General features: G+C 42.8%; 9 protein-coding genes and 1 long non-coding RNA gene across 11 annotated transcripts; 5 read left to right on the top strand and 5 right to left on the bottom strand.

Annotated features, from left to right (window-relative positions):
* The first annotated feature begins 1,639 nt into the window (after positions 1-1,639).
* LOC115676677 (plant cysteine oxidase 3) lies at positions 1,640-4,933 on the top strand. Its single transcript, XM_030599638.2, has 5 exons — positions 1,640-1,938; positions 2,988-3,139; positions 3,339-3,489; positions 4,240-4,440; positions 4,544-4,933. The coding sequence occupies exons 1-5, from the start codon at positions 1,719-1,721 to the stop codon at positions 4,660-4,662; spliced, it is 843 nt and encodes a 280-aa protein (XP_030455498.1). The 5' UTR covers positions 1,640-1,718; the 3' UTR covers positions 4,663-4,933.
* Positions 4,934-5,296: 363 nt separating this feature from the next.
* On the bottom strand, positions 5,297-9,716 carry LOC115676674 (enolase 1, chloroplastic). Its single transcript, XM_030599636.2, has 7 exons — positions 9,009-9,716; positions 7,612-7,919; positions 7,335-7,489; positions 6,910-7,227; positions 6,097-6,243; positions 5,963-6,013; positions 5,297-5,672 (listed from the first exon to the last, which is right to left on the bottom strand). The coding sequence occupies exons 1-7, from the start codon at positions 9,458-9,460 to the stop codon at positions 5,607-5,609; spliced, it is 1,497 nt and encodes a 498-aa protein (XP_030455496.1). The 5' UTR covers positions 9,461-9,716; the 3' UTR covers positions 5,297-5,606.
* A 4,360-nt stretch (positions 9,717-14,076) lies between these two features.
* On the top strand, positions 14,077-15,575 carry LOC115676676 (tetraspanin-11). Its single transcript, XM_030599637.2, has 2 exons — positions 14,077-14,774; positions 15,128-15,575. Exons 1-2 carry the CDS (start codon positions 14,265-14,267, stop codon positions 15,440-15,442), a joined length of 825 nt encoding a protein of 274 aa, XP_030455497.2. The 5' UTR covers positions 14,077-14,264; the 3' UTR covers positions 15,443-15,575.
* Positions 15,576-21,937: 6,362 nt separating this feature from the next.
* LOC115676678 (ethylene-responsive transcription factor ERN1-like) lies at positions 21,938-22,931 on the top strand. The gene has a single exon (XM_030599639.2). It carries the CDS (start codon positions 22,017-22,019, stop codon positions 22,752-22,754), a length of 738 nt encoding a protein of 245 aa, XP_030455499.1. The 5' UTR covers positions 21,938-22,016; the 3' UTR covers positions 22,755-22,931.
* A 1,857-nt stretch (positions 22,932-24,788) lies between these two features.
* LOC115676680 (uncharacterized) lies at positions 24,789-27,394 on the bottom strand. The gene is made up of 2 exons (XR_008818329.1): positions 26,635-27,394; positions 24,789-26,228 (listed from the first exon to the last, which is right to left on the bottom strand). It is a non-coding gene; the product is annotated as an uncharacterized LOC115676680 (long non-coding RNA).
* Positions 27,395-31,666: 4,272 nt separating this feature from the next.
* On the top strand, positions 31,667-32,590 carry LOC130140319 (probable calcium-binding protein CML15). Its single transcript, XM_056319423.1, has one exon. The coding sequence runs from the start codon at positions 31,812-31,814 to the stop codon at positions 32,277-32,279; it is 468 nt and encodes a 155-aa protein (XP_056175398.1). The 5' UTR covers positions 31,667-31,811; the 3' UTR covers positions 32,280-32,590.
* A 1,170-nt stretch (positions 32,591-33,760) lies between these two features.
* Positions 33,761-40,075, bottom strand: LOC115676672 (putative phospholipid-transporting ATPase 9). The gene is made up of 12 exons (XM_056319421.1): positions 39,933-40,075; positions 39,144-39,726; positions 37,423-38,762; positions 37,106-37,216; positions 36,690-36,966; positions 36,385-36,473; positions 36,199-36,307; positions 35,900-36,109; positions 35,268-35,393; positions 35,078-35,176; positions 34,714-34,905; positions 33,761-34,622 (listed from the first exon to the last, which is right to left on the bottom strand). Exons 2-12 carry the CDS (start codon positions 39,534-39,536, stop codon positions 33,990-33,992), a joined length of 3,579 nt encoding a protein of 1,192 aa, XP_056175396.1. The 5' UTR covers positions 39,537-39,726; positions 39,933-40,075; the 3' UTR covers positions 33,761-33,989.
* A 1,416-nt stretch (positions 40,076-41,491) lies between these two features.
* On the top strand, positions 41,492-44,830 carry LOC115676679 (protein Dr1 homolog). Of its 2 annotated transcripts, none has more exons than XM_030599644.2 (5): positions 41,492-41,679; positions 42,588-42,677; positions 43,318-43,412; positions 43,675-43,743; positions 44,474-44,830. In XM_030599644.2, the coding sequence occupies exons 1-5, from the start codon at positions 41,625-41,627 to the stop codon at positions 44,630-44,632; spliced, it is 468 nt and encodes a 155-aa protein (XP_030455504.1). In that variant the 5' UTR covers positions 41,492-41,624; the 3' UTR covers positions 44,633-44,830. The 2 variants fall into 2 exon arrangements, with proteins under 2 accessions (XP_030455504.1, XP_030455502.1); XM_030599642.2 differs by having other exon boundaries at positions 41,518-41,679; positions 44,471-44,830.
* A 667-nt stretch (positions 44,831-45,497) lies between these two features.
* Positions 45,498-50,492, bottom strand: LOC115676673 (kinesin-like protein KIN-8A). The gene is given in 8 exon segments (XM_030599635.2): positions 45,498-45,885; positions 45,887-45,909; positions 46,094-46,780; positions 46,919-47,284; positions 47,371-47,463; positions 47,558-47,608; positions 48,090-48,363; positions 49,075-50,492. Coding segments are annotated over 8 exon segments (2,385 nt in total). The 5' UTR covers positions 49,941-50,492; the 3' UTR covers positions 45,498-45,860.
* Positions 50,493-56,165: 5,673 nt separating this feature from the next.
* Positions 56,166-59,992, bottom strand: LOC115676753 (piriformospora indica-insensitive protein 2-like). Its single transcript, XM_030599739.2, has 3 exons — positions 59,680-59,992; positions 58,979-59,582; positions 56,166-57,544 (listed from the first exon to the last, which is right to left on the bottom strand). The coding sequence occupies exons 2-3, from the start codon at positions 59,207-59,209 to the stop codon at positions 56,279-56,281; spliced, it is 1,497 nt and encodes a 498-aa protein (XP_030455599.1). The 5' UTR covers positions 59,210-59,582; positions 59,680-59,992; the 3' UTR covers positions 56,166-56,278.
* Between the last annotated feature and the right edge of the window lie 205 nt (positions 59,993-60,197).

The raw sequence follows: 60,197 nt of genomic DNA, 5'->3' as shown, positions 1-60,197 counted from the left end.
CAACCCAGACCAACCCTATATATATATATATATATATTTGTTTTCCAAAGAACCTAAGGCCCCTCCCTCCTCTTCTTCTAGTGTTGAAAATAGAAACCCTATTGACTATTGAGCGCCGCATCTCTTCTTCCCTCGCTTTTCTGTGGTTGTTCGCTAAATCTGCCTCTCCTCGCTCGCCTTACAAACTAGCTTGCCTCTCTTGGCCCGCCTCGGCGCCTCACGAACGGCGAACACAAGTTGCCTCACTTGGCCCTCCTCGGCGTCTTACAAACAAGATATGAAGTTGTTTGTTTTGTTTTTAAGTGTTCAGAAATTGAAGCAATCTTTCAAGAATGAACAAGATATGAAATCGTATAATTTATGGTTTATGTTATGTATTTTGATCATTTTATTTTTTAATTTTATTTCACGTGTTTGTATACTACTAAGTGGAGATTTTTGTTGTGCGTTATCTTAAATTTTTATTTGATTTGTACGGGGATCCATAGTTTGGTTACTCAATATTGCATTGTCAATGGATATGTATTTTCAAAGTGTACCGTTTGTCCTTTCAACGAATAAAAAAAATGAAACATAAAAAAATCGGTTGGTCTCGGGTTGACCCCGGAACCGGACCGGACCCAGAGGGTCGGTCCAGTCCTCGGTCCCAAGCTCAATAGAGCCGGTCCTTAGTCCCAAAAATTGGGGACCAACACTGTGCAGGTTGGTCTCGGGATTAGGTGTTGGACTGGCCTAATCCGGACCATACCCACCTCTAGTTTGTCCTTACTCACCTCTAGTTAATGGATATGTATTTTCAAAGTGTACCGTTTGTCCTTTCAAAGAATAAAAAAAATGAAACATAAAAAAATCGATTGGTCTCGGGTTGACCCTGGAACCAGACCGGACCCAGAGGGTCGGTCCAGTCCTCTGTCCCAAGCTCAATAGGGTCGGTCCTCGGTCCCAAAAATTAGGGACCAACACTATGCAGATTGGTCCAAGGGTTAGGTGTTGGACCGGCCTAATCCGGACCATACTCACCTCTAGTTTGGGGTGGAGAGGGAAGGGGAGGACGAGGGTCTGGACCATGGGGTGGGCAAAGAAGAGAGAGTTAAGGACAGTGGCACAAATCGAACCCAAACAAATTTTGTCCAACCAACGCGACAGATCAACCATGAGTAAAGTTACACTCTAATATGAGGCCGAAGACTCACGGGAGACCTCAAATCGGCGTTGTGGATCCACCGTGGCACCAAGCACCGGAGAAATTGAACCACGGAGGAGAAGCTAAGCGATCAACACTAGTTGGCCAAGGGCGAGGGGTGCAGACTCTGAGCGGCCAAGGTCACAAAAGAGAGAGAGACTAGGGTCGGATAAAGGGAGAACCACCTTCAATTGCAGTGCAAAGACAAAAACTTAATGAAAAAATCGGTCCAGTCTAGTTCATTGGAACCGGCATTTGGACCGCCCAAAATCGGTCGATTCGGTGGTTCCCGTTGCACACCAAGATAATGCATTTTTAAGTTTTCAAAAAAGAAAGAATAATAAGGAGGAGAAATCTCTTGCTGACAATCAAAACACGCACGTGGACTCGCGGTGCTCAAGTGCGGGGTTCAACCTCAGAGTCACACGTAAACCAAGCTACGGTCTCACACCCAACATCGATCTGCAATACAATCGCTTTCTTGGGCCTTTTCCTTACGTTCCTGACCGAATCGGGCATCAATCCAAACGAAAAGATGCTTCTCAAGTTGCGAAAATTAACGAGGGATAATAGCGTCAGGTGGCTCCTACAAAATGGAGCGCTCTTCTTCTCCACAAAGCAAGCGAGCATGGCCCCGAAGAGCCCTCACAGTCACAAAGTCCAGGCTCTCTACGACCTCTGCCGAAAGACGTTTCCCCCCTCGGGGACACCGCCTCTCTCTTCTCACTCCGTCCAGAAGCTCTGTTCCCTTTTGGGTACTTTCTTCCTTTCCAATGCTACACCTCTATTCTTGATTCTCTGGTACATCTAGTCCGCAATTCTTGATGTGGATATTTTCGATTCAGTTGATCTTGATTTAGGGTTCTTTTTTGTTTCGTGGGTCGCTTTGAAGGAGGTTGGGGGTGGCCCGGGGGTTGTCCATTCGGGATTAACTATTGTTACATGGATTTTGAATAGAATGGTGCTACTGGTTTGTTACATGGATTTGCATAAACTGCTGGATAGTAAGTTTGAAAGCGTCACGATAGTGGTTAATTGAAAGGAAGGGCAAATAGTATTGTTGTATTTCCGCAACACACATTTTTCCTTTCTTTAGTTACAGAAACTCATTGTGTTTGGTTGGCAAAGGATACCTGCGCTGTTAATGCGAATCAGGAAGATTGTTTGTTGAGCTTGACTGGTGTTGGGAATTAGACTCCATTTTGTGCAAGCAAGGAAAACCACGACTATCAAGTTTCGAAACGTTCTCGATGTTTTTCTGTCTGTTTGGAGGAGGATATTGAGTTTGATTTCGCAGTAGTCGAGGACCAATAATCAGTTCTTATCCACAATCCCGAGGAAACTTATAGGAAAAACACCTGTGAAAGTGTGACATTAGAGAGAAAGAATCTGCGAGTTTCTGGTTTATATCGGGCTTCATCTCTGCTTCTTAATTATGCATACAAAATCTCATTTTTCCATGTTTGGTGATCCCGTTGTAGTGTAATCAACGGTAAATGGATTATTAGTGACAGATTCAATAGGTACTTTGATGTTTTGTTGGATGCTGCAGTGAAAAACTGTTTTGACTCTCCATTTTTCTTAGCACACTAAGGTGCCAATCGGTAAAGCACAATTGAAGTTTGTTAGTGTTGGGCAACACGGTACATGTACTTTCTTCCTAAGCATGGTTATGAACATTGTAGAATTCTTAGTTTTAGATTTTTAATAACTTGAAGTTTCAGAATTGTACTTGAACTGACTTTACAAGTACAAATTTAATTTATTTAACACCTGATAACTGTTAATAGATGTTATTTTGCAGATACAATTGGCCCTGCTGATGTTGGACTTTCTGCGAATGCTTTGGAGGACGATCGTGGGCATGGTTTCTTTGGACTTAATCAATTAGGCAGAGTCCCTCGCTGGGCTCAACCAATAACATATGTGGATATACATGAATGTGAGAGTTTTACGGTAAGATCTGCGATCATCTTAGTTTGTCTTCTGAAATAGATTCTGCTCTTCTTTTAATCTGAATAGACTCTGCTCTTCTTCTTTCAAACCAAATGGCATTTGGGAAAATGAAATCTCTTCATTGATTCTCGCCTAAAAATAGGATAGATTTGTTTGTTCTCATGATTACATGCTTAAACATTTATTATTGTCTTTGCAGATTTGTGTATTCTGTTTTCCTACTTCTGCAGTCATACCTCTTCATGACCATCCAGCCATGACTGTTTTCAGCAAAGTTCTCTACGGCTCTTTGCATGTTAAAGCATATGACTGGGTTGAGCCTGCCCGTATCCTTAATAAAAGGGGACCAGGTTGTTTTGTGCTTTAGTCACTCTAACATGTTTCTTTTTCGTGTTTTTTCCTTTCAAGCATCTGATGAGTGGATTTTTTTGGAGGAAGAGTGGTGGGTGGGGCAGGAAGGAGGGTGCATCAGCAACTTCTAGGAAATTTTGGGAGGAAGTTTTGTCTTAGATCATCACACAGTTCTTTTAGAGATGCCATTCAGCTTGATTCAATAATGCGAATGACCTCAACGAGTGTAATTGTTTAAAATAGGAACTTAATAATCATTGATCTTTTGTTTGTACTTTTTCAGAAAGAAAACTTAATGGACTGGAACTAACTATTTAACATAAAAGTGATCACAAGGATCTTCCTTTATGAGGCTCCATCTCAAGATGCTTGCACCTCCTTGTCATGTCTTAGGCAAAATGGTGCACTTTTCTGTTCATGTCTTTAAATGACAAATTACTAGAACTCAATCATTTCAATAGGGCAGCAATAGAGATTTTACTAGTGAAGCACCCTACCACTGGCCGAAAGAAAAAAAGAATCTACCGAGGAGAACCACAAAATGATTTTTACCGTGTGAAACTAATAATTTTGGTTGTTGAGGAGCCCAATAACTTTGGAGTTGAATAGAGGATAGCTAATGCCGAGACTGTAGTTACCGGGAAATTCTATTGGATGGTCAATTTAAGCCACATATGTAACTTGCTTCTTGCAGTCGGTTCTTAGAGCAGATGGCTGAAATACTTACTACTTGACTCTTTCTTTGGCAGTGAGATTGGCTAAGCTAGCTGTCGATAATGTCCTAACAGCGCCATGCACTACGTCAGTTTTGTACCCAAAAACCGGTGGCAATCTGCATTGTTTTACTGCAATCACGCCTTGTGCAGTGCTGGACATTCTTTCTCCTCCTTACAGTGAAGATGCTGACCGAAGATGTACTTACTACTGCGACTATCCCTATTTCACCTTCGGTAAGTACCTCGTTCTGTGTCCAAGTTTTAAACTCTTTATATTCTGTAGCAGAAACAATATTGGAGATTTATGGTCTTCTTAGTTCTTACCACTAATCTGCAGCAAACGAAGATGGGAAGAGTGATGAGGAGGAAAATTACGCATGGCTTGCTGAGACTGGTACACCAGATGATCTCTACATGCGGCCCGGCAAATATAACGGCCCTGCCATTCAGGTTTAGCTTTATTTAAAAATACTTGTGAAGGAGGCACCTCTAAACAGGTTTCGGATGCGGAAAAAGTTTCATCCTATCATCTAGTGGGTGTGGGAGGGTGTTCAGAGCAGAATGTTGATCCAAGTCGCTTATCTCCGGCTCGTGCCCTTGTGCGTCAACCAATCATGAGCCATGGCGAGCATGCGCAATGTTGTGTACCTCGTACTGTATGAGATAATTATACAGCTCATGAGCAGGTTGATAATTTGACTGGATGACCAACTTTTGCATCCTCAAAGTTAGATTTGTCCTGCCGAATTCACTCAAAGTTAGATTTGTCCTGCCGAATTCACCGAACACTATGGTTCCTGGACTGGGTTAAAAAATTTGAGGTTGCCTTTGATCTGGAGCAATTGCATCACGATGCTCCAACTGATCCTCTGAAGGAAGGTGTGAACATTCTCTAATTTATTTAGTCAGTTTTCTCTTGTACAATGCCATAGGTTGTGTTCCTCATAAAGCTCTAGCTGGTATTTCTGACAGCTTAGTGCATATGAGGTAGTTGAGTGTGTTCAGATGTTAATTATCGCCCTCCAATAAAGAACCCCGGGAAAGGTTCATGCAAACAAGCAATTAGAATAACGCCTTGGCTCAAGAAAAGGGCATTCAAATGTTGCAACAGTTAGTATTTCATGTTTGGAACCAGCTGATGGTCACTCCAATTTCATATAAAACCAAATACAAAACCACGAGGTTTGTTCGAGGACAAAGATTATTCCAATAGAAACTCAAGGTGATTCGTCTCCACTCTGAGCTCTTGATAACAAGCATGCTGATTGAATCCGCCAAAACTTCTCTAAATGTAGCTGCAACTTGACTTAGACTCTGGAGCTCATCAATTTCTGATGACTGCAAATTTTGGTACGGTGCCACGTTATTACGAGTATGAAAGGTAGAATACAAGGTCATCTCTAGGGTGATCTGAAAGCTTCGCCTGCGTAACGAACGTTTCCAAGTTCCTCTTCAATGCGTAAGAGCTGCAATGATCAGCAACCGCAGTTGTACATGAGCATTTTCAAACACGGCTCAGATGAAAATAAACATAATAGACAGGCTGCTGCGGATGTGCAGTGCAGAAGCACCTATACCACTTTGAAATATTGTTACGTCCTAAGAAGTTCTAGTATAAGTTTAAGGCAACCCAAAGTACTTATCGTTAATAAATCTGAATCTACTTTGACTAAGGCAATAGATATATCAAGCAGAGAGAGAGAGAGAGAGAGAGAGACCAAAAATGTCTATAAAATTAAGAGTGACACTCAGTTACCTGGTTATACTTTGCCAACCGCTCACTTCTGCAAGGAGCTCCTGTCTTGATCTAAAAACGAAACATGAAACATCTTGTGTTAGTTCCGTGGTATCGGAAAAGATTCATGGCAAGTGGTGGATATTAAATTGAACCTGTCCGCTAGCCAAACCCACGGATAGATCAGCAATAAAGTTGTCCTCGGTTTCACCACTGCGGTGGCTGACCATTACACCCCAACCTGCAGCTTTCGAGTCAAGCGCGGCTTGAATGGATTCAGTCACTGTGCCGATTTGGTTTACCTGCAACAAGGTTATCCAAATGACAAAAAAAACATCATCAGGGTAATGAATTTACCCATAAGATCATATCAGCTATTTCAAATTGGTAATGAAAGGTGAAGTGGTAACCAGAGTCACAAAGGGAGGACCAAGTGACCAATCAACACTAGAATCCCCATATCACTTCTTACAAGGCTATAGGTATAGTCTATACCAGTCATAGGAATAGATTGCAAATTCTCTTCAATGAACAAACTGCCATTTTGCTCTCAAGAAATATCTAAGTAATTAAATGAATACCATATCATCATAAAATTTAGGATGTGCTCTTCTTGGAAAAAGTTTGGAACCAAAATTAGTTATTTATATTCTAAGCTCATATAGTTCTATATCCTTTTTCCTCTTATCAGGTCCTATATGGCTGTTTCCAATACTCCACGATGCATGATGGTTTACAAGTCGAATAAAGGAAATGCAAATCTAGAATCACAAGGGTATCTGATTCGTTCATTAAATTTTTAGCAGGGAGGCTACCAAACACATTGTAAAACAGATACAATTTGAAAGTAAAGAATCAATAAGGCATGGGCCATAGGAAGAAGAGGGTCAGGCAGAAATTGACAAAGCTCAGTCATAACTCAAAGCATGGGGAAAAAATTGGTTGGATGATTTGGAACTAGAGGCTACCTTCAAAAGTAAAGCATTGCAAGCCTTCTTGCCAATAGCTTCAGCTATTCTCTTTGGATTAGTAACCAACAAGTCATCTCCCACAAGTTGAATATCAACTGAAGACTGAAGAGATGCCCATGAGCTCCAGTCATCTTGGTCGAATGGATCTTCAATGGAAGCAATAGGGAAATTTTTGACAAAATCCTTGTAGAGATCACAAAGGCTCTGCGCTGAGAGCACGTGAGCCCCGTCATTTGGTTGTTTCTTGAAATTTAGGTCATATCTCCGATCCTTCAAGAAGAACTCAGAAGCCGCAACATCCATCCCTATTTTGATCTGCACCATTATTTTGTTTCCATGAATACCATTAACCAAGTTTCTACAATGAAGGATCCCTAAAGATTAGGATAATAAGGGACTCCTAGACCAGTAGCTGCATGTACCTTCCCTGTGTACCCAGCCTTCTCAATTGCATCCGTGAGGAGAACCAGTCCCTCCCTATTATCCTGAACATTGGGAGCAAACCCACCTTCATCTCCAACATTACATGCATCCTGTCCATATTTGGCCTTAATGATCCCTTTTAGAACATGATAAACTGTTCAATCCAAAAATCAAGGAAAAGATGAGAGCATGTTCGAAATTTGAAACAGCAAGAAGAAAGAAAAGGATTTAGAACATCATGCTTAAGCCAACTGATGCAAATAGCAGCTTGCTGACCTTCACTACCCATGCGTAGTGCCTCGGCAAATGAGGTCGCACCCACAGGTAAGATCATAAATTCTTGCATAGCCAGATTATTCCCCGCATGACTGCCTCCATTTATCACATTAAATGCCGGTACCGGCATGACAAGTTCCTTTGTTCCGGAGATCTCCTGTATATGCTTGTACAGGGGCACTCCTTTTGCTCCTGCACCTGCTCTGCACACGCTAAGAGACACTCCCAATATAGCGTTGGCCCCCATAGTCGACTTGTTTGGAGTACCGTCAATTTCTAGCATAATAGCATCTACATCAGCTTGATTCCTGTTGAACATCACATGCCATGAACATGAGCATGGATTAAAAGGAGGATTGCTTTAAAAGGAAAATGACCACGAACACAACATGAAGACTGATCTAACAGAAGTAGTACATTGCCGCTGAACGGGCACAGTAATGTTTGCATGACTGTGAATATTTAGTTGGGATGTATTCCAAAATCGTATATGAAAAAAAAAGACTCCCAATAGACTGTTCAAGCAAAAAATTTAATTTATAAACTCGAACCATCTGAACTTGCAAATTCTAATTTTCCAAGTAATCCAGATACCACTGATCTCTATATCTTTCTCCCCTCATTTCATAAAGCACACTAGCAAACAAATGTTGCTTCTTTAAAAGTCAATCCTTTCATGCTCATTAAAATTCACTTTTGAGTATGGGACCGTGGCTCTAATACCACTTGCTAAATGCAGACGTGTGGCTCTGATAACACTTGCTGAGTACGGAAATGTGGTGACACAAGAAAATTGTATCAGGTAACTCGAGACACACCAAAATACGGTACAAGTATAACACTTTATTAAACTATTGTCTCATACAACTTGCACAAACACACTATACGTGAATAGCCAGAGACCACAGCTCGCTGTTGCAAAACTTATTTTCTCACACGACACACAAAACTCTTATGAACAAACAGGCCCATACAAACACACACTCTCAACTCGAATGCTTCACTGAATGCCTTATTTATAAGCACATAAGGAAAATGTGCAGATGAAAATCTTGAACAAAAAGTTGACAACCGTCACTTTTCTTCTTCAAAGATTCTGATGGCAACTAGTAACCGCTAATGGCCTTTGTCTCTTATAGCTTTAGGTACCACTCTTTGTTTATAGTGGATGGTAAGCTCACTATTTTGTCATGGAGTATTGAATGCTTCTTCTAGCAGGTGTTGAATTTCAAACATTCACAAACCCCTCTCATCAAGAAGCAACCAACTCCACATCTAAATACCCAGAAACAAAAGTGCCCTCCAATCAACTTCATTCCACATCATATAACTTCACAAACTATTAACATCAGAAAACAAACAGCACAGACATTGATCAGTGATCACCAGCAGTTTACCTGACATCAACTCCAACGAGCTTCGGACCAAGAACCTCGTTAATGTTCCGGACCGCACTGAGCACGCCTTTACCTCCGTACACGCTCTTGTCCCCATCCCTCAGCTCCAGCGCCTCGTAAATCCCGGTGGACGCCCCGCTGGGCACCGCGGATCGGTACAGATCGTCGGTGACCAGGTCAACCTCCACCGTCGGGTTCCCCCTGCTGTCGACGATCTGCCTCGCCCTCACCGACTTCACCCTGCACTCCTTTGCCGCCTTAGCCGCCGCCGCCGCCGCCGTCGCCGCCGGGGCGGCGGAGCACTTGACCCGGAGGGCCCCCAGGGACTTCTTGGCCCTCGGGATCGCCGCGGCGGCGGAAAGGTGGGAACTTTGGAGCGGCCTGGAGGAGATGAAGGGTCTCTCCAAGAGGGTATTCGCGGCGGTGGCGCGGGAGGCCGGGGCCGACGCCATTGCTGGGTTCTAGAGAGAGAGGGTCAAAGGGTCAAGGGATGATGATGGGTGGTGTGTGACTGTGTTGCTTGCTTGCAGAGAGAGAGATGGAAAGTGAGGGAGGGTGTTGGTGTATATAGAAGGGAGGGAGGGAGGGAAAGAGTGGGAAAGTCCGCTGGTGGAGGAGGGCGGGGGGCGGCGAAACCAAAGCTGAAGGTGGCAAGAAAGTTTGGCTTTTGGTGGTGGTTGGAGAGGCACAAGACGTTGAACGACTCGAAGTTGAGTGAGGAGGCGTTTTCTGCGGAGTCGAGAGTTTGTGTTAGGTGTCATCGTGCGGATGCTGGCTTCGTTTGTTGTTTGGTCGTGTGGGGCCGGCAAACTGTATTTTAAGAATGTGGGTCCAATAATATAAAATGTGAAACTAAGAGTTTGTTTACTCGAAGGAAAATTGTATTTGATTTTCCAACTTTTTGGTATTTGAATGACTGAAAATTAATCTATCAACAAAAAACGTTTTTCATAAATTAAAAACAACAAACTTAAAATTGAGAGAAAACGACTTCCTTTCTAATAAGAAGGAAAACGCATTTTCTAAATCACCAAATAAATGAAAATTAAGGGTCCATTTGTTTCGCGAAAAACAGTTTTTGAGACAACATTTTCCTCATTTTCCAGCATTTAGTATGCATAGGAAAATGAGTCAGCGGAAAATATTTTCCTAATCAACAGAAAAGATTTTACTATCAAAGCTTAAATTCAGGAAAATGATTTCATTTTTGAAAGAGTTAGAAAATGTTTTCTTAAATATGACTAAACTCTAAACTTGGGCACAGAAACCTCTTCTTAGGTCACTAGGTCTCCGCGACCAGACCCAAGTCCATCAAGGTGTGACTCGGGACCTCGATGTCTTGGGCCTAATCCCCCGTCACCCATGCCCAAGTCCATCAAGGTCGGGCCCAAACCATTGATGCCCATACCTAATGCTCCGGCACCCAAACTCGAGTCCATAAAAGACTGCGTTCTAGTCCTCGACTCTCGACCTCTAGTCCCCGACCCTCGACCTCTAGTTCCAACCCTCAGGCCCGAGTCCACAAAGGTCATGCGCAAGTCCTCAGCACTCGGGCTTGGGTTTTTAGTTAATAAAATATTTGTTATTATATAAATATTTTTTTTTAAAAAATGAATTTTTAATTGTTTTTTATATTTTAAAAATCGATTTTTTATTATTTTCATTTTTTATTTTCTTTCTTTCTCTTTTCTTTTCTCTTTTTTTTTTCTTTTCTTCCTTTATCTTTTTCTTCTTCCTCGACCAGTCACTAGCCACAGCGATGAACGGCGAGCTCGGGCCTCGCTAGATTGGGCAAGCTTGCAGCCTTCGACAATACCATTAACAAGCTTGCGGCCTATGGTGATGAACCTCGAGCTTACCGGCCTTGGGCAAAGCTTGCATTTGCCAGTGGCCCGTCGCCAGTCCCATTACCGTGGCCAACGACTAGCCAAGGAAGAAGAAAAAGAATAAATATATTTAAAATTAAAAATAATTAAATACGAATCTTTTGATAATTTTCCCCATCATATTTTTCTTACCAAACGACCGAAAATACTTTCCAGGTTTTTTTTAGGTTTTAGCTAAACATTGAAAAATAAAGTGTAGTTTCTAGAAATTGTACATTTTCCGCAAAACAAATGGACCTTGACTGTTTTTCTTGACAATGATCTTCATAGAAAATATTTTCTTTTATTATGCAGTTTTAATTAATCAAACTCACCCTAAGTTGAAAAAAGGAAAAGAGGAAAAAGCTTTGATAGTTAATAGTCAATGTGATTTGGGCTAGAAAATTGACTGGTGTAATTTTAGTTATTAAAATGTTTAAACGTGATTATAAAATGCTATTATTGTAATTGAATGTGATGTATCACTTTGCATTGGTTTCAAGGTTTTTTATTGGGTTAATATCAAACTGGTACCTCTATAACACATTTACTCTAAACTAATTTTTTTTTTTGATGACCCGGGAACCGCCGTACAGCCGACAGCCGGCGACATAAACCCGGGGTGACGCTAGCGCAGGACCCACCACCACGGCGCCACACTTAAGAATCCCTAACGACTCTAAACTAATTTTCATCTTGCAAAAAATTCACGATCGGTACTTCGTGACATATTTATTCCAAACTATGCTTCGTCTCACAAAAAAACTTAAACCGATACCCATGACACATTTACCCCAAATTTACCATTCGCGTCAGCCCACGTGGCAAACAACCAAATGAATCTGACTTCCCGGGAATGACAGATCGGATGTGGAAAGTCCACATGTCTTGACACGTGTTTATTTTAACAAAGGTAGATTTGAATTAGGGTTATTAATTTGAATTTTTTTGTGGGACGAAAATTAGTTTGGAACAAATATATCATATATCATCAATTTGAGATTTTTTGTGAGATAAAATTTAATTTTGAATAAATATATCATGTTGGATCAGTTTGGAATTTTTAATGATATTAATCATTCTTTTTTCCGGAACGTGTGAGGAATACCCAATGCCTTAACTTTATTATTTATTTTTATTTTCGGGTTTTCCCCTCTAATAAAAAAGAATTCGGTCAAGACTGGAATATTAAGGCATGCGTAGCTGATGTAAGTCTTACATAATTTTCCTCTCTTTTTTTTCCCATTTGACATTATCAAATGACTGCAAAGAAATGATCAATACCAAGCCAGTGCTAGCGCATGCTTCTTCTTCGTCTCCCACTTTACTAATACTGGCATCTTATTTAATTGTATACTGAGATTAGACTACGAGTTATTGTTATGTACCGATCATCTTTGACTTAGACCACGTTTATTTCGCGAGAAAATACGTTATTAATAAAAAAAAGTTTTGCATTGACGTTATTAACTCTAACGCAATCGAGCTTCGATAAAATCAAGCTCAGTTTTCGAATTCTTTTTTTTAATAAACTCGACTCGAACCCACTAAGTTGGGCAATCAATGTTACTCGAAACTCGAAGTAAAATTAAACTCGAGTTCAAATTCTAAAAGATACACTATAATCGAATAGTTAATAACTTTATCAATTTATTTATCGTCACAAATTAATACATATAATTAAATTCGAGCTCAAGCTTGAGGTCTGGGAGAGTTTTGGGGGCTTTATTCGGTCCTCGCCATGTCAGAATTTCTAAATTTCTTCCATCGCAGAGACTCAATTCAAAATTTCTAAAATGGGCTTTAACTATTTTTTTTTCTTTTTTGACCAGAAATAATGCCTCGTTGTTTAAAAATTTTAAATGAACCAGATAAAACATTTTTTTGGGTTGTGTCACGACATGTTGGATTTTAAATTTTAATGAACTAGATAACAACAAGCTAGGATAACCGTGATGAGTTTAATTACTTCTTAGAATATTACCTCATCAACAGACCTCTCGCAAGCATCGTGGAGTTTAATGGTCAAATAGATATCACCGAGTGACCAAAAAAATAAATAAATAGATATCACTGATTTTTTGGGGTAGTTCATGAAATCTAAAAGTTCACTTCAATTTAGCAGCTCCTAGGGATGAACATTGGGTCAGGTTTAATATGGAAATCGAATCGAACTAGCCCGGATTGACCTATTTAAGGTAGATTCTTGGAGATTCAGTTCCCGATACCAAGGCCAGAACAGCTAATTCTATCCGAGAACTCGTACAACCAATACTTAACCAAATTTCAACCGATTTGAAGTTTCTTTGAGGATTTCTTTTTTGCACCCATCCAGAATTGAATTGTCGTTTTTCAACATGAACGAACAACAACACAATCAATTAATCAACAAATATTTTTGTAACGAATGGGCGGAACTTTTATACTTTATTATAAGAATTTGGCTTCTTACTCGAAACATAAATTGGGCCGATTTTCGGATAGAACTGGGGTCCATACCAAAACCAACCAGTTCAGAACCCGCAGTTCAAAAAGCAATCCATTAAGTTCTCGATTCCGAGGGTTACTTGACCCTCTAGGGCAGAAATCGACCCACCCTAATATCAATCAACGCAATAATTGGATGTACAAAATTTTTTTTCCTCTTTTTTGCGATATCTTAGACCTCTCTAGGAGCTCGTTGTGCCAAGGAATTTCTCACCAAATAAATCCTGACAATCCGATTGCGCTTTGTCTAAGCATTAATACATAAGAAAACAAAAACAAACACTCCTTGTCTTGTCCTCCTATATAAGTCAACAAGTCAAACATCCATGCAAGGGATTGTCCCACGACGTGCTCTTCGGAGACCCCACCTCCCCGACACGTCAGCATGTTGCGATACAACAGCGACACCGCAAGTCGTGATCTCGTACATCCAAAGAATGCATTGCCCAAATTTATTTTACGCGACCAACGTCATGGTGCCCGTTGATCACATAAACTTCACTGCGATATCTGCATAATCAACGGCTATGATTACGATACTACGGGAACGAAGTCCCACCCAACACCTCCTTTCCCGTGCAAGAACTCCCAGAACCAACCCCCACGTGTCCCGCGGGCCCCCACCACTTCCACCTCAAGCCCATTCACACCGCGACACGTGGCGGGAAGTTTCCGCACGATCAAAGGCTCCTCCTCCATGCACGCGTTCGCGAAAAAACAGTAACCGGAAAAGGTTCTCCTACTCCTACACGAACTCTTCTTCTTCATCCCTTTTCGATTCCAATCTCTCTCTTCCATCACCGTCACTCTGCACACACCGAGAAGAAACTTAAACCCCAGATCCCCTCAAGAATTCCACATCCATCGCTCGCTTGCGGTAGAAGTTCTGTGATCCCGCGGAAAGATGGTTCGTGCCAGCAACTTCGCCGTCGGGCTCCTGAACGTCCTCGTCGTCCTCGTCTCTCTCGCCGCCGTCGGTGCCTCCGTGTACTTCCGCGTCCACGGGAGCCCCACCCCCTGCCAGAAGTCCCTCCAGGACCCGCTCCTCGTCGCCGGCCTGGCCCTGCTCGCCGTCTCCCTCATGGCGGTCGTGGGCGCGTGCTGCGGCGTGAACTGGCTGCTGCGGCTCTACCTGGCGCTCATGCTCGTGCTCATTGTCGCCCTCGTCGCGCTAGCCGCGTTCCTGTTCCTGGTGACGAACAAGGGCGCGGGCAAGGCGGTGTCCGGGCGGGGTTACAAGGAGTACAGGCTAGGGGACTACTCGCACTGGCTGCAGAACCACGTGGCGAGCGGGAAGCGGTGGGAGGAGATCAGGAGTTGCCTGGCTGAGGGGAACGTCTGCCGGAGCCTCGCGGTGGACGGCGCCGGCAGGGAGGCGGCGCAGTTCTTCAAGATGAATTGGTCCCCCATCCAGGTGATGTTGATTGAGTTTTTGTCGGGCACGTTGCTCATGTTTATTTCTAATATCTTTGGTGTGTTCATTGAAAAAATTAAGGTTGTTCCGTATATTACGGATCTAAATACGAAAGTTCTTTCCGTTTAATCAAAACTTAATGAAGTAATTAAAGGAGCAATGTTTGAGTAATTGTGGTTTAAATTAGAGTAGCAGTTATCAGAGTTCATCAAGAGATAAGATGTATTCCAGTATCCTAATTTCTTCAAATTTACAAATTATCTAGTGTTAATCACGAAGATCTTTATGTTCTTGACACACGATAAAGATGATTGAGTGTTTTTTTTGTTTGGTTTTTTGCGTAATTTGTTCAGTCGGGTTGCTGCAAACCTCCGAGCGACTGCGGGTTCGAGTTCAAGAACGCGACCTACTGGACGCTGAGCCCGGGGTCGTCGGGCGCGGCCGACGGCGACTGCAGCAAGTGGAGCAACGACCCGAAGACCCTGTGCTACAACTGCAACTCGTGCAAGGCCGGGTTCTTGGCCAGCATCAAGCGGCAGTGGAGGGTGCTGCTCGTGTTCAACATCTGCGTCGTCGTCATCGTCCTCTTCGTCTACAGCGTCGGGTGCTGCGCCGCCAAGAACAACCGGTCGGACGTCTATAAACACCATCGTTGTGGATGTTGTTAGACGATTCAGACGGGGGTGTACATTCACTTTGTTCCTAGATAGGAAGACTTGATACTTAGCACATTCGTAGGTTCCGATGTTGTGGATTTCATTGCTCAGGAAAGAACTTCTTGTTGGGGTTGTTTTTTTAGGTGCATTTTGATATATTTTGATTCTCTAGTTGTTGCATCGGACATGTATCATTCGATTAGTGATTTGCTAATTCAATGACACACCATATCGAATGTTTAATCTCTTTCACAATATCCTATTTTACTACACAATTATTCGCTAACAAAACATTGTTAACTAATCTCGATTTGTTACGTCGTCGATCGGACTAAATGCGCAAATGCGGGAAAATTACCAAAAAAGTCAAACCTTTTGCAGTTGTGCCAATTTAGTCCTAAACCTTTTTTTTGGCCAATTCAGTCCTAAACTTTTCGCAATTCAGCCAATTCAGTCCTTTTGGCCGGCCGGAGCTGACGTGGATGTCGGCCGGCGCTGACGTGGACGCCGGCCGGTGACGTGACAATATTTTAATTTTTTTTCGAATTTTTTTTTCCTTTCTCTTTTTTTTTTTCTTTTCCTTCTTCCCCCTGGCCAATCCGGTCAGGGGGAAGCTCGCCGGCGAGGTCCACTGGGGAGGCTTGCCGTCGCCGGGCAAGGCGAGGCGACCTCGCCCAGCCTCGCCACTGCTGTGCGACGGCGAGGGCGGAGCTCGCCATGGCCGGGCGAGCTCGCGCCCTCGCCGCCGGGCGAGCTCCGCGTCGCCCGGCTCGCCCGGCGGCGGCGAGGGCGTAGCTCGCCCGGCCATGGCGAGCTCCGCCCTCGCCGGTCCTCGCCAGTGCCGACGAGGGCAAGCCTCGCCGTCGCACAGCCACGGCGAGGCTCGACCTCGCCAGATCTGGGCGAGGTCGCCCTCGCCGGCCGCTCGCCATGGCCGGGCGAGCTCGACCTAGCAGATCTGGGCGAGGTCGCCGTCGCCGGCCGCTCGCCATGGCCGGGCGAGGGAGACCTCGCCCAGATCTGGCGAGGTCGAGCCTCGCCGTGGTGTGCGACGGCGAGGCTCGCCCTCGTCGGCACTAGCGAGGCTCGCCCTCGTCGGCAGCCGGCGAGGACCGGCGAGGCTCGCCCTCGTTGGCACCGGGCGAGGACCGGCGAGGGCGGAGCTCGCCATGGCCGGGCGAGCTCGCCTCGCCGCACTGGGCGATGCTCTCGGCGGCGAGGGCGAGCTCGTCCGGCCATGGCGAGCTCCGCCTCGCCGTCGCACGCCCGTGGCGAGGCCGGGCGAGGTCGCCTCGCCTTGCCGGCGACGGCGAGCCTCCCAGGTGGACCTCGCCGGCGAGCTTCCCCCTGGCCGGACTGGCCAGGGGGAAGAAGGAAAAGAAAAAAAAAAAAAAGAGAGAAAGAAAAAAAATTTTGAAAAAAATATTAAAATATTGCCACATCACCAGCCGGCGCCGGCCGGCGTCCACGTCAGCGCCGGCCGGCGTCCACGTTAGCTCCGGCCGGCTAAAAGGACTGAATTGGCTGAATTGCAAAAGGTTTAGGACTGAATTGGCAAAAAAAAAAAAATTAGGACTGAATTGGCACAACTACAAAAGGTTTAGGACTTTTTTGGTAATTTTCCCGCGCAAATGCTAATGATGTTGTTTGGTGAAGTAATTCGACTATTTCCAGTCGAGCTTTAGTGTATTGTCTTATTTAACGTGATCAATGAGATAGATTAATCTCCTTAGATCGAACAGATATCGAGTATTGAGGTTAAATAATATTGTGGATCGATGAGTGCATCCAATTGCACATAGTGGTTAATTATGATATGTCTTACTATACATTACTTATGAATTGTGACATGTCGCGGTATATATAAATGACTCGTGAATCGTGATATAAGCTTGTGTATCGAAGCGAATGACGCCTTGATCTTTTGATATATGCAGAGCCCTGGCCATGACCTTGGCATCGATTCTATGTGCCGCTCCTACGAATGAGGTCGTTATATGACTTTTAAGTGAGCGAACGGGGCCTCGTGCTAAGTGACAGTATTTCGGTCCTTTATATGGACACCTATTGATTACTGAGTACCTGCGAGCATGCCATGTGCATGAGTGCCGCTATTTTGAGTTATGTCCCGCTTTAGAGATGAGTCTCTGGCCAGATGACAGTGGAGTAGATCGACTCGAGTTTATGTCATTTGAGCACCCTAGATTGCCTATAGCATTCATGTTAAAAAATGTTCCGTTCATATGTTTGATACATGCGGCTTGTGTCCGATCGTAAAAAATTACATCAATTAACATTTTCTTTCATACCTTGAGATTTCATTTACCAGGCTAATGTTGCATACCCCTTTTAACATTTTCAGATTAGCAAGCTGGTATCGACATCTACCCTTTGAGGAGTTAATTTACATGCGTTGGCCACGTAACTTGAACTTCAACTCTATGATTGCTAAGTTTAATAGTTTATCTATAGAAATCAAAAGAAAAAAAAAAGATTATTGGGCCAAATCATTGGGCCTTTAAGCACGAAATTCGCTAACAATGGGCCCACAGAAGCTCCGGCCCTGAATGCTTCATCAAGTTCAAGATCCGAGCACATTGTTTTGGAGCAATTAAATTGAAATTATCTCTCTTAATAATATACGTGACGGAAATTATAGGATTCACGATACGGATGTATATTATCGTAGTTTTCCTCAAATACGTAAAAAAAAGTTCGGAGTTACTATAGTACAATCAAAAGATGATGTTTTTATAGTAAAATCATGATTTTACGTCATTCGTATAATATATAAATAAGAAAATCTTACATATTGTAACGAGACTGTTTAAATTACAAGATTTCATAGAGATATTATCACACGTGATAGGTAAATTTTCTCGGTCATCCGTGCTATCTAATGAGAAATAACGAGTATATTATACTTACACATCTTTAATATATAAATGATTCTTAACATGTTGCATCATTGGTTGACATAAGAAAATACATGAAACAAGTTCAAAACCCAAGCATTTTTACCCGAGTATAACGCGGTACGTGCTTTATACGAGTATATAACTCAGTTCACTACGAAATAACGTATATTTTTCCCTAAGTTCAACAAACATGCGGGAGTCAGAAGTTTCATTGAAACGTGCAGACGTGTACTTAACGTAAAAATACGAGTATTTTACTAACGGTAACTCATTTCATTGTTAACTAAGGCTGCGAATGGTAACCATTCTGTTTTTCTATTTCTGTTCAAGAAATAGGTTTGGAACAGAAATCTGTTTGGTAACGAAATTCCAATTTCTATTTTTGGAACAAATTTTTGTTCCAGAAATAGGTTTGGAACAGAAATCAGAAGTTAAAATTTTTAGCTTCTCTATTTCTGGAACAGAAATGAGAAACAAAGTTTTTTTGTTCTTCTCATCACTTTCCCTTGCTACTAGCCGGTCGCTCACCCGCCGCCCATCGCCGGCCGCCGCCGCCCACCGACCGCCGCTACCCGTCGCTGGTCGCCGCCGCCGGCCACCATCTCCTGCCGCCGCCTACCCTCCTTCCCCTACCGGCGGCCTACGGCCGACACCCACCACCAACCACCATCTCCCGCCGCCACCCGCCTCCCACCCCCAGCCTCTCTCCTCCGGCCACCGCTGCCCGCCTTTGGCCGCCGCCCACCTCCCATCGCCGGCCGTCGTGGGCCGCCGGCCGCCATCGTCTCCCGTCGCCACCCGTCTTCCACCCTCGGCCTCTCTCCTCCCGCCACCGCCGCCCACCTCCCACCGCCAGCCGCCGTCCACCGGCCACCATCTCCCACCATCGGTCGCCCTCCTCCCACCGCCGGCCGCCGTGGGCCGCCGTGGGCCACCACCCGCCGTCCACCGACCACGATCTCTCGCCAGCCGCCGTGGGCTGCCGTCCACCGACCACCGTCTCCCGCTGCCGGTCGCCCTCTTTTGGCCGCCACCCATCTCCCACCGCCGGCCACCGTTGGCTGCCGCCCGCCGTCCATCGGCCACCATCTCCCACCGTCAGCCATCGTCCTCCAGCCGCCGCCCGCCTCCCACCACTGGCCATCGTCTCCCGCCGCCACCCGCCCTCCTTCCGCCACCATCCACCGCCCGCCGACCACCCGAGAAGAAGAAATTTTGTGCCGTTATCAAACAAATTTCTGTTTCTGGAACAGAAATTTTGTGTCGTTATCAAACGTATTTTTTTGCTAAGAAACTCCTCCAGAAACAGAAATAGAAAAATCAATTTCTGACCAGAAATTGATTTCTGAAACAGAATGGTTACCATTCGTAGCCTAAGTGGTCAACAGATCATTTCTTGCATGTGCTCCTTTCCCTCCTGGCTAAGGTTTCTTTATTTCGAACCTCTTAATTTATCAATCTTAAATTCCTTCTTTCACACTACATTCAGTTGATTCCATCCAACTTTATCATGTCCTAAGCGAGTAATTTGGAAAGTTTATGCGTATTTTAGTGACTTCGACGTTAAAAAAGACGACGAGTAGGACAAATCTAGTACGTCACTCAAATCGGACGGAACGAAGTGGGGGCTCCGATTTTTCGATGAAGGTCGAAATTTAAACGAAGATATCATCTTTGACAGCCACCTTTGTGCCTAACTTTTAGGTTTAAGAACTCAGGCCAACGAGAGAATTAGAGAAAGCTTAAAGAAGGGTGATGGTGAAAACTGAAAAGTACTTAGAGAATCCGACAAGAAAAGCTCAAAAAGTTCTGATGATGATCTGCAGTCCAGCAAGGTGTGCAGGCCCTCATTCAGATTTTATTAAGAAAATCCGATAAACAGCGAATATAGCTCATGTTTGAGTTATTGCAAGATTTAACTAGGACACCCGCTACATGACAACCCTAAACAACAATTCATCCTTCAAGAATACTATAATGGGTGAGAGGAAGATGGTGGGAGGTGAAGTTAAGAAGCAAACGTGCATGTTTTGGTCGTATTTAGGCTTTTGAGGTGTTAGTTTTGTTTGCTGGCTGTTGGATGTATTGCACCAGGGGCATTAATCTGAATTACAGAGAGGTTTAGTGCTTAATTAACTCACTGAGTATTTGCTCGGCCTACCTCATATCTCTTTGGAGCTTTCTGCAACATGCTTGAGTCATTGCAATCTGATCTGAACCTTGGCAAAATTCTCTTTCCCAGATTCCTGATTTGGCCTTTTAACTTTAACCTGGTGTATTGCTTTTGACTCATGTTCATTACAGTGCAGATACATTAACAAGCTTCCAGTACATGCATCCTAAATCATCATGCTGTCGTATAATTCCATATGCCATCTGCAAGATGAGTGACTAAGCTGCCAACGACCGCCCGTTTTTGGTACTGGGTCACTCGAGACTAGGGTTGAAAATTGAAATAGTTCCTCTTGGAAATTTGGTTTCATGATATATGCTACATGTAATTCTGGTGTATTTGACCTATTGTCCAACGGTACCGGGGCGAGAACAAGAGATTCTTACATAGACTTCAGCATACTTTAATGCCCACTGAAGAATGTACATCGTACTACATGTTTTTCTGTACTATGCATAATCTATCGTGTCTACCACATCAACCGTAGATTAAGGCCATGTTAAGAACTTTAAAGAGAAGTCACTTCGGCCTACTATGCACATGGTTGAATTTGCTTAAAGTTTGAAGTGGAACCAAGAACATAAGCCCAATTTAGATAGGTAATAAATAGTACTCATAGGGATTAACATATGCAAGTGAAAAGAACTTTTGTACCTGAAAACATGTCCTTTGGCAATAAAACCTTGAGATTACCTAAATGGATGAGGCCCAGAATGAGCCTCTCATTTCAGTTGGAAATGTTAATAACCAGATTACCTTCATTGAAGAAAAGTCTTCTTATAAAAAAAAGTCTCACATATCGAGTCGTAAATATGACATGACGTAACTGACTAATCACATTATCTGCATGATGTGCATCATATTCAACTTTAAAGTTGGAATTTTTGAACTCAGAGTTTCTCATTGGCTAATTTCTTCATGTGTCACCGCCAAATGAGATGACTGCAACACAAAACATCCCCTCTTTCTACAAAACAAGAATGGCAATGTCTCAGAGCATTTTGGACAAAGCACACTTATCTAGCAAATTTTCCTGTCTTTCATTTTTGTCTTACCTAAACGACCAGGGAGCCTTCCCCCATCATGAAAGTACAAAAGGATAACATTATGAGCATGATTCTAATTAGCGACTAAATGCACCATTGATTGCGGTCCTCCAGATTACACACAATGATTAATAGAATTTATTAATGAAACATAGTCAGCATTTACTCCAAAGTTGTTACTACCAACCTAACACTTTTTTGAAAGTTTGAATATAAATTTTCACACCTTCATAGGAATCTCTTGCTCTGTAACTGAACTAAAGCTGCAATTTTTGTGACATTATTCTTCTTGTTTTTACATGGAAAAAGACCCCAATCAGACAAATAAACTTTTCCTCTAATTATTCCTGTCATCATTCTTGTTAGCTTGTTAGCCTCGTTATCACTGCCACAATAGTACAAACATATTCCTCTCCATTCTTTTCCCTCTCCATTCTTTTTCTCTTGCTATGGACCAACCCTCGTCATGCGTGACAGTCCAAGAAATCCCATCCAAAAGCTCATCGGGTGGTACTTCGACATCTGTCGAAAGAGACCAAGAAGGAGAGAAAATCATAACCATGAGGAAGAACATCAAGAAAAGAGCAACGGGCAATGATGCAATAAGAAGGTTTCTTGGGGTGAGACAAAGGCCTTCGGGAAGATGGGTCGCCGAAATCAAGGACTCTTCGCTGAAGCTGAGGCTTTGGTTGGGCACTTTCAATAGCGCCGAGGAAGCCGCTTTGGCTTACGACAGCGCGGCTCGGCTTCTCCGAGGGAGGAACGCGAAGACAAACTTCCCGTGCCACCAGCCGATCGGTATTCACCACGAGTTGAACTGCAGTTTCATAGGACAGCATCCAAAAGTCGACCAGATTCTTCAGCATGCAAACATGAAGCAGCAACAAGCAAGATCATCATCGTCATCATCAGTTCTCAACTCTTTTCTCGATTATCCATGGCAAGATCGGAACGAGAGCAGTGAAGGTGGTTCGAAGGATGTCGACACCCTCATCGAAGACACGATAGTTTGCTCGTTGACCTCATCAAAAGAAGGTTCGGACGGTTGCGGTATACAAGGAAACGAGTCCTGTGGGCTCTCATTATTTGGTAGTTCTAAGGTTTATTCCTCAGTGTTCGTGGCCCCTTCTTTTAGTTCTTCAGCGTGTCAAGGTGAAAGAGGAGAATATGATCTTCAAGAGGCTTAGTTTATTGATAGCCTAAGCTCATGGTGACCACTGCTTCTCAATCGTCATAAGTATATTAAGTTTTGCCTTCCGGTTTGGTGTTTTATCAGTTGTTTGGTAACCCCAATAATATCTCCAGTGATGTGTATGCTCTCTGATTGTAGTGATCGTATGATATGAAGTTGCTGTTAGCTACTATGCGTCTTGTTTAAAAGAAATGCAGAAGAAGAAGAAGAAGAATATGTTTGCCTACTTTGTGTATGCTCTCGGATTTGACCATGATCAATACGTGAAAAGCTGATCTTGATTTAGACTCAACCTGAGCAGTCTTTGGTACTGAGATACACAGATGGGATGTAATCTCAAAGTCTCGAATCCGGGATACTCGATTTAGATTCGGAGGACTTAGCTTGCATGTTTTGCCATAGGTTTTTTCTCGTTGATGAGGAAAGTCTCGCCCGTAAATCTTGAGCATCTAGATTATACAGAAGACAAAGAACATGCGAAACTCGCATTATTTCTTTGAGACTAACTCAATCTACTATATTGGTAAACAGTTTCGCAACGAATTCTATCCTTAATGTTGGAGCTGAAGACCATTTAAGAATGCGACATATATTTGTCTAACCAGATCGGTCCAAGATGAATCTCTTGTTGATGAATGGCTAATATCACAACATAATAACAAAAAGGCAGCGTCACATATCGGCGCGAACCGGTCATTCAGATTTCATCATGAAGAGACGATTCCGAGTGGCTATGGGGAAAGATGTAGATGTCTAAGGGGACAATTATCTAGTCTTTGGTTCCGTTTCTCCGGTAAACAACTAGTTCAAATACCAATCGAATTTAGCGACAAAATTATCGGGAAACATGACAGTAGTCACTCGGGCCCGTGGCCGCTGATTCACCTTGATGAAATTCATCTAGGGTGCTTAACCAAGCTCCATTTCAGACAAACTCAAAGGCCTGAATAAGAAGAGAAAGAAGGCGTGCTAAACCTGAGCTTTTCTGGACCTACACCTCTATTCGAGTCCCGTGTCTCCTCCAAGATCTCACGGCAGACCTCTCTACTTCACATATCGTCAGAGTACAGGTCCCACCATCGCCCCCGTGCGAGCATATGGATATATTTGCACAATCTTTGTCGGTGAGAAAGACGGGGCAACGTCTTTATGAATAAGTTCACTGATCATCGATTGAAGTTTGGCGAAACCAGACCACCATCATTCGACCTCGTGGATCTCATGTTTATCAAACAGTTCACACCCCTTGGGTTCATGGATACGAACTAACTGCACAAACCATTCAGATGATTGTACGCAACAATCATTCAAGTCGAATCTATCCGTCGAGCAGCCATTGCAACCATCACCAATTTCGTCGCCGCCCCCCAAAATGTCGTGAAAATCCCATTTTTAATCGTAACACAGTTTTCCAGCGTTTTTATTTTGCGCGAAAACGCCAACGGGCCCAAGAGAGATGGATCACATCTGATGGTGACAGGATTACTTACTCAGCTGTCCTTAACGAAACGAACAATGCGTCCTACTTGTCGCCCCCCAAAAGCTATATCAGAACTTAGCTCCAAATCGACAGGAAGCAAAAACCAACTTGTGAAACTCCTTAAAATAGTCTCTATTATCTGAAGCCAATGGTTTCAACCTCACAATCATTAGGAGATGTCGTCAAGTTATATCAGGAAATACTATCACTAATCATGTCTAGACTCTGTAAATAGTATGATTTAGGAGCAATATGAAGCTCATTTAGGAAAAGATGGACGGCGAAGTCATTTATCTTCTCTAAGGACAAGCAATAAATGGCATGAAACAGCCCAATTGATGTCGATGAGTGATTCGTTTTCTTCAAACAACACAGAAGACCCTGTAAAATACAATCGTAAGCTCGACACTTGACACGGAGAGGAAAAATAACAAAGGAGAGAGTTCGAGCGGCAGATGGGGCAGCTGCTTGAGGGCTGCCGACCTGAGAGCAGCTTCAAGGCTGAAGCCGGGCAGCATCACAAAGGGCAGTAGCGGAGAGAGAGAGAGAGGAGGCCGAAAAAGAATCATTTATCGAAAAGAAGCGAAAAAGTCAAACTAGAAAAACGAACGACTATAGGTAAACGGTGCCCTGTAGGTGACAAATACACAATAAATGCAAGCGACATCACCGGTTGCAGCATTAGAACTACGATGCCGCTGCAGCATAACCTTACGAAAAAAGTACACAAACAATCCATCAAACCACGGAATTAGATATTATGCTGAGCATAAACATTTTAAGACAGCAAAAATCAAAATGAAAACCAACCAAAAAGGAAAAGAGAGAGAGAGAGAGAGAGAGAGAGAGAGAGAGAGAGAGAGTATCCTCAGCCTGCAGATGTCATCCTAGATTCTTCCACAGACCCAGGTTCCCAGAATTTGGTGATTCCTACACAGCGTACGCAAAAGAATCTTTCCTCACAAATCTTTTTCTTTCTTTCCAAACTAGCTTCATAAGCAGAACATGATGCCAGATTCCAAAAGTGCTTCCTTCAATGTTTCGGATTCTCTCTCCCAAGTTGTAGTCCACAAGCTGTTGTTTTCCTTACTTTGAAGCCGCAGCTTGTCCTACCCATGGAACTTCATTCAAAGATGGTCCCCTTAGGGCACCAAAAGGAACCAAGGAACCACTTTTCTACCACCAGATCAAGAAAATGACATGTTCATGGGAACCACTTTCATCCAAAAACTAAATGAAGGCGACCATGAGAAGACTATTCGGTACATTGCAGACAGCCAGTATCACACTTCCCCTAACAAACGTAGGAACAGAGAAGAAAAAAAAATAAAAAACCTAATGACTTCCCGAAACTCAAACCACTCATGACCATGTAGAAACTTCTGGAAAAATCAATCTCCAAAGTTCTTATGTAAAAAGGTGCAGAAGCAATAATAAGCTTGAGCTTGTAAATATTCCAATGCATCAACACGAAGGACACAACTTTTGGCCAAAAGGTCAAAAGATAATTATGAAGAAGAATCAGGATAAACAAGTCGCTTTGAGGAAGGCATCTAGAAAGACAAGCTGATTGAATTGTTAAACATATGCAGGCTTTGTAATGAAGATAATGACCATTTTGCAAATGGCATCAAACTTCTACTTAAAAAAGGAAAACCACAAGTTCCCACAAAATTCAACATCTTTTTGCATTAGAGAACCTATATCAGCAAATATTCCAAGAAACTGGGACTGAGAGGAAGAACCAGAAATGAACTGAAATGATGATGATGATGAAGCACGAGAGGAGAAATCAACTCAACTCCGCACATTCAATTGACAATTGTTTCCTCCATGCTTTGGCAACTATAGTAATTCTTCAAAGCAGGTCAATTGACCCGGAGCAATTTATAGCTAAGCCAACAATTTGTTAACTTCATATGGCCAAATGAGTCTCGACAACAAATCACAGCTCTAACAGTTGCAAGCTTACCGAAATCACCACAACAGCTGCAGAAAATCCTGCTAAAAAGCATCAGTTTCAAATGACGCACACTATCATTCTCTCTCTCTGTTTTTTCTTTCACAAATCACAGCATACTTTTATCTTAAATCAAGCAAAGCTCCCGACAATTTTTCCTTTTTAAGAAATAAGACATTTCATTAAAATCTGTCGGATACTGCAGCAGCACAAGCCGAGCTGAAATGAGAGCTGACAATTTGCCTCATTAAAGCACTCAAAGAAAAACATCATCAAGCTAGGAGCACCAACAAGAACCTCATTTAGTTCGAAAAACCAAGAAAACAAAACAAAACAATGTTTGAAAGAAAAACATAGAGTAAAGAACCACAAGCCACTTTGTTCCCTCACCCTTTGCTCAGGTTCAAAGAAATTTCAGTGACAAGAATCAATTACCTCCCGGGTCATCTTCCTCCATCAAAGACTGCTTGAAAAACAGCTCTTCCACTCAGAAACGAAATGTCCCAAATGGTTCCCAGGAAAACTCTCTCATTCATTGGACCCCCCAATTCCAAAACTACTCCCCCTTTCTCAACATCCCAAGATTTCACCAAGCCAACAAGATCCAAAAAAGAAGAAAAACACAAAAAAAAAAAGAACAAAAGCAAAACACACCCAGAACAAAAGAGAGGAGTGAGCGCTGGATGCAGAGGTTTATCGACCGATTCATGCGTTCTGTCAATTCGAACCAACAAAATACCCCAGGAAGAGATCGATGAACCGCTGCCTCCAGTGACTTCACCCCACCCCCACCCTCCACGCCATTAACAAGCGACCCAAAACAAGACACGAGCTCACCCAACAAGCCCAACCCACGAAAGACCGACAAATCAACCCCTGCAAACACGATCGAGGCACCGTTTCGACAGCAATCCCAGGCCAAGATGACCCAGACAAAAAAAAGAAGAGAAAAACGCAGATCCGAACACGACCTCGCCGCATTCGCCAAGAACTCCCCAACCCCCATGCACAGCGACCCACGAGGAAACGAAGCGTGAAGAGCGAAGACGAGATTTGAAGGATGAACCAGGGGAATCTGGTTGCGTCACCGTCGCCGTACGTCGCTCCGCCTCCGCCTCTCTCTCTCTCTCTCTCTCACATGGACTGTTGTAAATAGTAGAAGTAGATATTTAGAGAGAGAGAGAGAGAGAGAGAGAGAGAGAGAGAGGGGGGGGGATGATTTCTGCCCTTAGCAAATTTCAGCAAATTTTTTTGTTTTTTTTCTTTTTATAATAACTCACACCAATAACCCTGGCATTTATATATATATATATATATAAGGAAAATTATCCAAAAAATTAAGCGCATGTGTACAGTGTACTTCCCTTAACTCTAAAAAAAACTATAGTTAATGTTGACTAGAGTTAAAAAAAAATCCGACGTGGAGATATCTTAATACCTGTCGAGAGGATGTTTGGCGACGATAGGAGGTCAGGTAGACGCCACATAAGGAAAAAAACCCGTAGATTTAAAAGGGAGAAAAATAGAAGCTAGAGAGGGAGGAAAATGTCGAGTTGACGGAAGTTCTCGATTACATTAATCGGATAAGTTCCGTAAATTATTTGTACTAATCTAAACTCTAAAGTATTAAGATTTGAATGTACTAATTGCAAGAGAAACATCGCGTGCGTATTAACTGACATTATTTAAACGAACTGGCAACGTTATTTAGATGTCCGCATGTAGTTATCACATTATTGGGTGTATTACAAAAGAATTGAATTTTAATATTCTTATTTTTGCCCTAATTGGAATAATCAGATGGAGAGGAGACTGGTATGCGCTATGAGTCAATTCTGTTGGATTCTAGGTTAACACAAAATTGATCCGTCGGTGTTCACAGAAAATGAATGATTGGATAAATGCTTTCCTAAAATTGATCGCTTCCGTTGCTTACAAAAATGAGTGCACGAAAAATATTTTAATCGTCCACGAAAATATCTAGTCAAAATTGTTGTGGATAGTGAAAACATTTATTATCGACTAGTTATTTAAGCGATTAGGAAAATATTTTAAAAATCATTCATTTTTTTGTGAAATAAACGGATCAAAAATAAAAAAAAATGATAATAAAAAGAACGATGATCGTTTTTCTCAAGGTGGAGATAAAATTCACAAAAGATGGAGAAAAAATAAGAATTGGAAAGAGCGAAGTATAACATCTTTCTAAAAAGCTGGCCAAGTGGTTAAATACTTGATTTGAAATTAGCGAATTTTGTGCTCAAATTACCACGTTATGGATAAATTAGTAATTTTCAAGAAGTACTAAAAGTGTGTCGATTTCCACACATTTGGATTTCTTTTGTTTCAAAGGTTAATACAACAAAAAATCTCAAATTACGTCGCTTGTGACACATTTACCTCAAATTTTTTTTTGTGACACAAAAAATCCTAAATCATGTCCATTGCGACACATTTACCCAAAACCTTTTTTATGACACCAAAAATCCCAAACTATGCACTTTGTGATACATTTACCGTCCGTTACAATTCCGTCCAAAATTACTGTTCATCGCACTGTTCATCGCTCCTCCAAGAAAAAAATTGCACTGTTCATCAATTTTCGAAAGCTACTGTTCATCGCCTTCTCGCTCGGCCGTAGCTCTTCCGGAAGAGAAACACGGTGAAGGAAGTTTCGCATCCCGCATGTTTGAGGGATCCCGTCACTTGGAAGGCTTACATCTCTTGTTTGGTTGGTCTTGTCGTGAGCTTTGTTGCGCCGGCGTGGGTTCGAGAAGTGAAGCATGAGACGGCTGGGGAGATTGGCCCGTGGGTTGTGGGGATGGCACGAATGCGAGCTGGCCCTCTCCCTTCTAATTTGCTGAATCGTTGGTTAAAGAGTTGCGAAAGTGCCTTGCATTTGTTGCTGCATCCCAAGCGCGTGTCCTTCCGAGCCCAATTTCACCTTGGCTTGGGTCGTATTCGCTTACTGTTCTTCGAGCTCGAGCGGAGCGGCCATGGCCGGCCAAGCTTCGAGCTCGAGCGGCCGCCATGGTCGGCAACTACGACGAAGCTCCCGGAGGTCCAGGCGGGCAATGGGCAGCGACGGACGAGCTCCGGAAGAGCTTCGGTCGAGCAAGAAGGCGAATGAACAGTAACTTCAAAGGCGACGAACATAACTTCAAAGACGATGAACAGTGTAATTTTTTTATGGAGAAGACGATGAACAGTATTTTTGGACGGAATTATAACGGAGCGGAGACGTATCGCAAAGTGCATAGTTTGGAATTTTTAGCGTCACAAAAAAAAAAGTTTGGGATAAATGCGTCACGATGGGCATAATTTAAAGTTTTTTGTGTCACAAAAAAAAATTTGCGGTAAATATATAACAAGTAGTATAATTTAGGATTTGTTGTGGTATTAACTCTTGTTTCAATAAAAAAATATAAAAAAGAGGCTTTTCGCTGGACTGGGGGGCGCAGTGACACGTGTCTGGTTCCGAGTGCACCGCGGATGATGCCAAAACTAAGGGGACCACCTAGCAGTAAACGACAAGATTTTCCGAAAGAGTAATTTGACTTGGTCAAAGTTTCATAACAAACCTTTAGGATTTATGAAATCATAATTCCCAAATATAGATAAAGCAATATAGTTTTGATCGCCAAAAATTGTTGTTTGCGAATAATTATATCTTATGAATAGGTGAAAATGTGCTTTTATAAAGAAAATTAATCTCTGCTAAATAATATAAAGAACGTATAAATTTGAGATTCATGATTTTCGCCGTAGGATTCTGATTGATTTTCATATTTAAAAGTGTGATTCCCCGTTTCTCGTTTGTATTCTTATGTTATCCCTTGATGTATGTATTTGTGTTACTAGTATTTTAATATATACTCAATTTTCAATTTTATGAGCTCTTTCTGTATTTTAATCTTGCCAACTATTTATCTTCGGTATTTTCAGTTCCTTTCCGTGGGACACAAGCACAGATGCTTGGCTATTTGAAGTTTAACACCCCTGCCGAATTCAAAAACCCGTTAATTCCAAACTTTTAGCCTTTACGGTTGACTTTGATTTAGAGTAGTTTGCATGCAATTTATGAATTTGAGCACATTTCTAATTTCTGAGCTGCGAATTTCCCGACGCTTCGATCAACTACTCAATACTTTTAATCTTTTGACCCATCTATGTTTAATTGTGAACCGTATTTCTCGATTGCAGACTTGTAATAAATATCATAAATTTACAATTATGTTTTTTCTTTTACATTTCTTGAATCTTTAAATTAACATGAACTTATCAAGCACGAGAATATAGAGATTTCTATGGATTTTGGTGGGATCACCCAATGAATCTAAAAATTAAAAATTGAAAAGGAAGATCAACAAGTGGGTATACAAGTAAAGAGTCCCATTTGAAAGATTCGAGCATAAGACGTCCCTACTCCGATACAATTTATCTAAAGATTCGGTATCCACATAATAATATTGTCCTCCACATTCTAGGGTGAGGCTTTTCCTCACATTTATAAACCGATCACTAACATCTTCTACAACCGATGTGGGACAACCTCAACACTCTTGAGAGGAGCTTGCTAGCAAATTTGCTAGGTGGCAACATTAGTCTCTAGACAAAAGTATGCATATAAATAGTTGTATCCAATCCCGAGAAATTACCTAGAAAGACCAATGTATTGTTCATGCAAGGATGGCGAACAGTGAAATTTTGTTGGCCGAGACATTTAGGCTCCGTTTGTTTATCAGAAAACGAATGATTTGAAAAACATTGTCCTCAAAATGATCGCTTATATCGCTTGAAATAATTGGACAAATAAAAATATTTTCATTACCGAAAATAATTTATGTCTAAATATTTGCATGAACGATGAAAATATTTTTCGTTCGTTCATCTTTTAAGCGATACAAACAATGATTATCAGCAAAACGTTTTTCAATTCAGTTAAGCTAGTTGGCCTCTTCCCATACAATCTCTCACTTTCAGATTTACCTAGCACTCAATTTTATCTTTTTATTTTTATCTAGCACTCAAATTTCACCCACCACCAAGGTTGACAATGGCTTGTCTACCCTAAGACGTGACACTCGAAAGTTAACAAAATGCCCAGATTCTCTGCTCTACGATGCCAAGTCAACACATTCGTGAATTGGCCAAGAGATGCTCCCCAACACATACAGCATTGAAATGAACAAAGTGGACACTTTCCTTGAACTTACCTATAGTCCAACTAGACTAACCTGTCCTGAAAATCTTCTGTCTTTCTGGTACAAATTTAATCACCGACGCGCTATTTCTGTTATAAAGTCCATGCCATTGGGACCAAGATGAACCTCAAATCCATAACCAACTTCAACAGTCACCACCCCCTCCTCCATTGCTTAATATACCAAGATCCCACCCCCCCTCTTCTTCTCTTCTCCTCCTCCACCACCACCGCCACCACCACCACCAACCACCCACCGACGCCGCCGTCGCCGCCGCCGCCGCCTCCTCCCCTCCTCCTTCCAAGAACCCGCTTTTTCATCCGCGCATTCACCTCCGGCCTCCCTGCGGAGGAGCACGCAGATTCCGTGTAGCAGAACATCGCGTGCCACGACGTTAAAAATCTAGCCATGGCGGAGTCGCTGAGCCAGCTGAGGGACATATTCGAGCGGTTCGACATGGACTCCGACGGCAGCCTGACGATCCTGGAGCTCGCGGCACTCCTCCGCTCGCTCGGGCTCAAGCCATCCGGGGACCAGGTCCACGTCCTGCTCGGCAACATGGACGCCAACGGCAACGGCCTGGTCGAGTTCGACGAGCTGGTGAACGTGATACTGCCGGGCATAAACGAGGACGCGCTGATCAACCAGGAGCAGCTCCTGGAGGTGTTCCGTTCCTTTGACCGCGATGGCAACGGGTACATCACCGCGGCGGAACTCGCCGGGGCTATGGCCAAGATGGGCCAGCCGCTGACGTACAAGGAGCTCAGGGAGATGATCAAGGAGGCCGATGCGGACGGGGATGGCATGATTAGCTTTAATGAGTTCGCTACTGTAATGGCGAAATCGGCCTCTGATATCTTCGGCAGATCCTTTTAGTAATGTAGATGATCCTTTTACTGGTAATGTGGTGATCTTTGGCAAGCCAGAACGACATAAGGTCATCCACATTGCAGAGAGTTTGTGCAGATTCATGGTCTCTCTGGAAAACCAATGTTGATTAGATGGTTAGAATTCTAGAAAGTGAGTTCTTTCTTGCTTTGCAATGCGCATGATTCGCGCGACACGAGGCAAGAACCCGAGAACCCGGTTCGACCTCAACTGTTGATTAATTCTTTTATATGTAGATAAGATCTGTCAGCCGACAATTTGTTCCCCAGATCAATTGATTTCTGGAGTTTCTCCTCGTGCAAGTCCTGATCTTGTGTGTGGATTGCTCGCTGTATTTTTTTTCTTCTCATGATCTGCAATTTCACTCCGAACCCGGAATCCGATTGCGCCAAGAAACAAATAGGTAGAAGCATGAGATTGTCATTGTGAACCACCCTTTTTTTTTATTGCTTTCTGCATTCGGACATGAGAAGGTGAGTTGTCCCATGTAATTTTTAACGTTTGTGATGGTGAGTGTTGACCAAGGGTAGAGACAGATTTAGCTGTGACCATGTGCTTAAAGTCACTGCATGATTCAACTCAAAGCTCTGTCTCATGGATGGCAGAATCAATCCATTCCTGCGCTGTCTCTATAAAACTTTTAATCTGAATGGCACGAATTGTCAGAGTTTGCACTCGTTGTAGAGTTATAGTTGTGTCAGCTGAGAAAAGTTCTGCATAGCATATTGATTTGCTACCGCATAAAAGGGATCCGTTTCGCGTCTCGAATGTATTCGGACCTTCAACAATAACCGAGAGAAATGTGTCCAGACCAACATTTGCTACCAGAAATAAGTGAAAATAACACAACAAATTCTATGTAAAAGACATAGCAGCGGCGCGAAGATTACTTGTTCTTTGCTTATGCTAAGTTTACTGAGATGCCCAGATAAAGATTTCTTAAACCATGTGAATGTCAGTGATAGGAATAGTGACTTGGAAGAGGAGCTTGCTGGGTCATTTCTTGACTAAAAGGAAGAGGTCTTTTTTACTGCTCTGAGAACTGAACTTGCCGATTTGAACTCACATGTCACGTCTGCAACATATCGAAGCTCCGGATGCGGTTGTGTGGTTCTCAAAACCAGCTGGAATTTAAAGATTGTGGAGAATATACTGGCTGTAGTTTACGGAATTGACTTGAGGTCGCCGAGTACTAAGTTAAGATGATTTCTAATGACCATCATAAGCTTGTTGTTTTGGTCTCCCAATTGGGTTTGGCGATGCAATCATATGACATCTCAATTAGGTATGCATGAGATTCTCAACCTATACGAAGAGCTTGTGGCAGCAACTGGCTTTTTTGGCTACTGGTTTTCCCAAATCACACTGCTGATCTATTCAGAACAGATAGAGAAATCTCCGCAATATTGGTTATAAGAGTAATGACAAGTACAGTTTACTACTTCATCCGTGACAAGATTGGTGAAAAATCCTGTCCAATGTCTCTCCATGCTTCCAAAACATCAAATAATTGTCTTGGAGCTGAAAAAATGTTGCAGGAGGTCACAGCAGCGCAATCACAGTTGGGACCGTCATCTTGCGAACCTCCTTTGAGAAAAAGCGGCTCGAGAGTTGATCTCTCGTGGTATACACGCTTAAAGACCTTAATACTTGCTAACAAAGTATCCTAATAATAGTCTACAAAAAGAAAGAATCTCTTCATTCTTCTTCAGCCTTGATCTCCTCGAAGCGTTTTGATGTCGCCTCATAACGAGCAGTGAAACCGACTGTGGTGGGCTTCAATGATCTCTGGCACACCAGTCGACAGTATTCAGGATCGTCTGATTGCCCATCATTCCTTATCCAATGTATCATCTGATGGTACATTGGGAAAAACCGCATTTGAACGGCCGAGTAAATGAAATACGGCAGGAGCGATGAGACCAGAACGAAGAGTGTGATGAGCCAAAAGGAGAAAGCGGGCGCGCATGCCTCGAAGAAGACCATATAGGCGGTCGTGGATATTTCAGGGTCCATAGCTCCGTACGCTAGGAGGAATATGTACCAAAATATAATCCCTCCCCAGATGAAGAGATGTTGAATGTATGTGAAGTAGTTGATTGATAGCGCCATCTGGCAGTTGACGACCCAAACGACGCAGGTGTACATCGTCGTTCCAAGGATTTCGAAGCCGACCACTTCACCTCCTTTCCTAAATGCTTGAGTCTCCACGGCGCAGACACAGAAGAAGAAGATGCAAGTGGCACTGAGGACTCCGTTTAACGCCCATCCAAGGATTCTGCTCCAGCTGAATAGCATGTTTTGCACGCCTTCTTGGTATAAAAGTGGGAACTGTAACGTCAAATAAATTCAATCGATAAGGATATAATTAAAGCATACAGAAACTACGAGCAACATAACAATGTTGCATTAACGAACCTACCCTGAGACATAAGCGAGCTGAGACGTCTTGGTCGAATACTCCGAGGGCAATTACGGGGAGTGAGGTGAAGAAAACGTTGTAAAACGAGAGATACCAATCATTGTAAGCGGTTTCTCCAGAGAATGCGGCATAGGCCTCGAAGTAGAAGAGCGTGAAGCCAAAGGCAATGTTCTTGTAGAAGAAATAGCAGATCTGTTAATAGATATAAGCAGAACATAAGTGAATAGATCCATTGGACGGAAGTGGCAAGGGCCAAGAAACAATCTAAATTTTTGGCTTTCCAATATGAGAGCGAGTGTATCTCTCCAATAACAAAAAGATGTTTCTGCAAGTCTAGAGATTGAACTTTCTCGTTGATTGTTACCATTGATGACATCCTTCTGTAACACCAATGCCCGTGGACAAGTAGCAACCTTTCCAGAAATCGGAACTGCGCAATCGCAATGTCGCTGGACATAACAGCCTGAAAAATTGGAATAACAGTGACAGTGAGCTGATCAGACAACAAGTGGTACTGGCATACAAAGAAAAGGAGAACCTCTTGGAGTTGTTACCTGCATTCCTTCAAATCCGCTGATGCCAACTCCAATATCTGCTTCCTGAAGCATTCCTACATCATTTGCGCCATCGCCAATCGCTAAAGTGGTACCGCCTGTTCTGAGTTTAACCAGCCTTGTGACCTAGAAATTTCAAGGAGCGAAACTAGTGAATCTTCAATTGGTAAATAAGGCAACTCGGACACGGAATGTTTTAATGTCAACCTTTAAACTGATGCATTGCTAATGCTTGAGTTCTCAAAGATAGGAATTTTTTAATAAGTCCAGCTAGCTTAGCATCTATAAGATTTATCAGGATTCTCTTGAAAACTTCACTTTTTTCACAGTGGCTTCAAAAACCTGCTGCAACAGAACATAGTAAATGAAGTGAAGTACAGAGCCCATTTTAATTTCGATTCTGCATAGCATAATAAGATAATCCCCTACGATTTTTCTTACACAATTCATCATAATTGGCTGGACCAAAGGCCAGATTGTTATCTGCAGTTCATAGCGATTTTAGAAGACTGTGGAGCTGAGAGAAAATACAAGCACAATCAGGTTTTTTTAAAATTATCTCAATTCGACAAATTATGGTAGAAGGACTAGAAAGACTAATAGGGCAATATGACGAAGATTGCGGGACATACTAATGCTTTCTGTTTGGGAGATGAGCGACAGCAAATAACAGATGCACAGCCAATGGCAAGGTCGAGGAACATGTCCTTGGCATCGTCTTCCAGAGCATAAGTAAGCGAGTTGCCATCGATGATCAATGCCAAAACGTCAGGGCTTTCCCTAGATGCATCAAGCAAAGCTTTGCCTTCACTTATATCACGGAGGACGCTTGCCTTGACTGCCTGAAAAAGCAAGCAATCTCTGCCAGCCTCACTACTAGTAATATTTGAATATGTAAGCAAAGGAAACATAAGAATATAGAAGAAAATACCGCAGCAGTGGCAGAACTGTCCCCTGCTTTCTCCAAGGACTTATACTCCGGTGTCTCAGAGTTGATTATTATCTGCTTCATTCCTTGTCTAAGCAAGCTACAGGAAAAGCTGCAAACAATCCAACAGTAAGTTTAAATTCTTCAAATATTGCCTTTGTTTACTCCACATATAAAAAGAAGACCTACCCAATATTGATCGCCGTCTCCATCTTGTCTCCTGTGAGAACCCACATCTTGATTCCAGCTTGAGCAAGTTTGTCAATGCAATCAGGAACCTATCCAACATAATTCATATGTAACCCAAACCTTTATTAAGAACTGGAAAATGTGGGTCAAGATATGGATAATTGAGATTATTTTGTGAGAAAACCATAAGCAGCTTTGACTATCTTTCACAACTATTAAAAATTGTTTCCACAATCATTTTCCAGTTATGATCAGTCCCTGCTGGAATCTGTATTCAATTAAAGTGTCTCAACTCAAGTTCTCACCCCATTTTGAAGTTTATCCTCGACAGCTGTAGCCCCCAGGAGAATTAAATCCTTCTCGATCCTTTCTTCAACTGCCTCAATCTCTTCCTCGCGATCGGCGCTAACTATATTCTTTGCAGCTGCAAATGCTTCATTGAACTCACTGTACTCATCCTCATTAAGCTCACGATATGCTAGCACCATTGTCCTCAAACCTGCGTCGGCATATTCATTTACGTGCTCCTTTGTCTGTTTTAAATATTCGCTTCCAGTTTCTGAAAGTCTCTCAAACATGACACTGTTTGATTGGAGAGAGAGAGAGAGAGAAAGAGAGAGAGAGAGAGAGAAAGAGAGAGAGAGAAATTATTAGCCTAAGTCAAAATTTCCAAGTTGAGGCCATGAGTAGTCCATGATAATTGGATCTTTATTTATCAAACCTGTCGGCTCCTTTAGTGAGCAGTAATAGCTTCCCCTCCTCATTCCTCACAATTACAGACATCCGCTTCCTCGAGCTACTGAACTCCAAGATACTTAACAGCTTATAGGTTCTGCAAATGAACACCCGATATGACTCATACCTCAAGGATGTTTGATTAACTCTAGCAGGATATGGTAATTAAACCCATAACATGCCATTATTACATATATCACAGAAGAAAAAGCTTCAGCAACTTATCATCAGGATAACTACCAGAGCAAGCAAAGTAAAATTTTGTTTAGGTCATTTATTACCAATTATTGACAAAAAGCTAACCTTTCCACTTTTTTTCCAGACGTCAGGTCTAATTCACGCACTGAGATGCTTGTCTGAGTCCTCTCAAAAAATTCAAAACCAAGTTCTCTTGCTGCAATCACAAATGCCGCCTCATCTGGTGATTCGGCTTCATATGAGATTCTTCCTGTTTCTTCATCCACTTCTGGGATTGCAGTGTGGCAAATTGCTAACAATTGCAGGAACTTCTGGAGGACATCTGCCCGAGGCTCATTTACCCAGTTACCATTCATAATCCTTTCATCAGTGAAATTAAATCCCTTTACAGATGTCTTGTCCTCAGTATGGACTTCCTCTCCTGCCACCTCTTCATCTAAAGACGACCCTTTTCCCCAGGCAACAGCCCTTTCAACTTCCGTGATTCCGGTGCCATAGGCAGTACCAGCCACTGAACACTTTATGAATTCCATGGAATTGCAGGTCAAAGTACCGGTTTTATCGGAAAGAATTGTGTCAACCTGGCCTAGTTCTTCATTCAAATTCGAGGTACGGGCCTGAGCAGGCTTGTCTCCTTCCTCATAGTACATAAGCAGATCTCGATTAATGAAGATGCTTTGAAGAACCTTCACGATCTCTATGGACACATACAAGGAAATGGGGATGAAATAGCTGTACAACATTAGTGCTGTCAAAAAATGCAATAAGGCTGCAATCACCGCTCTTTTGGGATCATAGTAGATTGTCGTATCATCTGGTCGTAGATACCACCTTGTCATAAATTCACCTCCAAGGTCATGACTGGTAGAAATTCCAAAGAATATCGAGCCAATGATAGAGAGAAGAACCAAGAAAGCGAATAAAGAGTACACAATTTTATCCATTCTTCTCTCGATCTTGCTTCTCTTGGAGGGCGGTGCAGTTGAATTCTGAATGACCTTCGTGTCATGACCTGTGAAAATGACCACCCCATAGACGTAATCTGTGTTACGTAGCTTTGAGTCCCTTAGCAGAAGTTGCTGAGGACTTAGAGGGTGGTGTTCTTGCCCAAGATCCAAGGTCCCAATGAAAGAGTACAAATTCGCATTCGGGTCTTCACATCTAATCATGGCCTTACAATTTAGAAAGTCTGAGTCCTCTTGCAATTTCGAAGTTGCATCGAGTGCTTGTTTTAGCTTCAAGTTGGTTTCTCCATCAAGATTCATGGTCTCGACATAGCAAATTGCTTCATCGTAACTGGATGAGAGTAAGATCAGGTCAGCTGGGAAGAATTCATCCTTCTCTACCTTCACAACAGTTCCAACTTTCAAATCTCGCCATTTAGTATCGTTGAAAACACCATCACCATTATGCACTTTTACCTTCCTATTGTTCACCTCAATATCCTGTCCCAACAGCGCCAGCAAAACCAGCCAACAGAAAATTGTTTTTATGACTTACGAGTTTAAAGTATCAAAAATGAAATGCCGATGTTAATCGGATAATCCTCACCTATGGCATGAAATAGACATATCGCACAAATAAAACGCACACAGAAGCACACGTTATTGGATGATCAGACAATTTTGGAGAACTATATCAACCACCTATGCTGTGCACATTTTTCGTACTAAAGGCGAGCAGTCCTTGTTACCTCAACACGCCTATCAAAGCTGAAATGATTTCTAGGTGGAAAAGCAAGAACACTTTGCTGTGTATCCCAATGGACATAAGAAATGGAGATAATAATTTCGTCTCTCTGCAAGCGGTGATTAATGGAGGCTTACCTGCTTCTTCCTCTGCCAATCTTCGATAATCTCCTTGGCCATCGTGACTCCAATAACGACAACTAGAGGAAGGACATTGCTGACGGCAGAGTAAGGAGACATCGGAGTGAAAGATAACAAAGCGCAAAGGAGGAAATATATGTTGGCCACCCTCCTGAACTGCTCGAAGAATGACTTGGGAAGGAATGTGGCAAGCGTGTACTTAGTGCTCCTCACATAATTACCAGCATACTTCTGATTACCGGCCTCGATGCAATCCGGGTCATTGCAAAACACCACTCTCGAAAAGCCGGGCCCTCCGATCAGGAAATGCTCGCCGAAGAAGGAGTCTTTCCCGCTCGAAGAAGTGTGGATTCGGCCGAAATGGTGCTTCCTTTTCCTACCACCGGCCATTGCCTTCGACTTTTAAACTTCTAACCGCAATGTCTAGTTTCAGACCCCATAAAGAGCTCTTCCGGAGGACACAATCCCTCCTCCAAGAATTAAAAACACCCTGAAATCAGCTTCCTCTGTACTGTTGGATCCAAAGTGCGCATCAAAACCCATGTTCATACAGGACAAAATATTGGAAAGCAACTGATCCCTGTCTTTGAACAGGATTGGGTGGAAACTTAGAAGAGACAGAGAGAGAGATTTGAAGATATAGTGGAAAGACAGTTCAGGTAGCAAATCCCAGGAAGAAGAAAGGAATGAAAGTTTCAGCTGAAAGAGCCAAAGAAACGAAGGAAATGTGCTTAGAAGGGACAGATTCCATCCTGTAGAGACCTGATCTTCGAAGAAGAGAATGACCTGCAAAGAACCCAAAAGAGGGTAGACCGCTTGGAACTGTGGGATCTTTGCGAAATTTCTTATGGTTTAAGCTATAGTAGTAAATTTGAGATTTTGTCAATGTCAAACAAGGCCAGCCAAGTGCACCAAGATTCTAAAGTTCTGAAATACTGTTTTCTCTTTCGCTTAAGCTCTGGACCTTCCTGTCATTCCTTCGTTTTGACCTGTAGGTGGAAGTAGCAAGTATGACTTTTGTTGGATGCTGTACTACACCAGGCACCCAACTACTTCTCTCACTACCCACTTCTTCGGGGGGAAGAAAGAACAGGGACCAGAGAAGGGTAGGGGAAGAAGACGTGGCTGCCTCTTTACATAGAAAACTCTTTAAAGTAACATTAGGATAGGCAATATTCAGGCATGACGTTTTTTGAGAGATATGTATCGTAATAAGTGTCGACTCTTGCTCACAGTACTCAAACTCTGGAAAATAGTTTTGAGTAAGAGCCGACGCTTATCCCATACTCTTACTCCAATTGATGAACTGGGTTTAATCCGAGGTTTGCAGCTTCATGTGTCGGGTCTCGACACGACTTTTAACGGCTTCTTGAGATTGGTTCGATTTATCTTTAGGCGAAGCTAAGATGTTAGTATAATCTCGTGCGCGAAAGCTAATCGAGATTTTTTCTAGCCTAACCGATCTCGCTATAGTCAATAAATCACGTACCAAAACTATTGCCATCAACCTCCACTCCTCTCCTATCGCTCCCTGACTCTTGGGGTCAATACAAACCGGGGGGTTGTGCAGAAGAAGCCCGAAGCACCTTTTGGGCCCGGCCCGCCCATTCACAACATCTAGGCCCAGTGGACCTTGTTTAGGCCCAAGAAGCAAAAAGCCCAACAGGCCAGGCCCATCTAAGAAGTCAAAACCGAATTTTCCCCTAAACGGCGTGGTACGTGCACGAAATTAGTTTCTGACCTTTTCTCCTATCAGCTCCTCTCTCTCTCTCTATATAAATAAATAAATATTTTTTTTTGGGTCGAAAATATATTTTTTTATTTTTTATTTTTTTTCCTAGGAGGAAAACAAATGAGGAGAAGCCCCCAGGGAGCTCCGGTTCGCCTATTCCACGCACTTCAAAGCCGCGTGCGCGATCGCCGCCGCGCGAATCGCCACCCCCCTTAGCTGGCGCGCGACTGGACCCCACGCGCCAACCCCGGCGCGTGGCGGTGGTGGGGGGTGGGGTTAGGGGGTGGGGGGAGAAGTCCCGGCGGATTTAAACAAATTCCGCCTCGCTCCGCTTTGCCCTAAATCAGCCGCGAGTGGCCTTTCTTTTATCCTCCGATTCCTGAAGAACCGTGACCCTCTTCTCCTCCTCCTCCCCGGCAAAAAATTCGACTTCGATCGCGACCGTCGATCGCGCCTCGCCTCGCCTCGCCGCAGACGGCCGCCGACGCTCGCGCATCGGTCCCTCCCGCCCGGCGCGGCCCCGATTCCGGCAGCGGACGATCGGTATCGGCTCGGCGCTGGCTCCGCGCTCGGCCCTTGAAAATCGCTGTGGGGGTGAGGACCGTCGCGTTTTTTTTGGATCTCGTGTGTTTTTTTGGGGGGGGGAGATCTTTGCGTGCCGTTGCTTGTTGATCGGAGTGGTTCTGACTAGGCCTGCTGCGCGCGTGGTTGGTTTAGGGTTTGGGTTCGTTTTGGGTGTTCGGAAGATGGACCCGATGGATATAGTCGGCAAATCGAAGGAGGATGCTTCGCTCCCCAAAGGTCGGTCTTTTTTTTTTCCCTTCTTCTTCTTCCCTCTTTTCTCTTCGTCTAATGTGTGCGCTTGGCGGATTTCTGTTGTATTGGTTTGGGGATGATGGTGTTTTCTGTATCTCTAATTCGGGGGTCGAGTGGGTGGGTGTGAATTGGGGTTTCGTTTCTGATTGCACGATTGGCTTAGTCAGTGAGAGTGACTTAATTTGGGGTTTAACTATGCGGGGTTTGTCCTTTCGGTTTTCTTCTATCTCGCAAAAAAAACTTGGAAGTAAGCGTGGCGGCGGCGGCGACGGTATTCGTTATTAGCAATTTGTTAGTGAAATTGGAGTTTTCGGGGTATCGAGCACACTGTGTTGGAAGTAGCTTTGGCAGGCAAGTCAATGGGTTGATCCGTTGTGTTGATCTCAAATTGGCATGAGATAGTCATGGATTGACCTATTTGTTATGACCACCTTCTTGATTTCTGCAGTCGGTATTTCCTTCTGGTAAATATGTTTTCTTTTTTCGTTAAAACTTAATGGGATTAGGAGATAGGGTTTGGATACATTGGGCATACAAATTGTTTCGACCTTGCTTCAGTACCTCTTTTGCCATAGTTTTATTTCAATGCTCGTCCTCTTACTGCAAGTGTAGCCATGGGAAGCCCATGACACTAGTTTACTCAATTCTAATTTACTAGCTGATTAAGGGAAACAATTGTGTGGGGACCCATCCTGCGGATGAAGCAATATTTGGCAGCGGGGATGTCATGCATATTTGTAAAACTTCGCTATGTTGTGCATAGTGGGTTTTTCATAACACTTATAACAGTTTGAAATAATTTGATTAATCAGGTGGTATTATACTCGTCAGATCGGTGTGTTCTTATGCTCTACTATGTACTAAAGCGGTCTATCTGTTTATTGTTTTTGCAGCAACTATGACGAAAATCATAAAGGAAATGCTACCACCTGATGTTCGTGTTGCACGAGATGCTCAAGATCTATTAATCGAGTGTTGTGTAGGTGAGAAATAGGTGTTTTGATTGAATATGATCTTATGACAAGCATAAATAAGTCATAGATCATTTTGAGTTGATCCGGTACTTCACTCGCTTGTTTATGGATGGACAAAATGTTATTTGATGATAATAGTCAATGAATATCGCTAGTAAATTATTGCCAATATGTATAATATATATAGTTCCAGTACTTTATATAGTAGCTTTTGGGTTTCAGGTACCATATTGCTTAGGGTTCAATAATTGCAATGGAATGGTGATTCATTTGCATGTGACCAATTTTTTTTTTCTTCCCAGAAGTTTTTGTTTTTTTTTTTTTTTGATCGGAGCTTCCCAGAAGTTGAGTTGGTGCATTTTGTGCACCTGAGACAACATTTGCTTTATACTGGGGCTCTTTTACCAACAATACTTTTATATCCATATTTACTTCTTGATAGGTTAACCATACTCCATCTCTTTGAAACAGCTCCTGTATAGAAACTTGTGAATTTGTACAGAGGTTTTTGCTAAGTTGACTTGCAATGTTTTCATATTGTTTGCCTTTCTCCTATTCTCGTTGCTCCTTAGCTATCGCGTTCCTTTTTTTTTAAACAATATTCTGGTTGCCTATCTGACATCTTTTCCTTTTTATGTTGTCTCCTCAGAGTTCATAAACCTTGTGTCATCTGAATCGAATGAAGTTTGTAATCGAGAGGAGAAAAGAACGATTGCTCCTGAGCATGTACTCAAGGCATTAGAGGTGCTCTTCATGTTCTTGTTCTTGTTCGTTCCTTGGACACTCTGCATTGATAATTGATTTTCTTTTGATTCTTCACATTCTCCTATCCTAGCAAAAGAACCATGTGATTGAGTTCTGTCCTGGTGAATGATAGTTCACAATGGCAATGGTTTTTATCTTAAAAGCTAAATTGTGTTGCTTCCCTGGCATATATCCATTAAGATCTTCGAATAAATTACGTTCTCCTGCATGCTTACTGAAAGCCAAACCGGCATCATTTCAGGTTCTCGGGTTTGGGGAGTACATTGAAGAGGTATATGCAGCCTATGAACAACACAAGCACGAGACAATGGTACTGCTTTCTTTTTCCTGAAGTGTATTTCTGTTGTAACTGTGTGACAAGTTAAAAAACATACTGCTCATTTGCTCCATGCGTGGCTGTTAATATTCTACGAGCTGGTACGTTGGAATTTGAAGATACTTTCAGAGTGGATATCATCATCCCTAACAAACTTTATGGAGATGAATTGTGCTACAATTTTTAAAGCTATCTAAACTTCAAAGCAACTGAGTTTTTTTATATCTTCTGATCGGTTGACTCTTAATTTTAAGCATAAGATCTAAAGAAGCCAGCTTTTCCATAGGGACTTCTTGATTTCGTGGTTTATGATGAGTTCTCTGATCAAAATTTTTGTTCAATATCGCAACTATTGTGGAGGGTGACTCGAGTCTGTTGGTCCTGTTCCTTAAGAGTGTCAGGAACAGAATAAACCACCGTTATTTTTCATTTTCAGTGTTCCTAGTAAGCTCTTGGTCTCTGCTGGTAGAATCAATAATGTTGTGCGTATAGCCTATCCGTTTGTCGAAAAGACAATGCTAGAGAAGAATTATGAAGTGGAGGGATTCAAAAACTAGTTGAACTGTGCATCTGTTGCAAGATGCAAAACATAAGCAGTGTTTGCTCTTTTGTTTTTGGAAAGTCATGTTGCAGTTTGATCCCTTCTTGATTATTGCTTTTGGGCCATGTTAGTTTCAGAAGATGGCTGGAGCATTAACATCTTCTCTTTTAATGTGCGCAGCAGGATTCTCTTAAAGGTGGTAAATGGAGTAATGGAGCCGAGATGACCGAAGAAGCACTACTGGCAGAACAGCAAAGGATGTTTGCTGAGGCACGTGCCAGAATGAATGGTGGGGCCGCTGTCCCCAAACAAGCAGATGTAGACTCTAATGCAGAGAGCTAATTTTAGGACCTTGATTTCCTTAAACCATAGGCAAGCATCTCTAACTCTTCTATAAGTGCTTCTGATCTCCTCTTATTTTGTACAGAGCCAGTTGGGAGGTAGTCTGGCTTTTGTTGATATCATTATACATTTCGAGCTTGTATTTTATGTATGGATGTTTTCCTAATGTAATTAGCGAGGGCTCTTACCATGCTCCAATCCTCTGTTTCTGGTCCGTGATCGCTGTAGTTACTTTTCTATACATCCTCCATGCAATGAAGTTACTCTTCTTAAGAATTGAAGGCTGTTGTTGAGAGCTGTGGCTGCAGATGTTATTAGATGCAGTTTCAATTCTTCCAAGAAATGCTCTCTCGCAAACTGGAAGCAACCAGAATTGGTTCATTGGGATTGCTGATGTTGAATCCTCAAGGATGAATAACAGGAAGATATCCCAGCTTTTTGCTGTCGATAATTTGTGTCATGTGGCGAGGAATAATGTAATTATGTTGAGGGAAATGTCAGCCTACGCACCATGTTTGGAATTTTCTTTCTGAAACTGCTTCTTGATTCTGAAACGGCACATGCCGACACAACTTCACCAGAAGCATAGAATACCACATAATCCAAAGTCAAATTGTTTTAGTAGGGTCTCTCTCTCCTTGGAAAAGGTGAATGACACCTTTGGCCAAAGAAGAAGATGATGATGATACCAGGATTTAGGATTTGAACGAAAATCTTGCCATCCTGATTCGGAGTCTTTGCGAAACTACAGATTTATCCACCCCGCGTGTTGTGTCCCGTCGACAGTCACTTGTCCGAACTATTATGGATATATCTTTCTTGGTTTTGAGCTAAATCAAAGTTGCAACCAGGATCTCTCGAAAAGTTTAAGGATGCCTATTGAAGAGGACCGCCCTGTTATAGACACATGAAAAGAGCCTACGACACCCAGCAATACTTATTGCGCAGTCATTTCGGAGTCAAGCATTACATCGAACATAATCTAATCAAACAAACAAAAGAATCTGCTACGATCTCAATTGAAACCATTGGGAAAGAATAAACGGTAAGGATACAAACAGAATTTATGAAGGCTCGATTGATCGCATGCGTAGAGGAAGAGAGACGTGGAAAAACAGCCCACAAAGCAAATGTCCTTAATTATAGAATGCCACCAGCATGCTGCTCTCTCCGTCTCCTCGTCTACGCATTATCATGCTCGAGCTCCATCTGTCCCGCTTTTCTTTCTTCAGGTGCCTCTACTTGAAACATTCAGGCCTTTTACGAGTGAAACCCGGCTGTATGACACAATTTCTTTGTTAATAAAAATAGTCATAGAAAAAGGATATGCAAACTTGATCAGCAGCAGCAGAAGAACTCTGGCACAGTTTTAATGTGCTTATGATTGTTCAGTGGATGCATGTAAGTTGGAATAGCATAATGCCATTCTGGAAAATGGCAGGGATGGGTTGACTACATTACCTGAAGCAGCATGGAGGGAGCTCCAGCCAGGTCGGGAACAACATGGCTTCTGGTCTTTCTTCCATTGTGCGTGGCAACCGAAGGGCTATTAGCCGTTGTTATGTCCCAAAAGCTGCGCTTCTTAGCCGTTGGAATTGGTGATTTGAATCGGTGATTCGGGCTCCTCAACTCACCGGTGCTCAGCTCCTTAGGTCTCAAGCTAGCCCTTGTGACTACCCTTTTCACTCCTTCCCCTCCCACCCCTATCGATGATGTTCTTTCACCCTTTCGTGAAAGCTGCTTTATGCAATCATCCTTCTGTTTCAATTCCATGGCGTGTTCTTTCTTCATCTTTTGCATGTCCGCCTCCAAGGCTTTGACAGTTTGTTGAAGCTCTTTAATCACTTCATCTGCTCCCTTCCTTTTGAATTCTGGAGTGAAACAAGTGCCTGATAAGAAAGAAGCTCTGGGTCTCCGTTTTTCATTCGGCTGGCCTGATGTAGGAGGAGTCAACAGAGAGGTCACAGAGGACGGGGTGGGAGACGATTGGGCAGCCAAGGATTGTGCGTGAAGGCTGAGGAGCTTCTGTTGCTGCCTAGCCAATTGTGCTCGCAATTCTCGATTCTCTTTTTGTAACTCCAGTAAGAGCTTGGCCTGATCTGTTTCTGATTCTGGTACCTGCAATGTTTCCTCATTCACCTCACATGCCTGCGAAAATATAAGGAAGTATCAATAATGATAGTCAACATCTCCAATGAGAAGCCCCTAAGTTTCAAGAAAATGCATTAAGAAGGAGCATTATTAGTTATCTAAAGCTAGGAAAATAACAATTGCAAGGAATCAAACCTTGGTACGGATTTGTTTGGCCCGGTCTGCCCAATGAAGTGTGTTTTGTGTCTCACCAAATGAGAGATTGCTTGGGCTGATATTGGCGATCATCACAGTATTACAAGATCCCCCTAGAGAGTCCTTGAGCAGTTGTGTGAGCTTTGAGTTTCGGTATGGAATGTGCCTTTTTCCCTCCACAAGAGCACTAATGCAGCTACTTAGTGCAAGAAGAGACCGATTAATGTTGGCACCTTCAAGTGATCTAAGTGTTCTCTGATCTGTGGCAAGAGCTCTCTCTGACCCGGCAAGATCAATCAATGACAACTTACCCACTCGGTTGACCACATTCATGGCGGCATCTTTTACTCGATATTCAACCGCAACCTGATTACGACAAAGCACGGTGTAAGAAACTCGGAATCACAGTTCCTATTGGAAACCTTGTTAACTAAATGTATTTGCAAATATACCTGGAGAATGGCATGGGATCGGGAAGACGTTTCATTGGCCCGTGTTGGTTCAGTTGTTCGGTTTTGGTTCCCTTGGAAAAGCAGTGACATTACCTGTCTCGCAAGCAAATGAGGAAAGAAGATTATCAGCCTCTACATTCAACAAACTCACAGATTAGTGAAGTTTAAGAGGGAATGGTATTATTACTTCATCTGTTGAATAAGCTCTGTATTGCGTGAGACCAGCTGCCACAATCCCCTGGAGAACAGTCAACCGCAATTTAGATATTGATCAAACTTATCAACTAAGACGAGATTGAGAAGAAAAAATATATATTCAATTGCATCCTAGCTAACTGAGGGGCTTTCATATTGGCAAAACAATAACTGCAAAGGATAATGAACAGAAAGACCATTAGCACTAAATAAAAAGTAAAAAGAGGCAACAGTAATACTTGAGTATTCTTCATAAAAGTTTGAGAATAGTTCTTCTCCTATATGTTACAGGGCGAACCACTGAATTTTATCACATGGGAGATCCTAAATTCTAGGTTGAGATAGTACAAGCTGAACTCCTTATGCAATTCTTGAAAAAGAAGTTCCGAAAATGATCATTTTCTATTCCATAAAGCAAGTTCATACAAAAGACTAGACTAGAGAGGAGTGCTATTAACTAGGTTGATGATAATGCAAAAAAGTAAATTCTTCTCGAATACGTTCAGATATATCCGTGATCCAACCTGTTTATCTTCTCTGAGAACAAGAGGCCTTCCGGGAGAAAGCAAATCGCGGACAGTTTCGTTATAGACCTCGAGATAGGACAGATGAACCACATGGTTTCCATCACAGCTCCTCTGCCTGATTTTGGTGAAGAGATCCTTAATTGCCAAAACCATGACTCCAGGATTCTCAACAGTGCCAAGCATCGTGTAAGTCTTTCCAGCTCCAGTTGCGCCATAGCAGAATACAGATCCGTTCCTCCCCTGCAGAACTGCTTCGACTAATTCCGCTGTTCTGTTGATAATAGTAAGAAACACCATCATTCTTTGCTACCATCTAAAATTGAAAAGAAAACTATAGCATTTCCATTCCTAGAGAAGTTGAAGAGCTACTCAACAAAAGAATTACTTTAGCTCCTTCAAAGGCACATTCAAATCTTTTCCTTTTTGCTTTTGGTAATTAGAAATATTAAGCTTGAGAATGCCTAAAAGATTGAGCTGTTTTTCTATTATTTCGGACTCCTACTCCATAATCCAATACATAATCACATCCTGTCCTCTTTTGGAAGTTCTCTGCCACCAAACAGTATGCTTTTTAATGATGCCAATGGAAGTGAAAACTGGTCTGAAAAGCTAGAATCTAAAGAACAAAGAGAGAGCTACACATAGAACAGAACACCCTTAATCTCTAGCAAGAATTCATTTTAACATCGGAACCCCCTCGGCAGGGAAAAAATCGAAAATTTCGCTCATCCGAAGCTTAAAAAGTTCCAGAAAGCTACAACGGACCAATACACATCAATCAACATGGTCGAAACTCTGTCCTACCAGTCCCTAGTTTCCACCTACCCGATTCGAGAACTAGAAAGACAAATTGGAATTTACCAAAGACTTACGACTATATGGGCAAAACTGGAATCGAACTCTTCGCTAGCAATTCAAATGCATTAAAACCATTAAAACCTCAAACTTCCTCAGAAAGAAAGAGAGAGAGAGAGAGTCTCACGTAGCGGCATAAACTTCTTGCTGAGTGGCGGAGTCCGGGAACGAAGCATCAAAAGCGAAATGCCTCCCTCTCAACCTCTTCAGCCTCAGGTAATCGTTCTCGTTCCCGAACTCCGTCAAGTACACGTCCCTCCCGTTCACGATCCTCACGCAGCACCTCGACCCGGCCTCCCTCTCCCTCTTCGCCATCGGCCTCAGCCTCACGAACACCAGGATCCGGCTGTGCTCGCCGCCGCAGCTCCTCTCCCTCGCGGCCGCCTCCGGCTTCTCCGTCTCCGGAACGACCTTTGCCGGCCCGCCCATGGACAGCCTCCTCGCCACCGTGGTGGCGGCGGTGGCGGCGGTCGCCGGAGCCGCCTTCCTCGGGCAGGCCGAGAACCCGATGATCCTGTCCTGACCCGACCCGATGTTCTCCTTCGCGTCCTCGGGCCTCGGGTTCGGGTTGTTGGGCTTGGGCAAGACGAACGTTCTCGTGATCGTGGAGTTGGTCATCGTGTTCTCCCTCATGATCTGACCCAGTTTCGACCCGTTTTCGACTTTCGGCTCCTTGTCCTCCCCCCGTCTGGATCCGAAGAGGTCTACGCTCGGGTGCGTCGAGAAGCCGGCTCCATTCCCGTTCTGCTCCTCCGCCGCCGTTCTCGAAATGTTCCTCGCTTGCTTCTGCTGCTCGTAGAGGAGGGTCAGCTCCTTCATCTTCTCCTTGAGCCCGTGGTGCGGGTTCCGCAGCGGGAGGTTGAGGTTGCTTATCTGGGTCGCCGCCCTCTCTTGGCGGTTCTTGATTCGGGTCCTCGGCCCCGCGCACGGGTCCTCCTCATTGCCCTGCCCCCGGTTGCCGCTCTGCGAGTGAGACCGCGTTGACACCGGCATGTTCCAGTGGCTTTCCCCACCATCCAAACCAGCTGCCCGCTCAAATCTTTCCACCGACCCAGTTGCAGAAGCAGTCCCCACGGTGGCCGGAAAACAGACCCAAGATCGGAAACTTCCGCCGGAGAACCGATCTCGAAGCGCTCCTCGCCGGCGAAAACACTAACCAAGGTCGAAGATTTTGCCCCGGAAAACTGATCTCGAAGCGCTCTTTGCTGGCGGAATCGGTGACGAAACTGCGGAAGTTCTGATCAAGAACAGCAACAGTTCAAGAAGCTGGAACCAGAGGAAGCCGCAGCGAGCGCAACGAGCTCTTGAACAAATGGGAAAAATTGGAAAGAGGGAGGGAAGAGCGGGGATCGAGTGCGGCGGGCGATTCGGGGGAAAAACGATTTCGGTGGAATCTGGGCCGTTGAGAGCCTGATTTTAATCATGGACGGCTGATGAAAAGGGAGTGGAAGTCCGGGGATTTTGAAGAGGATGGCTATGAGCACTCTCCTCTCCCGTCCGAGCCTCCGTGTTAGTGTACGGATGGGGAGAGTGGAGGTAGGGAGAAGTGGAGCGCTCTTAGGGGGGGGGGGGGGGGAGAGAAATTTTGAATGCGCATCGGCCTCGTAACGTTCAAACTGCGTGTCAGAGAAGACCCCAAACGGTCGGGTTCTTCGTTCTTTATGTGTTCGAGGGATATGTTGTCAAATCTTTTCTTGATTTTCTTTATTTAATTGCGTGACTAATTTTTATTTGGGGTCAAATGTGACTAATTAAAGGCTTAATCTTTAGGAGGGGGATACACTTCTCAGATAATTATTATAATTAGGTGCTTTCGAAGCGTGTAAAATCTATTTTTTTAATGTGCTGTGAAACATTTCGAACGCGCAGTAATTTTTTCTCTATCGTCTCGGATCTGTTAGAAATAAGTGGCTGCATCGTTTTTTTGTGATGTAACATGTGCATTTGGGGACACGTGAATTCGAACTATGTAGCAGCTCATGATAATGCCGAAACGGTTAGTATAAAGTAATGATAAAGTGTTGCGTAATAAGAATGGTGTAGCTTGAAATGATCATCAATCATCACTGATTGAAAAAATACTTATTTTCAAATCTATTGTTGCTACCCCATGGCTACATTGAATATCATATTTTTCGCATAGTAGGATAAGCCTACCTCCTTGGTCTGATCAAAGGCATGCCATCCATGTTGGGATCGATAAATTTGTAAGAAGATAATTTAATGTGGCGTGAGCCCAAATTATTATGATGAAAAAAAATCAAACATTAAAATTTCACGATTTTGGAATGCAAGATCCCAATCGGTTATTACTAAGGGTGATCCTCTCTTGAGTAGTTGGATTCTCAGCCTAAAGTAGGGAACTGATCCTGTGATTTCTGATTTCAAATTTTTTTGGAACCTCGAATCGAACCAGTTTGTCCTTGAATCGCTGGGAAGCGACCCATTTAATATTTTGTCTAATAAATCAAATTCATCTAATTAAACATAATAGTTGCATCATTCTACTACAAAATCGTATAATGGTAATGTTGTTTCTTCATGTTGCAGGCAATGGTTCGATTCTCGTTGGATAAAAAAGTATTTTTTTTTTCTCAAAAGAAGTTTCAAAGCCGGTTCAACTCGACAACAAAATTGGTTAGGAACCAGTGTAGACCAGTTCCAGGTAGAATCACTTCTTCCGACCTTTGAACCAGGAACCGAACTGGCCTTAAATCGATTCTTAGTTCGTGGAACCAAAAATCGGACCCGTTTTCCCTAAACCGGTTGCTCCTCACCGGTTCTCGGGTTGAACGGGACCCAGTGCTCACCTCCAGTTATCATCCACCAATCCTTATTTGTCGCACATCATATTTGATTAAATGATCATAGTATATTGTCGGTAAGATGATTTAATGGTTAGTGCACAATCATTAGATGGTCAGATTAATGGACGGTTGGGAATGGAGTGTGAGCATTTGTCCTAAGCTTTTATGGCATTGTAATGGGCTAAAACCACGTTAGATGAATGATGGCAAACTATGCATTTGTCCTTAGCTTTATGTTTGGAAGAATAATCACTGGTTTAACCTAGCACCTTTATCTTTACTTTCACGTTTTCTAATCTGCACCTCATTCGGCTTTCCCAGGTTTGAAGTCAGCACACAATGAGCAGTCCAATTTGATTGTTTTTTAAAGGAAAATCATACCTACCTACATGTCCCAAGTGTTGGTACAAAGCACTATAGTCATCATTTCTATGTTCTTAAAGTGTTTAACATATCAAGTTAGATAAAAAAAAAACTCGAATGTTAAAAACTCGAGTAATTCGAAGAATATAAAGGAACAACGAATGAGCCTGTTAAATCGTTTTCACTCAGCTCCATCGAACTATAGTGTGACTGTACGAGTTATCGAGTTTTGAGGAGCAATTCAGACCGGCCGCTATTTCAAGAGAGCACAAGATATGGTATTTGTGTTGAGTGGGTTATTGAAGAACGTATGGAAAAATTGTTTAAAAAGTTCCAAACTTATTATACTTTTGTCAATTTAGTCTGAAAACCTTTTAATTGTGCCAATTGAGCCTTAAATCTTTTCACGTTTTACCAATTAAATCCATCCAGCAAATTTTGGCCGGAAATCGCTGATATGAACGCCGGCCATTCTAAAGGGCACGACCAGCATTGACGTAGATAATTTTTAAAATATTTTGGTATTTTTCGAATTTTTATTAATTTTTTCTTTTCTTCTCTTTTCCTTCTTTACTTTTTTTTGTCCTTTTCTCTTCTTTCTTTTTTCTTTTTCCCTCCAACGACCATCGTAAGGCCTCGTCGATTTTTCCAAATATATCGCATGACATAATATGTTTGAGAAATTGACTCTCATATTTGAACCAGTAAGAACAATTTTAAATATACATATATCGAAGTGTGTAAAAACATATTCTATGATGCAAACAATTTATTAGCATGGCCAATAAATGGGGAAAAGTGTCAGAAATGTCATACACCTATTGCATTTGTACCAATTTAGTCTTAAACCTTTTTTATGATCCAGTTCAGTCATAAACTTTTTGTCTTTATGCCAATTAAGTCCTTTCAGCTAATTTTGGCCCAATATTGCTGACGTGGACGTCGGGCGGCCTACGTGGCACCGTCGGTAATGACATTAACAACTTTTAATGATATTTTAATTTTTTTGAATTTTGAACTTTTTTGTTTATAATTTTTTCTTTCACTTTCTTCTTCCTCCAGCCTAGGTGCTCGTGTTTTTGGTTGCCGGTGCCCACTCCATCAGCTTCGTTGTGCCTTGTGTAGAGGTGTGCGGAGCTGGACCACACGAAGGACTTGCTAGTCCAGCTCGAGTAGCCCACACTGTTGGCGGAGGGGGGAGAATTGTGTCGGAAGGAGAGGCCGCGGGACCCGCATCGCATACAACATTTTCGCCGAATTGTTTTTCTTGTCATCTTCACATTTGTCATCGCTGGGATTTCTTGGCGGTTGGCTTGTCCCGACTGTTGGAATGAAGCTGATGCGAATGGAAAGAATGCAAAACATAAACTTGTTCAGCCGTTCATCCACATTATTCAAGTAGTTTGGAATCAACTTGTTCATAGTGACCGGAGTCAACACAAAAAAAAAAAACGTAGGGGATTTGTGTCGCAAGTAGACCTGTCAAATGGGTGGGTCAGGTCGGGTTTGGGTTGGGTCGAAAATGATCTGACCCAAATAGATCCATTGAACCCGATTTGACCCATTTTCATGTAATGAAAATATAATGACACATACCCGACCAGACCCATAAAATAATTTTATATTTAACTCAATCTAGGAAAACTCATGCCCAAATCGAAATGAGAACGTGGAGTGAGTGAGTATGACATTGTGTGAGGGCGAGAGAGATGAGTTGAGTTTAAATAAGTTGTAAACTCATTTTTACCCATTTACGATCCATTTAATACTCATATTATGTTTATACCCATTTATGACCCATTTAATGAACATAACTAACTCATTTATAATTCATTTATAGATATATGGGTTAAGAAATAGGTTTATGACCCATATTGACAAATCTAATCACAAGTCTTGTCATAGAAAATGATGCGGATCAATTTTTATGTTTTGATTTCAGTGAAGCATTACTTCTTGTTATGTAAGATATGCAAATGAGTTTTCATGTTCCGCTTACAATCAAACTTGGTTTCTTCATCGCATTTAACATGATTTCTTTTTGTTATGGAATATTTCACTGCTGAAGGGCGAGAATTGGGCACTCCACAACGAGCGAGGAGGTAAGGTTTTGGGTGTAATTCATGGAAATGAGCATCAGCTCGTGGTAATCATAGATTAAAATAGTTGTGCTATTATTGTACAGTATGTTCTCGTTACATCATCATCCTCCTTTGTGAAGTCTAAAATTTTGAGATTAGTTTTTCTTTGTATTTTATAGTCACTTTTGTATCCCTCATAAGTCCCCAGTAAGGAGAAGTAGACAGCAACTAGGAGACAATAGAATTGTTTAAACCGTAAGGAATTCTTGACTTTTTTGACAGTAATTGTTAATTATAAGAGTTAATACCACGAAAAATCCCAAATTCGAACACCTGTGACAAATTTACGCCGAACTAATTTTTTGACCACCAAAAACCTTAAACCGGTATACTTGTGACAAATTTACCCTCTGTTAGTTTCCGTTAAATTTTACCATCGAATTGCTAAGTTGGATAATATGTGGTAGTCAACGAGTGTAGCAGTTTGGGGTTTTACCCCTTTATTTGTCACTAGTTCATCAATTTGTGATTTTCCATGGTATTAATCAAACTTAACGGAGGGTAAATTTATCGCAGGTATACCAGTTTGGGGTTTTTCATGGTATTAACTCTAATTTTATTGCCTTTCTATGCTCAACAACGAAAGAATCGACCTTTTTTGCCTAAAATAGTTTTTCGATTCGTGATGAAATAATGTATGCAACTGCCATCAGTAAATGATATATTGAACAATTTTGTTTCCCACACTTTGTGAGAACCGCTATTTTCTCAATTGGCCTCAAGTTAACAAGGCAAGTAAATTCTCACCAAATAAAAAACAAGGCAAGTAAATTGAAATATCATATTCAATTAAACACCGACGTGTTGGTGAACAAGATTCATTTAGCCAATAGGCATGCGACCCTACTAGTAAAGGGATTGGGGGGTGAGGGACGCTAGTATCTCAGGTACGGGGTTCGACTCTTGTACTCTGTCTCAGAGGCAGAGCAAAAAGTCAGAAAGTGAGGAGAACTACAGATAGGAAAAAAAAAAAAACCAACAACATTCATTTCCATCAATTTTTAACTCTTTCAAAGCAACTATAAGTGCTCTTACAGCTCAACCTACCATCCGGAAAGATTGTGAGAGAACAGAATTAATCAATGCAAAAGCAAATGTGTTGACACGATGCACCTATGTCGTCTTAAAAATTTTTGAATTTTTTAATAATTTTTACATTTTATTTTCTTTTTCCTTCTACCTCCGCTTGTCTCGGACCTCGGCAATGGCCTTCGACGGGGCACAGACGAGGGCCAATCTCGCCGGCTTTCGGCGAGGCTCGAGCTTGCCAGGATCGGGCAAGGCTCAACCTTGCCAGCCTTGCAGAAGCTCGAGCCTCGCCAGAGGCTAGTGAGGTCAGCCCTCGTCGGCTCTCACCTGTGGCCGGTCAGCGGCCGTCGCCGAGGTTCGGTGACCGGCGAAAGAAGAAATAAAAATAAAAAGAAAGAAAATTATTTAAAAATTCGATCTTTTTAAAAATTGTCCATGTTAGCGTTGGCCATGCCTCTTAGATTGACCGGTGTTCACGTCAACAATTTCCGGTCAAAATTAGTGGGAATGACTAAATTGGTCAATTGTCAAGAGGTTTATGACTCAATTGATACAATTAAAAAACTTAGGACTGAATTGGCACAAATACAATAGGTTTATCACTTATTTTTGGTAATTTTCCCAAAATGTTAGTGATGTTGTGTATTAAACTTTTAGCTATTGCCGAATAACATTTTTTTTTTTCCGGTGCTTAAGATTGTTGGCAAATGTGACGCTTTTCGATACTCATTTCTTTTGTTTTCTCGAATGAGCCCTAAGATAAATAAAATTCTAAATGAATCCACGTAGTAGATTGCAAATGAGCTTTTAAAGAACCGGGTCGGTCCATTTTCAATCCCCAGCGATTGAGTAAGAAAATAGAACCCACAAACATCATCTATTCTAAGATAGTAACCTTTTGATCTTTCTTCTAATTCAAAGCTACATATATATCTCTGCATGACAGCACCACAAGCTCATATGAAGCATTTCCCTCTAAATCTCTCTCAACCTACGCGAACATGGCGATCATGGCTACGACACCCGCCAACATCATCGTCTCCTTCCCTCTCCAGCCCCAACTCGGGCATCCCGAAGAGACCTCGATCTGCGAATCCCGATGCGGATCGTCGTATCCTTCGCTCATCTTGGCAATCGGTAGAGGCGACCCGGCGCGGTTGCTGCTGCTGCTGCCGCTGGCGTTTCCTCCTCGAGAGCACGGCCTCACCCCAAGAGGCGCATTGGCTGCCGGTGATGACGACGACGACGTTAATGGAAGCCGATGACAGAGGTTGGGATTGTTCCACGCACCGAAACGCCTGCCCATCTTGCCGTAGAACGCGCCCGGGAAATCGAGCTGGCCCGTCAGGTTGTTCCCGTTCAGGTATAGAGCGCTGATGCGAGGCAGCGATGCGAGGTCGGGAGGAGGAGTCCCCGAGAGAGAATTATCACGGAGTCCCAAGAATCTTAGCCGTTTGAGCTGGGTCATGGACTCTGGGATGTGGCCTCTCAGCCCGGTGTTGGACAGGTCCAGCACTTCAAGATCCTCCAGATTCGCCCATTCAATGCCCGTGAGGTCACCGCGCAGCGTTGGGTTGTTGGACATCACCATCTCCTTCAAGGAGACCATTTCTTGGATGTCTTGGATCAACCCACCTGAGATTTCGTTGCCCCCGAGGTCTAAGAGCGTGAGGTTCCTCATGTTCCCGAGTTCTCGGAGCAGAGGTCCGTCCAGGTTGTTGCTGCTCAGGTCAAGCTTCAGGAGCGAGGTCAACCCCCCAAAGGTCAACGGCAATGGCCCGGATAGGTTGTTCCTGCTGCAGTCGAGGATCAAGAGGTTGCTCAATCCCCCGAGAGCTGGTGGGATGTGACCCACGAACCCATTCGACGAAAGGACGAGCCTTTTCAGGTTGATCAGATTGCCCAATTCCATTGGCAAAGACCCGGTTAGTCCATTCTCGAGAAGGACCAGTGATTGGAGCTGCTTGAGGCTGCCGATGCTGGTGGGAATGGTTCCGATGAGTCCTGGGTTTGATCTGAACTCTAGCGACTCCAAGGTGTTTGATAAAGTCCCCCAGCTGAAGCTGGAGATTCTGACACGGTTTCGGTGAGGGGACAAGAAGCAACTGTAGATGGAGAGTGTTGTGAGGCGCTTGAGCTCGAACAAGTGATGCGTGAATTCTGCATCTCGGGCGCATTTCAGAGAGTTTTCATAGACCGGCCCGATGTTCAAGGAGCTCACGTACCACGAGCCATTGTAGAGATCACAATACACTCCCTGCATTGACCATGGAAAACAAAAAATTCAAGGTTGGCTTTTTCATGCAGCACTCATTCCATAGGTTAAGATACAATTGGCGAGTGAAGGTGACAAGACGTGTACATGAACATATGTATTCTTGAGGTTTGTGCTCCATCACACAGGAAGGTAACTTGTTATTTTGCAGAAAGAAGAAAAGGATCATTATCCAGGGTGTAATCCCAATTACAAAAGCAGGGAGCTACAAACTGCCTCGTATCCCCTATTCAGTCCCAGGCTAACGCCATTCACATTCTTCATATGCTTTTCTTTTACCTCCCTTTTCGTCTTTCTTTCCCATGTTTCTTGAAGCTAACACTTTGAAATTATATCTGTGGGAGGATACACTGCAGACCTAAATTATAATGCCTCCTCTAACCAAGCCTATGAATCTTGAGCCGAAGAGAACTACTATACCAGCAGATTTCAAGGGAAAAAAAAACCACTATAATTTCTAGCGAAAAGAGAGCACTATTTTTGGACTAGAAAAGGAAAAAGAAAAAGGAGAACGGGATTAAGCAATGGTGTATTAAGGTGTTTGTTGAAGAAGGTGATGCACTTGAGCTTCGTTAATCCGAACTGCCAAAAATTTGGCAAAAATAAAAAGTCACACGAGAAGAGCTTAGTGACTCTAAGTCTGATCGATAATTGGAAATGGTATTGATTTCTAGAATTTCTCATTTCTCTTATGAGTTGCAGAAGGAGTAATGGCTCTTGGGCACTAGGACACAAATGCCAAAGGCCATTGCTTGGTGAATCAAATATGACCTTCAAGATTGATGAAGTTCAGTTGGATTACCAGAACTTACGAATCTGAGCTCATTTTCAATGATCTAACTCATGGATTGGGTTACGGCCCTTTTATCATTTTTTGCCAAATCCTTTTACGGTACTTATTATATAGATTTGCAGGTCTTGGCTGAGTAACTTGGGCAAAAAATGTTCGATTGAGAGTAAACGGAAGTAAACTATTGGACAAATCGCAGATCCTAGTACACTTTTTGTGTAATTTGGAACTACGCTAGTAGAGCGCGGTAAAATAAACCAAAAATAAAGGGAGAATTTCTTTAGGGAAGATTCCAAGATACATGCATTGTAATGGAAATTTCAAAATGTGGTTTGGAACTCAAGGGTTTCTTGGTATTGACAATTGCACGTGGGGAACTCCAAGAACTCACTAGACATCATTAGTGAGCTAAGTTACAAGATCAAGCAATGGTGTTTGCATTTGCATGTTTTTCCCACAAGAACCTCAAAAAGTAATGCATAAGACATATGGTGTTTGCATTTGCATGTTTTTCCCGCAAGATGTTCAATGTCCTATGAAACTGAGACGATGCATACTAAAATGCTGGTAACATTATCTCCGATCTCCATCATCTCTTTCATGTTAGTCATAGAGTAGTGAAGTACCTGAATTGGCGTCCACCCACAAGGGTCAGGATACAAATCAGAGCCATTCCACCACTTGCCCACAAAACCCTGAATTGCATAGTATAGTGCCTCTTGCTCTCCTCTCTCCATTGGAGCCCCTGAAGAAGCATTCTCTTGTTCTTGTCCTCTACAGGAAACACCGAACAAGGACAAGGACAACAAGAGTAGCATGATCAAGAAGCAAAGAGGAGGACTAAACGACATCTTCATGGCCAAATCCAACACAAAAGGCCACAAAGATCAGTGAAGAAGTAACTAGCACTAGTCAGAACTCGTATATATCAACCCTTTCAAAAGTCATGAGGGAGACAGAAATCTGTTTACGAAAGGGCCACGCTAAGCTCATCACAGGTCACACCACCATAAAGAGAAGAACATGACAAGAAAGAAAAGCAATGGCCAGAACGTCTGATCTTCCCGGAAAACACCGACAGCACAGGAAGAGAAGCTCCCATCAGACCGAGTAGAGTGTAAAACATGGAGGATTATGAACTGCTCCACTATGCGACTTCCGTACCGATCCCACAAACAGTGAAGCAAGAAACTACACAGGACAAGGAAGATCTAATCCGGAGTCTCTTTTCTGCAACGAAAACAAGTACCAAAAATCACTTTCTTCAAAGAAAATTTAAAAACTTTTCAGAAAAGAAAAGGAGAGATCGCAAATGCCAAGAATGTACTATGAGTTCAGTTGCGAAAGTGAAAATGGAGGGGTGGGCTCTTTTGATGGCATCGGGAGATTTCTTCTCGCAAAGTACGAGGTGACCTTTGGCTCCAGCTCTTCTTTTGCATGTGGTTCTGTTTTCCTGTTGGGGAAGAATTTATGTTAGATTGGCAGGAGGATCAAAGAGACATCGGTCGTTGGGGACAAGGATTTCTAGTTCCGGTTAAAACGCCAGGACTCGTCGTGACGTTACTTTTGGGGATGCAAGCACGGATGCTTATCTTTCATACCAAACGTTCAATAGACATAGAATTCCATCTTGTAAAAAAATATTTTAATAATCGAATCATATTCAAGCGTTCGATAGGAGCCCGTCGCATATTACTTCGCACGCGAAAGAGGTTTATTCTATCTCTTAGTGCATATACAAATTCTTGTTTGTGAGTAATATAAAGCTAGGGTTCTTATCGGGGGACCAATAGGTAAACGGGGGTGTCATAGTGAGACGTGCCATGCATGCATGCATGTAGGTGT

This window comes from Syzygium oleosum, unplaced genomic scaffold (assembly GCF_021117445.2).
Source record: "Syzygium oleosum isolate NSW1041296 unplaced genomic scaffold, Sole_v2.1 Sole_v2.17, whole genome shotgun sequence".
Taxonomy (NCBI): domain Eukaryota; kingdom Viridiplantae; phylum Streptophyta; class Magnoliopsida; order Myrtales; family Myrtaceae; genus Syzygium; species Syzygium oleosum.
The sequence above is the reverse complement of the archived record's forward strand: the minus strand, read 5'-3'. Positions and strand labels throughout refer to the sequence as shown.

Bases quoted from the DNA above. Each gene is read 5' to 3' on its own strand.
- LOC115676676 (XM_030599637.2), top strand. From the start codon at position 14,265: ATGGTTCGTGCCAGCAACTTCGCCGTCGGGCTCCTGAACGTCCTCGTC. The intron at 14,775-15,127 runs GTGATGTTGATT...TAATTTGTTCAG, and splicing joins TGAATTGGTCCCCCATCCAG to TCGGGTTGCTGCAAACCTCC.
- LOC115676679 (XM_030599642.2), top strand. From the start codon at position 41,625: ATGGACCCGATGGATATAGTCGGCAAATCGAAGGAGGATGCTTCGCTC. The intron at 41,680-42,587 runs GTCGGTCTTTTT...TTGTTTTTGCAG, and splicing joins GGATGCTTCGCTCCCCAAAG to CAACTATGACGAAAATCATA. The intron at 42,678-43,317 runs GTGAGAAATAGG...TTGTCTCCTCAG, and splicing joins ATTAATCGAGTGTTGTGTAG to AGTTCATAAACCTTGTGTCA.
- LOC115676672 (XM_056319421.1), bottom strand. From the start codon at position 39,536: ATGGCCGGTGGTAGGAAAAGGAAGCACCATTTCGGCCGAATCCACACT. The intron at 36,967-37,105 runs GTTTGATAAATA...CCAATCAAACAG, and splicing joins CTCACTAAAGGAGCCGACAG to TGTCATGTTTGAGAGACTTT. The intron at 36,110-36,198 runs GTATTTTCTTCT...TTGCTTTTTCAG, and splicing joins ACAGTTCTGCCACTGCTGCG to GCAGTCAAGGCAAGCGTCCT.
- LOC115676678 (XM_030599639.2), top strand. From the start codon at position 22,017: ATGGACCAACCCTCGTCATGCGTGACAGTCCAAGAAATCCCATCCAAA.
- LOC130140319 (XM_056319423.1), top strand. From the start codon at position 31,812: ATGGCGGAGTCGCTGAGCCAGCTGAGGGACATATTCGAGCGGTTCGAC.
- LOC115676753 (XM_030599739.2), bottom strand. From the start codon at position 59,209: ATGAAGATGTCGTTTAGTCCTCCTCTTTGCTTCTTGATCATGCTACTC. The intron at 57,545-58,978 runs GTACTTCACTAC...TGGTCAATGCAG, and splicing joins GTGGGTGGACGCCAATTCAG to GGAGTGTATTGTGATCTCTA.
- LOC115676674 (XM_030599636.2), bottom strand. From the start codon at position 9,460: ATGGCGTCGGCCCCGGCCTCCCGCGCCACCGCCGCGAATACCCTCTTG. The intron at 7,490-7,611 runs GTCAGCAAGCTG...TGGATTGAACAG, and splicing joins ACTACGCATGGGTAGTGAAG to TTTATCATGTTCTAAAAGGG. The intron at 5,673-5,962 runs GTAACTGAGTGT...TGATCATTGCAG, and splicing joins GGTTGGCAAAGTATAACCAG to CTCTTACGCATTGAAGAGGA.
- LOC115676677 (XM_030599638.2), top strand. From the start codon at position 1,719: ATGCTTCTCAAGTTGCGAAAATTAACGAGGGATAATAGCGTCAGGTGG. The intron at 1,939-2,987 runs GTACTTTCTTCC...GTTATTTTGCAG, and splicing joins GAAGCTCTGTTCCCTTTTGG to ATACAATTGGCCCTGCTGAT. The intron at 3,490-4,239 runs GTTGTTTTGTGC...TTTCTTTGGCAG, and splicing joins CCTTAATAAAAGGGGACCAG to TGAGATTGGCTAAGCTAGCT.